This window comes from Amblyomma maculatum, chromosome 11, assembly GCF_055883805.1.
Source record: "Amblyomma maculatum isolate TAMU_Amacu chromosome 11, ASM5588380v1, whole genome shotgun sequence".
In the NCBI taxonomy this organism is placed as follows: Eukaryota; Metazoa; Arthropoda; class Arachnida; order Ixodida; family Ixodidae; genus Amblyomma; species Amblyomma maculatum.
Genome location: NC_139354.1, coordinates 57992944 through 58064642, shown reverse-complemented (window position 1 = coordinate 58064642; position 71699 = coordinate 57992944). Strand labels below are relative to the sequence as shown.

The following is a 71699-nucleotide window of genomic DNA, read 5'->3' as shown; positions in this document are numbered from 1 at the left end:
ACCATGATGAATGTGATGGCTGTCATCTGGGCCAGCGATCCTTACCCAAGGATATGTCCGGGACCCCTTGTGGACCAGCTGAAGTGGTGGGGGATCTATTGATACAAGGGGGGGGGGGGGGGGGGGGGGTAGGACTCCGTGAGCAGATTGCGTAAACGGGATTACCTCTAAATGGCGCGCACCTGGGAAGCCAGGGTGGCATGGATTTAGAGGACGCGGGAAGGAAGCGACGCGTCTTCGCCGGTATGCAGGCAGCTAGAAGGGGTTCGTCTCCTTCTAAGATAGGCTTTGAACCTAAATGCCTTTAACTCTGAAAAATTACGTCTAGCCTGGCCAGAGGCATCACGCCACCTGTATTAATTTTATTGGCGGTGCATTTCGTGAAAATCGCTCCGCAGGCACCAATTAGAGAAATAATGATCTACGGGTCTACTGCAGAGAAAAATATTGAAAATCTGCAAAAGCGCTTTAAAGAATGTATACAGTTATACAGTACTGGTATCATCCTTTTATCAGGCAGAGGTGTGGTATCCATGGGCTTGAACTTTACAAAACGGCTCAGGCTATGAGGGACGATTTAATGGAGCTCTCCAGAAATTTCCGCCACCTAGTGTTTTGTAATGTGCACAGACCACGCACAGAATACGGCCACCTTGCTTTTCGCCTTCATCAAAGAGCGACCGTAGCGTCCGGTATTCGATCCTGCGTGCTCAGCAGTCGAGTGCCGTCACCACTCAGCCACCGCACCGGAGCTTTCATTCTAGAAAGATTTGAATTCTAGAAGTAGTAGCGTGTAATACCCACTGCTTCCTATTGTCGGATGTCAGAATAATATAAGCGTATAAAAAAATAGAATAATTTAAGCTATTCATAACTGCCGCTAGTTAGATGCCGAGTCCAGTCCTTCTCAATGACACACAACTAAACCAAGTTTTAGGATCATTAGCTTTGCTCCTTTCCATTTCCAAGGTCGCGTGCGTATAATATCAACGTGAAAGAACTAAAACTCTTGTGAACATGCTGAGGTGCACAGCAACAGTGAGCGCACTGCGCTTCGTCTAATAACCAAAGATGAACAAGAACAAAATACCTGATTAATGTAGACTTAAGGGATCGAAGGCAAGGTGTTTTTTGCTGATAATCGAATTGACTAGGAAGTACCAGAGATAGGTCGTGTAAGAATGCGTGCAACGCGCTTGAGGAATTCATTTTTTTTTTTTAGCTATACTTCAAGCCAACATTGGGCCCAGCAAGAGAGGCATTACATCAAAAAGATTTAAGAGTGTAAAGGACCTATACCAAAAGGGACAAAAATTGAGGACGCAACTTCAACTCTGGTCATGTAATGAAAAGGAGAAAATTTAAGAGTGAAGCGCAGCTGAAGGCGGCTTTGTATGGACAAAACGTCATAGCAGTTCCTTGGCAAAATCGTTTGACTTAAAATTATTGGTGCCAGTTCGATGAATTCCTCCACTGTATGAGGGAAGAAGCTGTTCTTATAAGAGAATCATTTGACTGCAAAACAATTGGTGCCAGTTCGACGAATCCCTTAACAGTATGAGGGAAGAAAGTGCTCTTATAAGATTTTGTGTTGTGTAGCCTGCCTTGTTGTTCTAGAAGTAGCTTGCTGAACGCAATTGGGAATGTTTAATGAAATTTCGGCTGGCAGAAATTTGTGTAGAAACAGTCGACTTATTTTTCGCTGTATTTAAAACCTTGGAATCTGATTACATTGGCGAGGAAGCAGAATGTAGTAATCTGTATTTGCAACATGTCAGTATTACCGCCTTTCTCCTAAATGCGTCTTAGTTTCTCCGTTTCCTTCTTGGTGTAAATCAAAAACGTTCACTTGAATTAGAGCCTGGTGTTGTCAGTGCCGATCTCTGCCCTCCTTGTTCCAAGCGCTTTCAAAATATATACTCCTCGGCCCCGCACATTACTTTCCTTGCGATTTCCTCGTAAAGCCCGTTACTTAGAGCTGGCACGCCCGTTAACAGGATGCACGCTCACAATATTTTACCCTCATCGTATAGCGGTGCCGTCTACTGAAAAAAATTGCTCCCACGTTTAGCTCGGCTTTCCTGCTGAGAACAATGGGTGATACTCGAGCATGTACCCGGTGGTTCGCCTTATAATTATACGCCTCCACGTGGGGACCCTTGTCACGCACGAAAAGAGTTCGTGATACCGAACACGCTCGTGCTTGAGGACACTTCTACGTGCGGCTTCTTTGTATTCACGGTAAATGGTGGTATAGACCCTTTACAGCGCGAGCGCATGGGCGCTGCCATATTTGATCATGTGACCCTTCCGCCATCGCTGGCCTTCGGGCCTTCTGGTTTGACGGCTTTCGGCGCGCTAGTACTCGGCTGCACGGTGCGGCGTACCCGCTATCGCTGGAGACAACGAGCTTGTAGACAGCCGAAAAACTTCCTGTGAATGATCATAGTGCGTGTGTAGGTGCTAAAAAATGTTTAATTTAACCACGTAGTTATTTATTGCGTCCTCCTAAATGTCTGCATTGACTAGAACGTTTCGACAAACCCATCAGCCGTCGACTCTTTTTTTTTGTTTTGCTTTTTTTATCAATTCCCTCTCTAGTGCTCTTTGTGGAAAACGTGACTTTCTGTAGAACTGAATAGATTACAAACTGATTATTCCCTCAAACTTTTTTTTTTCTTGCGCAAAGGGCGAACGCATGTTCAGACTATGCTGGCTGAGACGCATTATGAATGTTCATTTAACATTGTGCCCAATTGTTACTGCTCAATATGGACGCGCGTGTAATCCCCGATAATTGATAAGATATAATTTTATCTCCTGTAAACATCCTGGCTTCAAAAGACTATTACGCTGCTTGAAGGCCGCATCAGGCGCTCAGCGGCGTTCACCTGCGCTCGGGCGAAGGTGACTGGAAACTGCACCGGAATTCAGAACGCACAGTACGCAGCCCAAGCAAGCGGGGATATAAAAAAATCTTATCATGGTAAATTTCATCATTGGCTCGTGCATTAGTTTCATAAAAGCAGCAGTTATTACATGTATTTCAGCTGTACTTGTCTGATTAAAGTTTGGTTTTGTTTGTGCGGTGTTACGTCCCAAAGCGACTCAGGCTATGAGGGGAGGACTGCGGAAATTCCCATCCCCTTGGGTTTCTTTAATGTGCACTGATATCGCACAAAACACGGGCGCCTGGGTTTTTGGCTCCAGCGAAAATCAGCCGCCGAGGCCGAGATTCGATCCCGTATATCCTAGGGAATAGTACCCAATTAAAGTAAACAGATTCACTTACATGCCCACACTAACTTTCCTCCTCTGCGCAATCAATTCGTATAACTGCATAGACATTAATAGCAACGTCAAGGTACCTCTTAACGCCCTGCGAAAAAAACTCGGCATTAGTGCAAAGACTCAATATCCAATTCCTGAGAAAACGTCAGGGTCGTTCTCGCATTGCCATGGCTACTGCCGGTGCTAAAACGAGCTGGGGCGTGAGGTATAGCCATTCTCTTCAATTCATAGGCGCTTTCTTGTCCCAGAAAGGTACATGAACTCGTGATACATCTCCCAGAAAAACGGTTGCCTAGGCCATGATGTGCACCTTATGTAGAAAGCGTCTTCTGTTCTTCCGCCAATAAACAACAGGGTCATTAGCTCTACTTCCTCGCAGAATACTTCGATAATACAGATGACACCTGCATCAAAGCAGCGCTGTTTAAAAGTCAGCTGGTACTCTTACACAAGATACACAGCAGCAGTTAGCACTGCGCGCCGATGCGTTCCGAAGGCCAGCAATGACGGCCGTCCTAGTGGCACCACCTATTAGGTAAGAGTTGAACTACTCGCTGTAAACGCTCTATACATGACGCGCTCCGGCACTTGAGCTAAAACTAGCCCCTCTGGGGTGGTGCAGTGGTAAGACGCCCGACCACTGTGCCGGAGTACCCGGGCTCGAACCCTACCTCGGCGGCTGCGTTTCGATGGAGGTGAAACGAAGTGGCGTCGGTGTGCTGTGCGATGTCAGCGCACGTTAAAGATCCCCAGGTGGTCGAAATTACTCCGTAGCCCTCCCCTACGACTCCCTTTCTATCTTTCTACCTTCCACCCTTCCCTTACGGCGCGGTTCAGGTGTCCACAGGGCAAGTGTGACAGATACAGCGCCTATCCCTTCCTGTGAACCAATTATTATTAATATTACCTAAAACTAATTTTTTGTTTTATCCTGAGCTCAATATATTGTGCAACAGTACCTTTCCGCAGGACTCTGACGCAAATCGTCGATGTTACCAAGTGTAATTCAAAATAAATTTTGAACACAGGCGAATCGAAGTGGCGTCCGTGTGCTGTGCGATGTCAGCGCGCGTTAAAGATCACCAGGTGGTCGAAATTACTACCGGAGCCCTCTACTACGGCACCCCTTTCCCTCTTTCAGCTTTCACTCCAACCTTCCTTCCTTCCCTTACGGCACGGTTCAGGTATCCACAGAAACAGGTGTGACAGATACTGCGCTTTTCCCATCCTATGAACCAATTAAAAAAAAAACAATGACGCGAGTCATGTGCAAGCAAAACCTATACGAACAACGATAAGAGGCAGACATGCACGAGCAGAGAGGTCAGGAAACAAACGGTAGTTAACGATATAGGCTAAAAGGGTCCAAATTTGGTTGGTTGGTTGGTTCATAGGAAGGGAAAGGCGGAGTATCTGTCACACTTGCTCTGTGGACACCTGAACCGCGCCGTAAGGGAAGGGATGAGGGTGGGAGTGAAAGTGGATAGAGAGAAAGGGGGGCCATAGTGGAGGGCTACGGAGTAATTTCGACCACCTGGGGATCTTTAACGTGCGCTGACATCGCACAGCACAAAACAAAAATATCCTAAATACATATATGCATATATGTCCTACACACACCGCATACCGAGGTCAATACGCATTGATGTCATCTCTAAGAAGACGCTGAAGACACTAAGGTGTCCACACCGCTCTTTGCGATCTCCTCCTAAAGAAACTATAATACTTTGACGCATAAAACATGCACTCATTCGCCGCTCTTGCAAATGCGCTTACTTTGTTTTGAAAACGTATTAACAGTGTGACAGTGTGACACTTGAATCTATTCAGAAGAAAGCAGTGCGTTTTGCTTTGAAGGTATTCGACATGATTCTTTCTCCGTATATATAGCCGCCCTTGTGGTTCCGTATAACCTCCATAATTGCAATCTAGTCACAGGTTTGTATTCCGCACGCTTTCCGTCTGTCTTTAACAAGCACATTTCTCGAATTATACTGCGATGGTTTACTCACCTTGTTATCCGTGTGATATGCGTGCTCATTCTGTGTTAATATAGAGGAAATAGCGTCGCCCAGGTGTTTAAATGGTTTATTTGTCAGATGGAAGCATTCGTGATACTCAATGAAGGGCAATAATTGTCGCTACGTTTGGTCGATGTTGTTACGTTGGCTTCGTAACGTTAATTTACATTAGCTGCACGTCGCACTGTAGAAAAAATGCATTGAAATCCTTCCGCAAATAATATTTCATTTCATCAGCGGGGTAGTACGTGATGGAATGGTTAGCCTAAACTTGATGTTGTGATAGTTTATCTCTGGAAAGATTATTAATGCATTACAGGAAGAGCAGTGGACCTAACACGGATCTCTCATGTTGAATACCAATGGATAGTGAACCAATCTCAAGAGGGCAAACTGCGGTCTATCACAAAAATATCTGGATCGAACTTAAAACGCTACCATTAGGATTAAAAGTTCTCAGCTTTACTTCTGAGTGGTTATAAGTAACCCGATGAAATTCTTTGAATATATTTATAAACGTTGCATGAGTGTCATGTAACGAGTAAATGAGTAAATAAGTAAGTGAATATTACTTTTCTGAGTGAAACGCTGCGTTTTACAGGCATTTCGCCCTGGCCGCCATTGTGGTTATAAAAAAATGTGATCATTTATATGACTAAATATTCCTACACAATGAAATATTTCTTTTTCATATCCCGAAGTAATAACATATGTATACAGTTGTAAATGCCATCGCAGTAGCATAGTTTGCAGATGTGAGTTGCGTGAACGAATGTTCAATCATCAGGAACGTTGTACTATGAATACATTATTAATGAAAACGTCCGGAAATAAGAAAAATGATAGGGTAGCAGTAACATGACGCAAATTAGTAATAGTTAAGATCGATGCAGTACAATTTAAGAAACGCATTGAATGTATGTTGAATTTACGTCACAGAAACAATCAGATCTAGCATAAAACCACAGTCGTCAAGGTACAGCATATTGTATTACGGGTGCATGTGGTTTTCAGTGGTAAATACCCTCGTAAATCTCATATTTGATAGGTTAGTAGTCTCAAGTGGCTACAGTTTTCAGCATCCTGTAGATTAGGGCTAATTCTACACTGGTCAAGACTGAATATTGGAAGTTTGGAAGTAGGAACTTGGAAGTAGAAACTAGAGTACCCGCATTGATGGTACTAAACTACAGAATAGTGAAGCGTTAAGCTTTTATAGTTTAGATTTGCATCGATGTGCGACACTTCACTACTTCATCCAGGCATCCGCCAGATTAGTACGCAGATCAGTGCGGTACGGACTTTTCTTTTCTATTTTATACTCGTAAAATGAAAGGTCAGTCAGATAATTTTCAAACTAGGCCAAATTAGGATTCCCTGTCATAAACATCTTTTGCGCCCAACCTAGTGTCCATAAAAATTGACGTAATTTTTTCAACAAAAATAGTTCTTTAGCCCGTTCTGTCATTCAATAGGAAGCTAATGTAGCCCCATTATCACAACGGCTCCAGTCTCTATTACAGTACAGTGTTATAATCTCAGAATCCTTTACACGAAGCAAAAGTAGGGACAGGAGCTTGTAAAATGAGGTTGAAAGCGCATTTATTGAAAGGACATAAAGAAATAGTTATAATTGGAGCACTCAATTTAATAAAGCTGAAATATTATTACAGAAACCTTTTTTCGTCAAAAAGACCATAGTTTGCACAGCAATATATCTACGAAATTTTGTCTATTTAAAAACTAGATATCCAAAGTTGAATTTTATAAGCTTTATATCCAAAGTAAAAGTTTTTCATGGATCCTCTTCTTTGAACAAGTAAAAGAATTTGAGGACAGCGGAAGAGATTTTTCCCTCATGCTTAAGGAACCTAATATATTGAGAAGAAAAGGTGGCATTTGAGAGCAAGTCTAAATCATTCACTAAGCAGGATCCGCTTTCTGGGAGCAAAAAAGTGAGCTGTTAGAAGGATACTGCACGTAGTGTACGTACAGCGTCTGTCCCAAAAGTAATGGGCAAATTGTGGCGTTGAGCCCATATAGAGGCACAAAGAAGGCACAGTATCTCCCTTCTCAGTGGCCACCTGCACATGTAAATACGCCGTCGGTTCGACTGCCCATTACAAACTACCCACAAACTCCACTAGAAGCTGGAAGATAAATTGGAAACGAAACTATATATATTGTTAAGGAAAAGTAGGATTCTGCAGAAGCAACTGTGTCAGTTTTGATTAGAAATAGGGTGTCTCTTTTATCCGACATTGTTTTTCTCAATTTGGCCTAAGGCTCCGGGAACAGCGATCGCTTCTGAACCGAACTGGCTTTAACGCTTTGCATGATAGATTATCAGCCATAACGAACTGTTTCTCAGTTAAGGTAGCCATCTAGTCAAAACGCCAAGGGGACGAAAGCGCCGATTTTTTTTTTTTTTTGCACTCTTTATCTGCAGAGCCAATGCAGGTTATAAATTTCTTTAGAGTTGCTATTTCCCCGTATAATATGTAGTAATGACACTTCTGGGGAGCATATAAAACGACGCATGCAGGCGATATCAATGTTTTCTATAGGTAATTGGTATTTGCGATAGGGGTGAACCGCGTGCGACTACCAAAGTTTATCTCAGTTTGAATGAACGTTTGGTTGGGCTGGTTGGCTAAAGTTCATCGCAAATTCAAGCCACAAAAACACACACGGACACAAAAAAGGTAACGGGACGAAGCACCGTAGAGGTAAATAAAAGACAAACAAAAGGAGCGATTTTCAGAACGCAATGACGGAATCGCTTTTATTGGCCGCTTCTAGATACCGCCACATTTCATAACCATTCCTAGCCACCTTCATTCCTAGCCACCTTTCGAAACGGAGTTTCCCATATGCATCTAAAAACTCTGTTGCCAGCTGCCGGCCGGCATCTTTACTGAGATATCACAAATGCTAGCCTCCTTCGGCACCCGAGCGCAGGCGGTGGGTAGCGAGCGAAGCAAACGGAATTTTGTCACTTGCTGTTCCTGTATATGCATATACCGGAACACTAGCTTCACACTGACAATTGTTTGCGTCGCTGAGAATATACGGTCCATGGCGGTCACTCAGCCGGTTCGGTCCCCCGACATCTGCACGCAATATCTGCTCCCCCCCCCCCCCCCCCCCTTGACGAGCGAGGTCAAAGGGCGCGGGCATAAACGGAGCCGACCAAGAGACAACGCGGGCACCTCTCCTCGCGTTTTCCGCTACCGTCTGAGGTGCGGCTAGGGAAGTGTTAGCGCATACCAATGCAGAGCTGGAAGTAAGGTTCGCCGTCTCTGGAGGGCGAGAGAAAAAGTGATTCATCTGACCTTCCCTCTCTCAAACGCGACCTCCACGGCAAGGCAAGACGCCGCGCCGTTTTCCTCCTTGGCACCCCACGAAAGTCGCGCGATATTTTTTCCCAGTACCAGCAGCCTACCTTGATTCTCTGTGCTCAACACACAGTAATATCTATTATCTATGGCTGTGCATTTTTTTGTAATGGAAACATACTGGTTGCAAATGCTTTATGCTGCCGATCTTCATTGCCAAGCCAAGTACTGACGAATCTGTATAGAGGGTGTCCAAGCTAACTTTAGCCAAGAGTTAAAAAATAGAAAGTTTGAGGCCGGCCAGAGAAGCAATTCGTATACATTTGCCAGCCATCTGGCGCACCACAGACAGCTTTTTCTATTTTGCAATTAACTAAGTAATTAGATAACGTTTTTAATTTATTAACTATTGCCTTTAGAAAATAATTGTAATTTGCAAAGTTGGAGCGCACCTTCTGAAACCCCTCTTCATTTATTTGCGATAAAAAAAGGATCACGTGTATCTTTCTTCCAAGCTAATTGATCCACCGAAATCGAAGAGTGAACAACGTAGAAATTTGCATCGAGCCTTACACAACTTTCAAGGCACGGATGATGAACTCATGGATGAACTCACGCGTCGCTATATCTGCACTTCGAGAGACGCAGAACCCTCAAATCCAGAATACCGGGGGGAACCGAACGAAGACCTAGATAAAGACTTCACTTTAGAAGAAATCATAGCAGCACTAGCAGATATGCGCCGAGGTACAGCCCCGGGACAAGACAAAATTACGGTCGGACTTCTAACCAACCTCGGCACGGAGGCACTGCAGCAACTTACGGATTACGTTAACGAATGCTGGCGCATCGGCACCATTCCACAGGCATGGAAAACAGCCAATGTACACTTTATCCCCAAACCCGGCAAGAAAATCAGCATTGAAAACCTACGCCCCATATCCCTCACGTCGTGCGCAGGCAAACTCATGGAAAAGGCAGTCCACGCACGTCTCTCCAACTATCTAGAGAACAACGAGCTACTGCCACACACGATGTTTGGATTCAGAGCACATCTGTCCACCCATGATGTGCTTCTGCAACTCAAACGCGAAGTCATTGATCCAGCACGCAGAAACAGTGACCGAGCACTTCTATCCCTCGACCTCAAAGGAGCGTTTGACAATGTCAAACATTCCACAATCCTCCAAAATCTCCAGACCACCAACTGTGGCCAGCGAGTCTACTCATACATCTATGATTTCCTTAAAGACAGAACAGTCAACATCAGCATCGGCACTAAACAAACAACGCAAGTGAAGATGGGCACGAGAGGCACTCCGCAAGGGGCAGTATTATCCCCACTTCTGTTCAATATTGCACTCCGCAATCTTCCACCTCTTCTAAATCAGATACAGGGCATACGACACGCCCTGTACGCTGACGATATAACCATCTGGACAACTAGGGGTAGTATGGGAATGATGGAAGAACAACTACAAACAGCGGCAACAACAGTTCAGAATTATGCACGAGCGTGTGGACTAACCTGCTCTCCCGAAAAATGTGAACTCCTAGTCTTCCGCCAGCACAAAAATCAGGCCACGATCGACATCCACGTTGACAACTCACCCATAAAGGAAGTTCAGACCGTTAAGATACTGGGTCTATGCATCAATAACAAGGGCAACAACCACCTCGCCATCCAGAAACTCCGCCTCGTGAGCGAGCAAGTCGGCAGGATGATCGCCAGAATAACGACGCGGAAATCAGGGATGCGCGAAGAAGATACTCTCCGACTGGTGCAGGCCTTCGTCGTGAGCCGCATCGTCTATGCGGCACCCTACCTTCGTCTCAAGAAGTTTGACATCAAGAACCTCGACGTCATAATCAGAACAGCCTACAAGAAGGCCCTGGGCCTCCCTCTTACGACATCGACGGACCGGCTTTTACGACTGGGCGTCCACAACACGGTAGACGAGCTGATTGAGGCACACCTCACGGCGCAGGTGGTACGACTCTCCACGACTCTGACTGGCCGACAAGTCTTGAACGATTTGAACATCAATTGCCCCGAACAGCTAGACCCTAAAAGCGACATCCCAGCCTCATGGAGAGGACAATTCAAGGGAACTCCATTACCGAGGAATATGCACCCCGACTTTCACCAGCCAAGAAGACAAGCACGAGCGGAAGCTATAAAAAGGCACTACGGCGGGCGCGAGGGCGTGTTCTATGTCGATGCTGCGGGTCCTGAACAGGGAATGGCGGCCGTTGCGGTAGTACACCAAGATAAAACAGTGGATGGACTAATATTACACAGCCATGACACACTGGCTGCGGAGGAAGTGGCAATTGCCCTAGCTGCGACACACACTACCTCAGAATACATTCTTACAGATTCACAGACAGCATATCGCAATTACCTCAGGGGCAGGATTGCACCGCTAGCAGCTAAAATCCTGCAAGATAGTTACACCCGTGGCTACCAACCCATGGATAAACACTTAGTATGGGTACCAGGTCACCAGGGCATCCCAGGGAACGAGAGCGCACACGCCTCAGCCCGAGCATTTCTCCCCCGGGCACCCAATACGGATCTCGTGGAACCTCCTATCCCATTGCTAACTTACACCGAAATACTTCAGCACTTAAGATTATCTCGCCGGGTCTACCCTCCACCGGCAAAGACACTAGACAAAGGGGAGGAGATACACCTCCGCAAGCTACAGACCAACACTTTTAACAATCCACGCAGACTACACGCAATAGATCCAGAGTCATTTGACTCACAATGCAAATTCTGCGGGGAGAAGGCGGACCTATACCATATGGTGTGGGCATGCCAGCGAAATCAGACTGTCACTATTAATAACCAGCCAACGCAGGAGGGGTGGGAGGCAGCTCTGACCAGCTCGGACGCAAGGGTTCAAAAAGAACTCATCGGAAGAGCGCGGACAGCAGCCTACGCCAATGGGGTTCCGGACTGAGGACTCCAACCGCCGCTACAACCTCCTAATCATTTTCATTAAAATATTTTTACCACCAAAGAAAGCCCGCGAAACGTAAAACATATCACGTGACTAACGCATTCGCATGTCAGGATTGTTGTGCTGTCAACCGTGGTTTGAGTGAACGAAAAAAGATACGGCCGTGACTTCATGGCCTGAAGCGGCAGGCCGATATGTCTACTATGGTTTCTTCGTCCGCTTCAGGCAGTCGGCGCACGTGATGGTGCCAGTTGCAGCGAGGACACCGCGCTCGCTACAAACTTCGTGAAACCATGAGCCTACCACTCGAACTGGGCTGAACATTCACGGCCGCAGCTAATTTCGTTCGCTCAAACCAGGATTGAGAGCCCCACAATCGTGGCGCACGATTGTTAGTCACGTGTATATTTTTTATAGTTCGCGGGCTTTCTTTAGAACTTATAAACAATATACACATAAGGCTTTCTTTATTGGAAATAAACGGAATGGGGGTCTCAAAAGTTACTCTCCGACTTTGCAAATCATACTCATTGTTTAAAGGCAAATTATAAATTAGAAACATTTTCTCATTTACTAATTAGTTAATTGCTAAATAAAAAGATTGCCTGTTGTGCGCCAGGTCATTTGCTGCTGTAAAAATGTGGTTTCTCAGGCCAACCTCAAAATGTTTTATTTTTTAATCCTTGGCTAAAGTTAGCTTGGACACCCTGTATACCATAGATCTGTTTGCCGCAGTCTCTCCCGTTCATTTGCCTATCTCGAAACGTTCCAGTTTCTGGTCTTGAAGGGCTCAAACGTACCCGCTATGCGGCAACAGAATGGTCCGATTGGGCCACTTCTATATCTTGTGTACATCAATCAAGGGAGCGGGTTCCGGCCATTGAGCGTTATGTCAAAGTAGTGTTACGCATCGTGTTTCAGTTTTTCGTCCAGAACCCAGGCTTGTTAAGTCATTTTAGCAAACGAAAAAAATGTATAATCTACTATATGTTCCCTGCATAGCTGTAAAATGCCATAATTTAATTAAACACCCGCGACAATTATACCAGCACCCTGTTTATGGTTAGCGCATCGTCATTATCTTGTGAGGCCTTGTGCACAGGCGGCCTTAGCGTAGTGCCCCTCTATGTAATGCAGGTAGTTTCTTGTTTCTTCTTTTTCATCGCTACCGTGATTATAGCAGTAATGCAGGTTATCTCACGTAACATGTTTCCAACTTTCGTGTAACTTAACAACCAGTACTGAAGTTTTTTTTTTTTTTTTTAACATTCAGTTTCTCTTCGAATGATTATATTTTCTTTCTCGCCACAGTGTTTAAGAGTTTCTTGGGAGCAAGCATTCAGAACAGTTTTCGCATACAATTTTATAACCGAGAGCTGGGCCGGTTATGTCGCTTCGTTGCAAGGCAATGCTCTAAATAATATAAAGTTCTGTTTCATGACTCGAACGCTGGTGCTTTGATGTACAGTTTGAAGTGCTGGTTCAATTTCTTAACTGCGTTTATAACTTAATTTTAAAGCGAAAGTTCATAAACACTAATCAGATGGGAAATAATACCGTATTGTGATCTAAACTCAGTAGTGTCAAATACCAAGACACCATATTGTCTACAAAGGTCATTCACCTTCTACAAGAAATACACGCAATTGATATCGTGTCGCGCAGGGACTAACTGCCACCCTTGGTACACGAAAAGCAAAATAATGAGATATCAGACAAGGGTAATGGATCTAAAAATAATTGTTTGCAGCAGTGCCAAACAAAATCGAATTATTCTCGCCAGGATAGGTCACCCAAGCATGCTTTTTTTTTTTATGGCAAGGCCTTGCTGCCCATACGGTGCCGTAGCCTCAACAGCTTAGCAAATACTCTTCAGCAATTGCGTAACTTTAAACTTAAGGCCAATAATATTAAGATGTGTTTTTCGCTGTCGTTGACTGTCGGGATGGCCGGAACGTCCACCGCAAAGGCCGGAAAGAAATTATATTCAAGTCCAAACCAAAGTAATACTTGTGGAATCACACGTAGCTGTCACCACCCTGTCAAGAGGGCACGTCTCATACTTAAAACAAAAAATACCTCAAAGGACATATTTCAAACAAGGAGACTTTTTAAATCACACAGACAAAAGCTCGGCAGTTGGGCTCGACAGCACCGAATTCCTTGCATTGCCTGATGAACTGGTTTTAAAGCAAAAGAAGAACAACCACGTTAAAGTGATCACATGACATGATTCCTTATTCAACCTTTTGATTAACAAGCCAATGCTACTATGGGTAGGAAATAAGATCAGGTCCAATTTCCTGACTGTATAAAACAAAAATCCAATATCCACAATATGTGTCCTGGCTCGCGGTTTTCAAACTGTCTACCACCTTCTCTCCTCCCTAAATTTTCATGGACGGCAGCGGACTCAACAACCGCCGCCGTGGACCAGAAGGGACGCTGCGAGGGCTTGAGACAATTAGATGAGCAGAATGTTGAAAAAGTTGGTTTAGACGCATGGCCGGAATATCCCGACAAGAAATCTAGACGACTGTAAGAACGCCAAGGATAAGGAGCTAAAGTATTTGCAGCGCTTGTCCGTGTCTTTCTTCCTGTCGCCCGCGTATCCTAGTGGGCAATTCTAGTCGGGAGGCTGCAGACAACTAAATTCCTGATTATTAGCTACATATCGGCGGTGATTCGTCGGCCACGTGGCTGGAGATTGCTGTGCGAGCCAGCCTGTAAAGTGTTTCGGGGACGCCTTTCCTGTTCACATAAGCAGAGGGAATCGCCGCTGCTACCGCGTCTTCGCCATGCCTCAAAGGCGTATAGGTAAAAAAGACAAATCGAAATTCCACGTTTCTGACCTCCCTGCATTTCGCGACCGGCGCTAAGCGGAGCGCGCGCGAAAAGTCAAATGTACGTAACAAAGAATGGCTTTTGAGCGCTGCTTAAACGCCTTACACTGCCATCCGTGTTTAAAGCTCTGCTCTTTCCTACACATCACATCGCTGTCGCATCCCGCGTACGATTGAGGAAATTCTATTGTTTTCTCAGAGCTCTCGCCTGCGTCTTTCCTCGTTTTATTCTGCACCATTCAGTGCCCTTGCCAAATAGGCAAGGTCAGATATATTCGCACCTCTCCCTGGACAAGCGTTCAGGAACAAAGAATGGTCGAAAAGCTGAAAAGCGGGTGAAGGACGTGTACTCTACGCAGATGGCTAGTATTGCATACGAAATGGCGGTAAGCTCTATAAGCACAAGATTCCTGTCGAGAGAAGCCACTACGACAAGTGGGTGATAGTTAAAAGTGAATTTGTATTCCCGTTAGCAAATGAAGGAAGAGTGGTGTTTTAGGAATACCTATGATTAGCCGCGTCCTACATGAGGAGTTTAAAAAAAAAAAGCACTAAGCACATGTACTAACTCACAGCATTAACAGCGTATTAAGGCCAAAGCACCTGCTCCCTACGGCTGCTCCATGCAGCTCTCCGCCGTTGGTAAAATGGAGAAACAGAAGTAATCCTTAAACTATACTTAAAAGTTAGAACTACCTCTAAATTATATGAACAGTGGTGCGGTGCAGTCCCTAAAGTAATGAAGCCGCACCAAACTGGGCCTTTCCCCAAATTTCTAGACATTATATTTGTTTGGGAGGACTTGTTTTTGCACACAATTTACTTACATCTAGCCAGAAGAAACCTTAAAAGGAACCGCAAATATCCCCTGGGTATGCTCGCACTTTCCCGGTGGTTTACTGTGTGCATTAGTTTTACTTTTCTCATCTTAAATACTCGGTGAAATGAGAGAAAAAAATTTTTGAAGCAATATTTGTTTTAGGAACATTAAGCCATTCCCAATTATAATTTCCCAGCAAATCTTAAGCATGCCACAGCACCGATGGGTAAAAATTATTATTTAGAAGTTGATTTCTCAAACAATATAAAGAAAACAAAGAGAGCAAATAACGTGCATATATAAAAATATAAGCGCCAAGTAATGAGAGAATAACGTAATAATAAACGGAGTACTTTGATACCAGCGAGAAGTGTTCTGATTTGGCTTCAACATAGTTTGCCGAGCGGATACTTTATGCAATTTGTTTTGTCAAAGACCACAGTATTACCACATACACTCCTCTTAAGATCATAGAGGGGGGCAGTCAGTTTTTATCACCGTTGTCGGTGAGCAAGCCAGAATCAGAATTTTTGAAATAGAACACAATTTATGCTTTTACAGCTTCGGGCGCAGAGTTTAAGGCAATGCAATGTTGGGCAATGGCTACCCATGACCAGAAGATCGGTTCGTACATAATTTACACTGTCTTTCTAGAATAGAACATAGGTCTTGGCTTTTCTGCAATAAATTTGGATATATTCTGATAACTCGTAACACACGTATCAAGAAGTTGCACCGGATAACACCTGCTATACCTGCAAAGAAACTGCAGCCTTCGTGTATGTTGTAAATTCTACCTAGTCATTCGTCCTGGAAGCACCATCAACACACGTGGATCTGTGAAGGACGTTGGGTTGCACCAAAACTGCTAGCACCTATCATCTGTATGCTGACCAGGGACATCCATTTCCCTAATTTCTTTCTTCATTTCAAAGATCTCATTAGAAAGGCAATGAACAGAAACAATACCAGCCTGATATCTCGCAATGTGCCTTTTTTTTTTTGTTCTTTTAGAAAGAATGAAAGGCGTAGTGTAGGTAGAGGACAAAAGAAATGATACAAGTGAATTATCACAGAAACTGCAGGGGGATTTCAGTTCTGCAGACAAAAACAATCTTAAAGAAATATCGTTTTTTTTTTTGTAGCTTCTTTTTTCAGCTCATAAAAGCTTCTTTCCTTCACCGATTGGCGCTTTCAACCGCGCGTCTTAGGTCGTCCACGACTCCCACTGCATAAAAGGCACTGAGTGAAAGTCGCTTGAAGAAGTAGCCAACTTTAAAACCGGTAGAAGACGTCAGGAGTACATGTAAAGGAACTGCGCATTGTCGTATCTCAACAGTGGAGATCTTGGGTCAAGATATTGGAGCCTTGATTTTTGCGCTCCAGCTTTCAAAATTCGTGTGCCATTCCAATCTCTCTGTATACTGGTTTCCGCTGATTTTGTTTTGCGCCAGGATGCAGTGCTGACCAGAGATAAAGCAATGGCTCCTGAGAAAATATGCTAGACGAGAGTTTTTTCCAACATAGTGGATCTAGTCAAGTTGCATTCTTGTGATTCTTGTGAACAGGCAAAGCTTTTTGACTTGACCCTTCCAGAACACTCAGTATCACGTCAAGTGCCGATCCAGATTTCTTCACGATCAAGACCCGATCGCTTCTGCAGTCAAGATGCCAACAGTTACTCAAATGGCCATTCCATTGACAGTCATAATTTGGCTCGCCGGCTGGAGACTACCGGAAGCTGCACTGGAAATCGCTACAGCAATAGGACTCGCAGCTTTCGCAGTGTTTGCATCGTACTGGTCACTGTGGCATGTGCGAAGACTTTTCCTGAACGAATTTGTCAGCCCACATGGGAGGAGTGTTTTAGTTACCGGTGAGTAGGATTTTATTTTCAATTCTCCGTTACAATGATTTCGACTGTGGGCATGTGGGGCGCTGTATTAGACGTTTCTGCTGTAGAAAAATGTTCGTTCTTCGTGTCTGTGCCCTACTGCTATCGTCTTATACCCACCATCTTTAACCTCGCCTACATGATGCAGTTTTTTTTTTCCTGACACGCAGAGAAACGATAGGCGGACAGGTTCTGTTTGACTAACATTATACATAGAAGTATTTTTAAGGCGAAGATCTTTTCAGCCTCATGTAGCGAAAGCCTGCGCGTCGCTTCTGTGCGCTGAGTGTCACTCGCAAATAGCGGACGAGGAGGGATATTAGGGAGGAAAATAATTGGTTGTGATAGGCAATGAATAAAGGTTATAGATATCGATAGAGTTAATGAGTAATGCTAATGACAATTAATGATGTATAATAATGACTAAAAATGATATTAATGACCAATATGTCATACTATGACTAGTAATTACCGCAATTGATTGTAAATGAGCAAAAATATTTTAAAATGAGTGGTAATCACTAAAATGACTAGGCGTGACTCTTCATGATTGCTAATGACTACAAAACGACGCATATGTCAAACGACGACTTTTAATGACCACAACAAATAGGAAATGAGTAAAAATGCTTAGGTATCAATGGTAATGACTACAATAACTAGGCATGACTCGTCATGACTACGGAACGACCAATTTGTCAAACGACGCCTGAAATGACCGCCGCTGACTGGAAACAGAAAATATGCTTTCAGATGAGGGAGAATGACTACAATGACTAGACATGACTCATAACTACCTGTAATCAACCAAGAATGAAACAGGACAGGAAGAACAAAAGAGAAAGAGGCAAAAGATAAGAGGAGAATGGTAACCGGCAAAGAGAAAGAGGGAAAGCAAAAGAGACGAACAAAAAGGAGTAAGGAGAGTGAGGCAAATGGTAAGAGGCAAATAGAAAAGAGGCAAATGATGAGAGACAAAAGATAGGAGAGAGAGGGTAGGCTTTCGCCGTTCTCCTCCTAAGAGACATTGAAGAGACCCTCTAACATTTTTTTTTTTTTCATGGCACACCCTCACTAGATTTCGCATATGTGATATAACTGGAGGCTGGCATTGCCAGCTGTGCTGCTAGCATCATCGGTATGGACGGAGATGATATTGACTCATCTGAGTCCACGTGTGGGCCGAGACGACCCCCCTCCCCCTGGAAAAATGAATTAAATGAAAAGTACGTGTTTCGTTGCAATACCGACGACCAATCGTCAGCTTCAAAACCACATCAATTGCAAGCACCTGCCTGATAACAAAAACTAGAAAGAACGCCTTCTCATATAATGATTAGATTACTATTGCTGTCCTCAGATCAGCGAGCTAAAATCTGACACGAAATTTTCGGGCAGCCTCACTCGGTTACCGACAACAGATTTCTTAGTATTTCGCAGCGTACCAAGACAGCACGTTCAACAGTGATGGCAAAGAAATGGGCTGCAGGAGAGAGGTAGGAGTTGCGCTCGCGGATAACCTGATCGCGGCAAACAGCTACGTGTGTTAGGTTGTATAAAATGCCTCTTATAACCACATCATGTTCTAAAATTAATTATAGAGTATGTTGTTGCTGTAGAAAGAAGGAAAAGAAAATGCACGGGCCTGCTACTGGCTCTGTGGCTGAGCCATTTGCACTGCCTCTTGCGGACAGGAGGGAGAAAATAGAGAAGAAAGAAAAAGAAGAGGAAGAGACAGACGCGCGGCGCAACAGCCATCGTCCACCACCTAAGCGGTGGCGGGTACAATGACGGCCTACAACAGATAAACATTCCGTGGCAGGCTAGCCCCCGCCGCATGCAGCGTTGACCTACCTATCCCAGCCCCATTAGGGCCAGGACCAGCCACCCTACCCCAATTATGGAATATCTTCGATGCTAGAACTTTAGGAATATGTAGACAACGCTCTCAGGGCAGTGTCCATGAACCTACAGTATAGGCGAAACACATTTGCCGGAACGTTGCATATATGCAGGGAGCCTCTGGCTCCAGACACTCAGTGCAGAAATCCCAGCGAGCGCACATAACTACCTCATTAGCTAACTATGAATCTCGCGTTGCTTGGGGGTAACCACTCTGAAAGTGTTAACGGCTATTTGTAGTTGAGAGTCTTATGAATGTGCAGCCCTTTCAGAAACTATTATATGCAGTTGTGTCCACAGCAGTTATTTTTTTACACCAGTATACTGCACTTAGCAGTGATCTAATTTTTTTGATGAATGTCCCATAGTTCTTGACCTTAATAGGGCGCTTTTTTTACTCGTGTAACTAAGAAAGGAAAAATGTTCCGGGATATATTTAGTGAGATAGAATGTCATTCACTACATTTGTGAGCACATATTTTCCACCTGCAGTTATATTTCACTTTTTGTATTTTATGCGAAATGTGCATCTCCGAAATAAGTTACCTTCATTATTCTTCGGGCATTTTTACACTGCACCTGGCGTCACTTTGATGTTTTTATTTTCGTTAATTATGACGCTATAACCGCAGTTATTTTGCTACTCATAATCATGGTCGGGACAATGGGTTCATGGTGGAAGTTTCAACGAAACCTAACACGGAAAGGAAGAGATAAAACATAAGTGGGCTTTGCGGTGAACAATTAGGAAATTTTCCTAAGGCCTGAATAAACTACGATTGCAAGTAGTGGCAAATATGCCGGGATATCTCCCCCCCCCCCCCCTCTCTCTCTCTCTGTCTCCCTCCGTGGCGACCGCGTGTGTTCTCCGATTTCTGAGCGCGCTCCTGCCGCCACCGTTCGCCCCTGCGTGATGGCGACGGTGTTCTCCGGTTTCTAGGCATCAGCGGATCACGGCGCGCGCACGCCAAGTCAAATGCAGAGCACGTTGACTTGACTCGCTGCCGGTGTCAGCGGCATCAGTCAGTCGCTGCTATCTCTTTGCCGCCCAATGTTTCTATGGGCCCACGCGCCGCCTCCCGCGACTTCCCGATAACTTAATTTGTCTCTTCGCTTGTCTTCCAATGTCGCCCCTGTGGGGACCCAGGGGCTGCGCGCCCTCAATTCCTACGTATAAAAAAGTTTTTCTGTCTGTCTGCCGCGGCAATCAGAGCGCCAGATCGGTGGCGGCGGATCTCGATATGTGCACCGCCCGAACCGAAACGCATACCTTAATCTATCGAAAAGCTGGAACAGCTGATGAACTGTGCACAAATTTCGCATTAGGAAGTAACGCAATCATCGAAAGATATTTTTTTAATAACCTACTCATATCTGCTTCCATTGACTTTTTTTTTTTTTCATTTCACTTGCAGGTTGCGACACTGGCCTTGGCCACTTATTGGCTCAGCAGCTGGCTACTGATGGCTTCTTCGTCTACGCCGGCTGCTTGGATGCTGCCGGAGAAGGTGCCAAGATTCTCCGTGGGAGAGCTAACGTAGAGGTGCTGCAGATGGATGTCACAAAAGACGACCAAGTCGAGAAAGCTTTCGAAATACTAGAGAACACACTTGGTAAAAGAGGTATGTTTCAGGCTTCAACGCAGTGGCTTTACACTCTCTCAACAGTCACTTAACTATTCTAAAAATCTATAGGCCGCAATGGGAAGTAATAACTGCTAATTTTGAACTGACTGTTCTCACGGCACATATTTCTATGAGTCACTTTGGTACTCTTACAGTTTCAGATTAATCTACCTTGTTTTCTGCTGAGGGCCATTATGCATTATTTATTATGTTCTCAAAATTGGTATTTAATTCATTTCGTTGCGATGAATGTCGTTGGCGTTTACTTTCACTGAGAATTAATGCAAATGGGACTTTTATAAATTTTCGGCTTATGATTACTGCGAACGTTTATTTCATTCAGAAAGTGCATTAATCAGAAAAAACTGTGTTCAATTACACTCGCAGGTCACGCGCCCGGAGTTAGGCATGTGCTGAACGGATTACATAATGGTGGCCCAGTTGCTATAGGTTCAGTTGCATTGGTAAAAATGAATTGTGATTATCTCAGGTGTAACAACTTTGTTGAAAAAAATTTTACTTTATTTCTTCAAAGGAGCCCTGAAAACAGAATTTTCTCAGGGCTTGGCTCATTTACCACACATTTTATAAAGCTTAAATACAAATGAACCTTTGGAGCATGAAATTAACCCTGTATACCATTCAAAAAAAAAAACGTCCTCTATAATACACGGAGCTTACAGTGCAGCTGCTGTTTTTAAATGTTTTTGCTTCCTTTAAAAATGGGACGTATATTTTTTAGCGACCATTTTGCGTGCGCAAATCTTTGTACGCAGAACTATGGGCAGTGGTGGCCAACGCTGGCGTCCCAAGTCTAGGCTACATTGAGTGGCAGCCCATGAGCAGGATACGCTCAGTGTTCGAAGTCAACACTTTCGGGGTTATCCGAGTCTCGAGGGCATTCCTGCCTCTTCTGCGAAGGTCCCCTGGGAGCAGACTCATTGTCGTCACCAGCCTTTTAGGTAAGTGCTACAGAATCTTAAAAACGTACTTTCTCTAGCAAATGATAAGGCTGCCTTCTCGCCGTAAAAAAGCAGCTACGCTTCTCAAACCGCTCTTAGCCACAAAAAAGCCATTTCTAAGTAATTACTTAAATTTGTTTATCTGCTTCAATTTAAAGCTCCTTTTCTCCCGCACAAATGCCATTTACGGCGCGCTATGCTTCTGTTGATCTTCAGTATCGGCTACTGCAACTCGTAGTTCACAATTTCACACCGAGAAATGTGCTCCAAAGCATAACGGGCGTTATACGGCTACCCCCATTAGCTGCAAAAATGTGTAAATATATATCCAGATATTTTGGGCAAATTCTATGCCTTCTTGGACGTATTTACATATGCATAATTCTGCCATAGCAGTCAGTATATATCCTCAGATTCTCTCTTTACAGGCTTATAGCTTTTACAGTTTATTCGCAAAGACGCACCCTATCAGATTCTTAACACTGTCCGTATTACTAGTGAGCGCAGTATAGCTTCAAAATTGCAAATATCTTCAAACCATCTGAACAGACTCTGTATTATTTTTACAAAAATGTATTTAAGTATTCCATACTTGCTTCGCAATTGCATTCTTGAACACCGTTGATTAGTTTCTTTGCGAAAGATTCAACTTGACAAGAGAGCAGGATGTGCTGGAAAAAGATTTTTTTTTCTTCGCATTGGACGCGTAAATTATTCCTGAAACCATGTGCACAGCACTCTCCTACGATATCATAAATTTGTTTCGAGATCGAAGATGACCTCAAAAACTTTTCTTGATTTTTTGCTTGCCCCGTTCCACCGGCTGCTACTAGCGAAAAAAACCCTATGAGTAACAATAACCTATACAAACTCTCACACTAAACTCGTACAAATCTCATAAAATATCATGTCAATATCATTCACTTTATGAGAAATATATGAGATTGTATGCCAATCGCATGCGTTTAGTATGAGAAATCTGTATGAGGTTATTGTGACTCATGCGGGTTTTTCACTATATCACATTCATCGCAGGTCGAATGACTATGCCGGCGTCCATGACCTACTGCATGTCCAAGCACGCATCCACGTCGTTGGTGGATGGTCTTCGGCGCCAGTATTACTCCAGAGGAGTGCACGTATGCACCGTAGAGCCGGGCGCATACAGGTAAAGGCATCTTCGCAGTTTCTCTGCTGACATAATCGCTCAGCACTGTTCAGCATAGGCTAACAGGCTGCAATTCTAATGTTTTACATGCGACTAAGGCAGGCTTGAAGGATCTCGTATTTCGTAGATATTCGGCTATGAAGACATTGGTGTTGTTTCAACGTCCACTATACAATTGCACAGGAAGTGTCGCATTTTTCTCCCTGCATAGTGCAGCAGCCGCTCATAAGAATCGAGCCTGCGATGTCGGACTTTTTAGGAGGTCGCCAACAGTTCTTACTCAACTGAAAAGTGCATTTTTGTTTCTTTGTAAGGAGCAAGATGCACTGCTGAGAGAAAACTGTCGCAATAAGGGCACAGCAGTGACAACCTTTAATACAGCTTGCACCAAACGTGAGATTAGTCCAGGAAAGAAACCATACGTATGCTGGGTTTAAAATAAATGCAGAAAATAGCGACTGTTAATATATCAATCTCTTATTGAACGATCAGTGACCGAGGTTTGCAGCCATACGCGGTCGTAGTCTGGAACTCTTGTGCTCATTACTACTAGATGGCGCAATCGTTTGCTTTTCAGGAGAATTTAAGCCTGTAAGATTTTTCTCCTTGCAGTCAGCCACAACCATGTTCTCAGAAACGCTATTGGTCCATCAAAAGTTAATTCATCTCAAATGAATGAGAGTGCCCTCAAAGAGGGCAACCATTGTTAATCTGGTTCCACCTATATGTGAAAAGGTTGCAGTTATAAGTGGAACTTCCACCTATAACTGCAACTTTTTGAGCACGTATGTGGAACCAGATTTAGAATGCACGCACTGAACCCTTATTTAGGTGCTTCTTTCGCATGAATGCGGATAAATGCTTTCTAGAGTATGATGGCAAGGTGAAATTTCTAAAACGGTGGACGTTATTAGCATCACCCCTTGTTCGTGCCGTATTTGGAAAAGTAGCTGGATACTTGAAAATGGCAGCACTTATTTACTAATAAATAATGTCATTTGTATCGTAGAGGTTAACCCGGGAAATATAGAGTGTCTTCGCCACCATACTTGGTACATGTTACTAGATTTCAGGGCTATGGTGCAATTTCGACCACCTGGTGAACTTCAATGTGCGATGGCAGCGCATGTTATACTTTACCCCAGGTGGTCGGAATTACTTCGTTGCCCTCCACTAAGCTCCGCTTTCTCTCCTTGCACTTTCACCCCAACCTCCCTCCTAACAACTTAGAGGCAGTTCACACTGCTAAACCCATCTATTTTTTATTGTGCATTTCAGAACACCCATGGCCAACCACGAGACACTAGCGCAGACACTGCGGCAAGACCTAAGCCTGCTACCAGCACGAGTACGCAGTACAATCAGTGACCACTCTCTGGGTAGCCTCAGGAAATCATCGGACACACTCTACGCCTCTATCATGCGGAACGATTTGCAGGAAGCCGTTGATGTTATGAAATCAGCAGTCAGAGACCTCATCCCGAAAGCCTATTATAGGGCTGGAGGTGTAAAGGACATTCTACTCCGCCGGTTGTACGACGTAGCACCTGCGGAAGTGACAGATGAAGTCGTACACATGATCCGCCAGTTCGCCCGAGCTGCAAGGCGTAAAGCCTAGATGAACGTTCACTGTCATTAATTACCTTTTCACGGTGCATCACTGGTGCCGACACAGAGCCGGTGATTTCTTACAGTTAAGTAAATATCTCTCATTTGAATTTATTCCTTTCAGAATGCTGCTTCGATTCTAAACATTGTGCCAGGAGGTTAGGAAGATATTATGCCTGGAAAATTAAGGGGTCTAGCGATATGTAAGGCAAAAACGTTACCAGAAATGAAATAAACAAAGGGCAAGCTTAAAAATTTAAGAATTGATCTAAATTGTGTATAGCTGAAGCAGCTTCCAAATGGTTGAATATAAAGAAAAGACAACTCAAGAAAAGCAGTACCGAAGTGGCTTTTAGAATATGTTTTCAAACCATTTAGTTTGAGTAGTGTTGACTTTGAGAGAAAATACTAGCACATCTCGTCAGTCCAATTTACATAAAAAATACGACCGCCGAGGCATTGAATTGTGTACTATTCACAATTTAACTATTTTGCTTTCAGCTCTGCTTTAATACTTCATGTACTCAGAGAATTTGGCAGTAAAGCTGTCATGTCTTCAGGAAAGGAACGCGGCTTGGCATAGCAACATTTAAGAAAAGCATCTATTACTTTTGTTCATTGTAGCACGTAACACGAAGATATTTCTTTTATTAAAGCTCATAGAGTAAGAAGCAATGCCCTGGCTTAAGATATATGCAGGTCGATAATGCGCCGAAATAGTTATTGACCCTCTAATTAGTCGCACAAATAGTAGTAATAAAACAAACTTTCATTAATATTTTATTTATATTACATGATAACATTTGACTACCTTTTGTTTAAAAGTGTTTCGGAAACCACAACTCGCTCACGAAATACGATGTGGCTGCTGCTTATGTGTGGTCAGCTTGTTTTAACATATACCGTATGACCTCTTGGCTAGGCTGATAGGTATGCACTTTAGCACATTTGCGAAGGCCTATTGCGAACAATTCCATCGAGCCCTAAAAAAGGTCACCGGCATTAGATTATAACTGCACCGTATTCATCCGGTTGTTCCTGCTGCTAATTCAAATGTTCTCTTGTATACGGCTTGCACTGCATCCATTTTTCATTTATTTATTTTCATCCTAATTTTTTGCTTCCTGCTTCAATGCGCACACATGATGTACGCGATAGCACAGGAAGAAGTAAATGAATAGACCTAATGTCGTACAAGTTAGCGTGATTCTTCCTTGGGTCACTGTTAGCCTAAAAGCACGTGAGCATGTCCGCATCAGCCATTCTGGTACTAGGTATGTCCTGATGTTAATCTTAATCGATTGGGGCTAAATTGAGGTTGCGTTTTCATTTCCATTTTCGTAGTCCGTGCCTGATATCGTGGCTTCTACTGTTTAATTATAAATGCCAACATATTTGCTCATATTTCTTTTCATGTTCACACTGTTTTGTTCTTTTCTTCACTGGAATGAGCACTCTAAAAGGTGAGCCGTATTGATAATGATATAAAAATCATGTTAGCAGCTCACAATGTCCAATTCTCTAACATCCACATCTGAAATAAAGAAAATAAAATTTAAATTGTACATAATGCAAGTAAATAAATGGCTGCCTTCATTGTCAATACATTTCCAACATTATCTCTGCTAGCACGTCACATTCACAGTGGACACAGAAACGCAATCCCTGCTAACTATAGCACGGTGCGCTTTCCAGAATAAAAATATCCATATTTGTTGGTGCAACAGTGCGCACAGAATGTAGGACAAACATTTATCAAGATTCCACCTCCTTTTTTAAGTGGGACACAAAATTAAATGATCTCAGCAAAGCACATATGAACCAAATTATTTGGGTGCTAATGAAAACAACTGTAAACGGGATGTGCTCATGATTTCCTTTCGTGCAAAATGCCTGTCATAGCCAGCTAAGGCACGCATGCAGCGTATGTGCTTGAGCACAGCTAATTATAAGCCGATAATAGTGATAATTCAACTGTCTAAACGACTTAGGCCACCATTCATGGTCGGAAAGTCACAGTCACGGTCATGACTTGCAGAGTGCGCTACTAAGCTACCTTTCTTATCTACGCATACCAGTCTGTATTTTAATCGTAACCTGGTTTCGAGTTTTCATGGTTGAAACAACTTCGGAAACGAAGATCGAAGAATTCACAATATAAGACGAATTTTCTTGCGCTTTGTCACCCAGTTATGGAAGTGATATCTCCTTCTGAGCAAAGGTTTTCAATCTGCAATTTATTGGCGGTAAAGACGGTCATGTATCAGAATGCGCAATAAAGCTTGGCTGCATACTTCATTTTCCAAAATAGTCGAGGGTGTTGACAAATCGCCGATGAAATGAAAGCTGCGAAGGAGACATGTCAAAGTGGGCACATGACCCTGACAGACGAGCCACGAACGACGAGACCTTCAGTCGAGGATGATATTGCAATGGTGCACACTTGAGACACCTGAGCGGCAACAAAACCTTCACTGACATGTAATAAGTTGTTGACTGCAGATTGACTTACTGTGTATTTCATGTCTGAAGCCTCACAGTGTCACTAAAAGAAAATGTAAAGCGGCGGTCGAGAGCATATAGGTTGTAGTAGTTTTGACCATTTGTGGCTCTTTGCAGTGACTGCTAACCACCCGCATGAGATTTTTCAACTTTATCACCGTCCGACAGGATACACCGTGGCCAGTATTCAAACACATTGTCTTGCATTCAAGAACCGGAATCAGAAGCTAGTAAATACTGTTATGCTGCTGGCGACAACGTTTATTGGCGAAAGAGCATTTATGAGCAACAGAGTGGTCACGCTACATGGTCGGCGTCCTTATATAGTCAGGGACACATATATTATGTGGAGGCTACCCAAATGTATTAAAAAATAATATACAGCATGATGAGGCCCCATCTCCCTACAGTTTCACCAGATGGGCCTTGTGGGAAATAATAATAAATTATATGATTTCCTGAAATTGCGCAGCCCTCTTCATTATGCAACCAACTGCTCTAAATTTCATATACATCTAGATGAACGCCTTCAAGCAAGCAGAACCTTACTTGCAGCCTCGGTGAGTAGCATGTGGGCCCCGCAGCCCTTTTTAGCGTTTTCAACCTCCACGCGCTTTTTCCTATTTGCTCGAAAGACACAAGTGCGCATGAGCCAGCTGCCCATTCGAGGGAGCGGAATGTTATCGGCGCTAAAACTAGGGCAGATAAGCGCATCGGAAGCAAGGCTCGCGAATTTTGCTCGGCGGGAGGCCCGCAAGGGGCAGCCAGCGAGCGTCACGGCCCAGAGGGATGTGCCGTCACCGCCAAGATTCTAACAAGGTCATTGCATCACCTCCTCTCCTATCAGCGAACGTCACGACTAGCGGATGAACGGTAAAGGATCAGTCAATGAATCTGCGCGTACAGGCTTAAGTAAAGTGGCAGAGGACACCACGTGACTCGACTAAGATTAGCGCTCGCACCTTCATATGCTGGTACTTTATCGCCCATCTGTTCTCGTGACGTAGGCTGCTGGGGTGCGCAGGCTTTGTCAAGATCTCGGTGGTAACAGATGTGCACGGACGACGGAATGAAGACCTGCCAGACGAAGAGAAAAAAAAATGCCTGCAGGAATGGCTTTGGCGTATTTGCGTCAGTTGCTGCCACGCGAGGAGCAATATTTCTTCCGCCGCCGTTAGCGCTTTGGCCCTATCGCTCGCTCTATTCGCACCCAGTGTGTTTTGTCTTGCCACGGTAAAGCCATGACCCTCGTTCTGTTTTATTCTTGATACTTCATTGTCGCGCTCTTTGACAGCACGTTCCGGTGCAGTGGCACTCGATGTTGTTTCTTTTTATTCAATGCTTTACCGTTTATCCGGAATAAACGGGTGTTTTTAAGAAAGACTGTATTTGTTACTCGTCGGGCGACACTGTGGCTTGCGGGCACGTTTTCTAGAAGGCGAGTCGTTGAAGCCTAAAAGTCTACATATATATCTGCCTCCATTCACTATGCAGAAATCAAAGGACAATTAGATGTGCCACCTACGTCACACTATGGCTCGCAGTTTCTTTACAAAAAGGCGTTTACCCGCCGGGGTGGTGCAGTGGTTACGGCGCTCGACTACTGTGCCCAAGGACGCGGGATCAAATCCCGGCCTCGGCGGCCGCTTTTCGATGGGGGCGAAAAGCAAGGCGCCCGTGTGCTGTGCGATGTCAGTGCACGTTAAAGAATCCCTGGTGGTCGAAATTTCCGGAGGCCTCCACTACGGCGTCTCTCATAGCCTGAGTCGCTTTGAGACGTTAAACCCCACAAACCAACCAACCAACAAAAAGGCGTTTACACAAAAAACACGTATTACCAGCTCGAACTTTGACAAGATGTTTATTTACCGCACCTCAGTTAATAGCGTTGGGCACAGAAGAAAATGTCCTTGTACGAACACGTTTCTTCAAAAGGAGGAGAAGCAACCATTTTTCTGCAAACAAACGAATCTTTCAATATTTGTGCGCCTAAGTAAAAACAAAATTTAGTGGTTAATGTTTGGTTAGAACCAACGTAGTCAGCAATAGGCTGAAGGCGTGTTTTTCCTCATAAGAAGGGATTATCATTAAACATTTTTGAATTATAATTATGGATTTTAGTTAATACTCCTTTCGCCAGAACTCAAGCCCGGATTCTACCCCGCTACTCTAAATGCCGTCGACTATAGGGCAATGCTGTTCACTTTTCTATTTGAAGCTCTGGTGTAGCTCATCCTGTAGAGATTCCTCGCCGAAATAATTCCAGCTCCGCCTATGTCTTACACAGTGACAGCACTCACGCACCCAGGAAGTTTTCAAGAGATGCTGCTTTCAACCGCTCACCAATTATGCGCTCACTCCCCAGTATTATGCTCGGGCAACTTGAGAAAATTTACATGCTCTTAAAAAAAAAATAAGCCTTCCTATCATTTCATCTGCCTAGTGCAATGAAGCCATCAGATTTATTTTGAAAGACCTCACATTATAAGAAGGAACAAGGTAACAAAGCGATTCTCGTGAAATCATTCTTCACATTGTTTCTCAGTTCCTCGTCTTATTATTCTTCTACTTTAGCGCTACACAAAGGACCTAAGTTGTAGGTTGTCTTTAAGTCACGCGGTTTAAGACGCGTCTCTTATTGTTTTGCATCTCCTATAGCCATGAAGACGACGGGTATCTTCTGTTATTTTCTTCTGTGAGACAGTGTGTACCCAAAATAAAATGAAACAGCCGTGTGCTGTATAATACACTTATGCTTGCAGGATAACCCTCAGTTTCCTGCAAAGAATTTTCTTTCATTTTTGCACTGAAATATAAAGTTTTACCTGATTACTATTCCCCCGACTGTAAAAAAATTCAGCAGTAAGATTTCAAATGTTCGTCCCCATTTTGAATGTTAATCATTGGCTCGTTTCAATACCTCCTCTTCCTCTACATACGTCCGTCTTTTGTTTTGCCCAACGCAGCCGACTGTAATACAAGGCCGTTTCCATGTCATTTCAATTCTCTGGAACACTGTAACCAGTCAAATTTCCAACCCAAAATATTACTTCTGGCTTCGATTCTGATATTGTGGCATCAGTGCGGCTGTTGCTCCCGGAGCGTCATCAGTACAGTCGCGCATATGAAGTGGCGATTAACGGCACAACATGGGCAGTTACACAGTTTGGAAGGAATATGGAGCGGAGACTAAAACCTCCGCGACTACCTCCTGAAAAAAGGCAAATAACAATAAAACGAGTTGTGTAGAGTTTTCAATAACAGTTCATTGCAGACGTATGCACAGCATTTATCAAACGTTTAGAGCATAGGCGGTCTGCTGCTGAGTCACCTAGTGTTCCGAATCTCTAGACGGCAAGAGTTTTTGTCCTACCCACTCCAATGGGAAGGACATCCACTACTGCTAAATCTGTGCCGCTACATGGCTCAGAAGCAGACCCCCTGAGATCTACACTCTTGACAAAGGCTGCGCATACAAACTCACAAGCAGTATGGGGTGCTACATACTTAACTGAACTATCAATCTCTGGATAAGAGTATTTAAGCAATGGTATTACTTGATTACGCTCTAACCTATATGCAAAATCATGATTTAGTACACGTTATCTATGTTTTACTTGCCGATACTACTTTGGCTTTCCATATTTAGCTACGTATTTACCAGACGCTTTAGACAATTACTAGGGCGAAGGAGGACTAAGTAAGGTCCTTAGTGCAGTTCTGTCAAAGTAGAGAAAGACATTGGAGACGACGACATCCATAGCGCACCGTAAGAGACTGGCAGCACAGCACGTGAACATGACGTCCTGCGTCCAAAGTACATGGAGAAATGTGTTGGCGGTGAGTCACACCGCTCTTGACGCATGGCCAGTCAGAGAATACTTCGCGGAAGCTAGTGTAAGATATATTGAAGTTATTAAACTTGTGGATTCAGCACCTTACTGTCCTGCGCGCATTGAAACAACAAAAGCAATAAACATATTCTAGTCCGTTTACTTCAATCAAATACAGTTGGCTATTCTTGTGTATATACAGAATATTTTGAGACTATGGTAAAAAAAAACTGATGCGGCGCAGTGGTGTAGTGCAGCGTCTAGTGAAGCCTCAGTTCGAAGCCCTTTGGAGGACGAACTTAACTTGTCTTCGATCGCTTGCTCAAAGCAGGCTTCAAAGCCACCATAGCGAGACCGAGAACGCGAGTAGCAACGCTTCTGCACCAGAAAACAAAAACCCTTCAGTATTTCCCTCTTTCTTTTATCATGAAAGTGTCCGCGCAAACTAGCCGAGTGGTCCTCATCAATGCTTATTCACATTGCCTAAGACACTTAGATTGTGAAGTAGTCTTACGATTAAAAGGCTTAAGAAAGCCTACCTTACATCTGAACTTAAGTAACCTGGAAGAACCCATTGTGAATGGCGCCCATCTCAATTGAAGAGTTTTCGAAAACTTCTCACGTGTTCTTCCCCATTAACGCTTGCGTTGCTTTTGTCTAATATGTATCACACTAAATATACAGCAATTATTTCTCTTTGCACACTCAGACAAAAGCCATTATAATGACTGTCTCTTCTCGGTTCCTTTTGACATTACAAAACGTAGCACGGACGGCGCGCCATGTCTTTGGGAAAGGTAGTCGTTTTGCCTCGCCGCCTAGACCGTGCTTTGACTGCAATGCGCGTGTTTAACTTCCTCACCGCCTTGGACACCTTTTCAAGAAATAATGTGGACGACATAAGGACACTGAAAGCGAGAAGTTGCTTCTTCCCGAAATTTGCAGGCCGTCGTATGTGTAAGGCATGGCTACTGTGTCCCAGCCACCACTTAACAGTTGGCAGTTGACTACTGGCCACACAATCTGCTCTGCTGGTTTTCGCTGCGACACGCGTGGGCTGGCATCACTGTTCTCAGCTAATTGGTTTCTGGGCTATGCTCGTCGAATGCACTTTATTGATTCCAGCAAAAAGGCCTTTCTCCTTAAGGTCGACAAGTCTACTTCTGCTTGTACTGTGATTAGACGTCGGTCACGGCGACGTTAACGTCGAAATTAATATTTGTGTTGTCGGCGGGAAAATGTTGATCAGCATGAGCCTACTAAGAAAATTGGTTTAGGCTTACTAATTGCCACAACGCAAGTAAAAGACCAACGAAAAGATAACAGCGGCTGCTACGGCTAAATTCACAGCTTTCACAAAAAAAAAAAAAAAAAATATCTGGTTTTACGGCTGCGTACTGTATAATCTCCTTTCTACCGCCTGAGTGTTCTTTTAACTGTTGATCGCAAATACAGTCACAGTGTCGAAGCTGAGGGAAAGAAAAACCAGCATCGGCATACTTCTGTTCCTGAAGCGTTGAGTTATTTTGCAAGCCACGCGAGTTATGGCCAACAGCAACGGCGTGGCGAGAAGTGGGCTACACGGCTTTTCTTCTTCGTAGAGCGAGAGCTATCCAAGCAGCCCTAATGACGTGCTTGGTTGAAGACGCACAGTAGGGATGTAACGATGAGGCTACCGTGAAAGGCGGGACCACGGACGCAAGGGCAGCAGTAGACCGGTTTCAATCTCTAAGACGTCACTGCGCACCTTCACAGTCGTTAACTTCAAGAATGAACACCTTCGTCGTAGCAAGTGGAATGGTCGATCGTAGACTCCGCTAAGATCCTCAAAGATTTTTTGTAAAATCACGGTTTGTCCCCCTCGGGTTTCGTTACCCAGAAGCAGCATAAGTCGGAGTTCTAACACCACGTCTAACACCATTCCCCTTTGCTCTCCGAAGGAATCACTATTAGAAGCAGTCACGTGCTAAACATACTTGGGTGTCCATACCACAATCAATTTAAGATAAAAACTACTCTTGATAAAGTAGTTAAATCGCTAATCTTACTTTTGGATATATAAAAAGAAACTTCTCACACTCCCTCGTAATGTACAAAACTATAGTTAGGTCGCAATTAGGGTGCGTAACTTGAATTCGGAAACCTAAACGAGTCAGTATGAGATCGTAGACTCCGCTAAGATCCTCAAAGAGTTTTTGTAAAATCACGGTGTGCCCCCTCGGGTTTCGTTACCCAGAAGCAGCATAAGTCGGAGTTCTAACACCATTCTCCTTTGCTCTCCGAAGGGATCACTATTAGAAGCAGTCACGTGCTAAATATACTTGGGTGTCCATACCACAATCAATTTAAGATAAAAATCACTCTTGATAAAGTAGTTAAATCGCTAATATTACTTTTGGATATATCAAAAGAAACTTCTCACACTCCCTCGTAATGTACAAAACTATAGTTAGGTCGAAATAAGGGTGCGTAACTTCAATTCGCCTAAACCTTGAAACTTGAAAGCCTAAACGAGTCAGTATGCTTCCAAATATTTCATTCTTTTAACTGAACTCACTGCATGAGCATACCTTCATGGTAATCTAAATCTGACTAATTAACTGAATCGCCACACAGCTTTCCGTCTGTGCCTCTCAGTGTTTCTTTTTTAATTTTCATCGTCCCAAACTAACACAAAAATTCATATCGTGGCCGGCTAATGTATCATCTCGTAGCAACCACCATCACAATGTAGCTGTTCTGGCAAACCTCATTGTTTATCCCAGATCCCTTAGAGATCAAAGAAGGGCATCGAGTGAGGAGGACGAAAATTACATATACAAGGGAAAGAGTGAATGCCTGACATCAAGGCAAAATGAAGAAAAGCTATTGTACACTGCTTAATGACAAACTTATACACAGATGCAAAGCACTTAGTTGTGACATGATGCCTGATGGCAAATAATAATAATAATAATAATAATAATAATAATAATAATAATAATAATAATAATAATAATAATAATAATAATAATAATAATAATAATAATAATAATAATAATTGGTTCACAGGTGAGGAAGGGCGTAGTATCTATCACACTTGTTCTGTGGACACTTCGATAATAATAATAATCAATCAATCAATCTTTATTTAATGTGCACAGGAACAGTCATGTGGTCTTCGTGCTGCAGCACAAATAAAAATAATAATAATAATAATAATAATAATAATAATAATAATAATAATAATAATAATAATAATAATAATAATAATAATAATAATAATAATAATAATAATAATAATTGGTTCATAGGAAAGGAAAGGCGCAGTATCTGTGACGTTTCTTTGGAGTACCACGCCGTAAGGGAAGGGAGGAAGGTGGGAGTTAAAGTGGAAAGAGAGAAAGAGGAGCCGTAGTGGAGGGCCGTGGAGTAATATCGATGGTGGTGGTGGTGACAACTTGCCACAAAATTCAACTCAAGAAAATGAAATTAAATCGAGACGAAAATCAAAACCTGCGAAGCTAGCAGATTTCCCTCTCTGATAACGAGAGCAGAGGCTGGCTGACACAATTTCCGCACGCGACGATATGAAATTCTTCTATCACCTCTCTAAATCTTTGCTGTGGATGCCGATATTACACCTGTGTCGCGTCAAAGATGGGTCGGCAAGTGTTCCATTCCCGGAGGTATTCATTCACCCCTGAAGATTTGCCATTATTCTGCTCTTTGAGGCAAATGTTCAAACAACGCCCGGTTTGTCCTCTATGTTGCAGCCTACAAAGAAAGGGAACTTTAAGACAACACCAGTTACACAGAATATACACTTCTTTCTATGCTTCACTTTGCAAGAAGGGGAAATCGTGCAAACCTTTTTCGCCTCTTTCCACAAATAGACAACGTTTTCTTAGTTTTAACAGGTTGGAAATAACCACTCCTAGGTCATATAGTTTGCAACGTGGCTAAGCCCATGTGATAAGCGGTATCGCCCTCGTTACCGAAGAAGGAAATCGGCTATCTTCGCAGGTTTTGATCTTCGTTTCGTTTTCTTTTTCTTCTTGCTACAGGTTTTTCGTTCTTAATAAGCTTCGTTTTCTTCCCAATAAATCAGTTGTGAAAAAGACGCCAGTCCTGTGTTTTCTTCTTTTTATTTCTGTGTTAAACAGCGTCGATCAAACCATCATGGAAGACTAGTCATTTTGCTAGAAGGAACGAATGATTTCGGTACTTTACACGCTTTTTGTTCTTTTTTTTATATTCGCATCGCAATAAATCATTCATAAAGAAGATAAAGGAGCATTTTTTGTGTCTATGCATAGACTAACATTAACCGCTGGTTGTATGCGAATAGTGTGTTCACTACCATTCTTCTCTTGCGAGTGCTTACGAGCTATTTCTAGCCTATTTCGCAAATAAAGTAGACTTTGGAACAACGCCGTTTTACTGTCATTTGAAACCCGGGTACCACCTAGCCGACCTGTCGAGTTTTGTTGCCGAAATAGTACTTTCTACTTTCTCTCTGCTTTTTATTCATAAATGCTGCGCTTCTTAACGGTGTCCCCTCAAATCTAGAAAAGCTGGCTCGTTGGTTAAAACGAAAAACTCTTTAAATGTTTCTTCATTTTTACAATGCAACCTTCACATGTGTTTCAAAAGAATTGGCAGTGCAAGTAACCACGCGAAAAAAAAAAAGTTGCCGATGTAGAACGTTTCTCTCTTCGCTCCATATTTAAATAATTCTTTCACGTTAACCTTTTATTAGCTATAGGTGTTCTTTAGGAGGGCAAGGCTGTAATAGCTGCCGTTATTATGAAATTCCTATTTATTTTTTACCACTACCGTATAACCATATAGTATAGAAACGAATACCTCAAACCACCCTTCCAGCGTTCTATCAGAATACATCACGCATTGCGCATTAGGTCCATTGCTGCGAAATGTAATACTCTAAAATATTCTTTTTTTTTTTTTCGTCAGCCATTGTAACATGGAATCGCTTCCGCTTGAGACTATGGCTACCACAACCATCGAATTATTCACTGATAAAACTGAACTGTTATTTCAGATATGAAACGTTATTACTTGTTTTTTTTTTGTTATATGCCAGTTGTTCTTACAGGTGTCGAAATTTTCTGTTTTTAAATTTCCTTCACTTTTTAAATTTTGGCATCGTCGACTTTCTGTGCTGAATCTACGCCAACCCACTACTGTGCGAGCATGTACTGGCCTGCAGCATGACCAAATAAATAATAAATTCCTCGTCATTTTTTATCTCATTAAAGCATTATTTTATATGTGGATTTGGCATGAACTTCCCATGAATTGCATTGCTTGGCGCTTACGGCGTTTCATTTCTAATAAAGCTGAATTTCAACCGATGTTCTACCATATTTTTCCACCTTGAATAGAGATGAAAAGGGGGGCCACGGTTGCCTCATCTATTGTATCTTTTTTACACCAAAGTTCAGAGCGGTGGCGAAGTGCCAACTAGTCTACTGGACGGTGACTTTGAACGACCCTGCTGTGTGTTTTACTTGCAGGGGGTGTGTTTAACTTCCTTATCACTCAAGACTCCTCTCGGAGGAAATAATGCGTTCCATGCAACAGTGTCTAAAGCGAGTCTCCGCTTCAGCGCTGTCTGCAGACCGTCGTGTGTGGAAGACATGTTTACGCTGTCCCAGTTAACACTTCCAGCAGCTGCTATATTGTGGCTGTTGGCGTCAAAGTTCGGTCTACTTCTTTCCGTTGCGACAAACGTGGGATTAGCGCTGATATCGCTAACCTGCGGATACTGGTTGCTGTGGCACGCCCGTCGCGCGTTCTGCAACGGACTCATAAATGCCAAAGGAAAGGCCGTTCTCATCACGGGTGAGTATGTATTCGTGCTTCCTCCTAGTCAGCTTTGAATAGACGGTAAGGAGATGTCGATGAGCAATTGTCTTTAGTAAGTTGCCGCCGGCCACTTACAAACGCATTCCGGAGTAAATTACGAGCTTCACGTAGGTAGTCATCGCTGTCTTTGCAAATGCAAAATTTGTTTTTATGGCTCACTCTTAAATTGAACTTTTTGACAATGTCATTGACAACCAGAATGAAATATTAAGGACGCACTACACATTTTATATAATTTGCGACATTTTCTTTAAAATAGGGTAACATATAAAGACTCCAGACATCAGCTGACACAGCATTGCAATTCCGAAGTCATTATCTTTGGATCACGCGCAATGTACGTACGTTGTTACTTTCTTTAAAAAAAAAGCGTTGGAACTGAAATGGCCACATTTATCTGGTATTTCAAGTACGAATAATCAGCGGTTAGCAAGCATCTAGCAAGATTTAGAAAATATGCGTCTATCTGACGTCGACATCCGCAATAAAAACTGTGTCTTCTTCTGCGGCGATTTATAACGATCAAGAAGACTTGAAACTAAATCATGTATCGTTCACAGCAACCCCTCTGTTGCGTTTCTGATGAGTTTCAGAATTAAAAATATTTGCATAATGATTGGCGCTCTCTAGAACCTAATGACCTCTCCGGAACCTAATATTAGTCAAGGCATTATCTTGCAGGCTAACCGAAGGCTACAAATGGCGAACAAATTCTAGTAATAGAACAATGCTATTTCGTCTAGCTGAATGAGGCGAAGAATTGAGAGTATTGTTACGGCACGTGGTGTTATCGTAGCATCTTAAACAGTCAGAAAGGAAGAGAATAGTTTCAAAGCTGATACTCATAGTTCCCGTTTGCTTCCTGCGGAATTCGGAAATTGAAATGAGGAAGGCACCGTAAACGATGAACTCATTATGCCTTATCACGGTGATCTCTTTCACAGAGGCCTTTTTTTTTTAATTTCGCAGCAGGCACACACAAATATTCTTTATTTCTCTGAGAAATTAGTACAGCCCTCGCTCTTCAGAGCAAACAGTTCACGAACACCTTACAAAGTATGCCGGAAGATGCCCCGACTTTCTGGGGTCCGCACTTCACAGAAGTGTCTGTGTATGTAAGCGTCCAGCTCACAAGCGCTTCTTCAACAAAGCGAAGCTGTTCGTTTACCTCTTCGGACACTAACTAGATGTCTAATACAAGTGTGCATAGTGCACGCGCTGCACGTTCTCTGACGTTTAGAACCCGGAGAGTTCACTTCAGAATTATATGGGGGGCTCCTGCAGCAATCCTGGAGCCCTCCCCCCCCCCCCCCCCCTCCCGTTGGTAGAGGAAGGGCCAGACATCCCCTTAATAAGAGATTTCGAACACTGGAAATGCTTTACCAGCCACAAGGCGTAGCTCAAGAACACACCCTTTAATATCGGAACGTTTAGCTAAGTCTGCATGTCTGCAGTCTTTGACGCCGCTACTGCAGCGGCTTTTACCTGCTTTCGCTTCCGCTCCCATTAAATCGAAACTGAGAACACGCCCTTCTATTAGCTTCGATAGGCATTAACCCGCTTTTCGTTTTCGTTAATACAACTGTCAGAATTAATTGGAACGCGTTTTACCCATATAAAGGTGCCGTTCCGGCGCCTTGAGCGCAGTACGACCTTCGCCACCATCTCTGCACGCCCAGTCTGCTTATCTGGAACACGGTGCATCTGGCAACGCAGGATGCGGCAGAGGATTCGGCCACGTGTTGGCCAAACAGCTTGCAAGCGACGGATTCTTCGTCTTTGCTGGCTGTTCCAATGAGGACAGCGATGGAGCGAAGGCCCTTAAAAATGTCGAGAACATTTTGGTTCTGCAAATGGATGTTACGAAGCAAGAAGAAATCGATCAAGCTTACGAAACCGTTGCAGACCGTTTGGACGGAAAAGGTAAGCTCACATTTCATAAGGAATGCCTTATTTAAGGTATTCGCTTGGTTGCTTTTACACACATTTTAAGTACCTTTCCTTGAGAATTACGGTGTCTGATACCTCTAGTACACTCTGCGGTAATGCAAATGCGAATTTGCATATACTGCAATTAATTAAGCATTGCGTTGAAACGTTTAAACGCTATGCTATGAATTTCTTTACATGTATTTTTAACGCGCTGGCTCAGCTCTTCTGACCGAGTAATTAATAAAAACAAACCGCTTTCTAAAGCTGCGCGATTCGCAACCCCTTTACCGCCATATTAGAGATGCTAACGACATTTGCCTCAAATAGTTCCTCTGAGTACAATTAAAGAGCTCATTTACGAATTCAGTTTCGCAGCTGTTTACCTCATTATGAAATAACAAAGCGCCTGAATAATTGTCATCTTGTTTGTTTGTTTGTTTTTTCATCCCCCAATGTTGGCTGCAGAACTATGGGCAGTAATTGCGAATGCCGGAGTTGCGGTCATGGGCTACATCGAGTGGCAGCCCATGAGCAGAATTAGATCCGTCTTCGACGTCAACACGTTTGGAGCTCTGTCCGTCTCGACCACATTCCTGCCCCTTCTGCGAAAGTCTCGTGGAAGACTGGTCTTGGTCTCAAGCTTCTTTGGTTTGTGCTCTTTATCTCTCCTAGTCACCTGTGTGGAAACGTGAGACTACTATATTTTCTTGAGACTACACAACACACACAAACATTTACCTATTTGTTTATCAAAAAACACACAGCGCCAAAACATCAAATGAAGCGAGATATAAAGACGAAATTTATACTCTATAATATATTTAGGACCGGACATTATAACACGAATAGAGACAGACACATACAGAAACAACGCACGACAGGCGCTAACTTTACCTAACTTTATTTGCCGAGCAGCCAGCAAATATATAGCAATAAAAGCATGCCCAGAAATAGGGACAATGTAGTGGCAACCAGAAAGTGCAAGATAAGGCATATCGGTCTTCGAAACGGTCACCGACGTATCCCTCACACAATCTTTTCTCTCGTTTTTATGTGATGAGCTTCCAAAATTTCTTTGCGCCCTAGTGTTTCTGTTCCTTCCCAGAATCGCTCTTTTTTTTTTTTAGCTGTCGAATGTTCTGCCGCTTTTTCACACATGATGCATTCTGCACAATGTTGCGCTCGATATGTATCTCCAGATTTTTTTTATTGACTGCATGCGTTCTGCTTAACGGTCATTCACACATCGTCCTGTTTGGACCACATATGCCTTCCCGCAAGTCAACGGTATCTGAGATACCACCCCGATGCAGAACTTCACAAACTGGTCTCATTGCTTCTTTTTGCAGCAGCTCCTATTCCTTCATTTGCTGCGCGCGCACATTTCTGCGCTAGTTTTCATGGAGCTGAAAACGCTGCTGGTAAACACAACGAACATCAAAAGGTGGCGAATAAGCATGACGTACCCGTCGTGTTTTCAGCTCAGCGGAAACATGCGCAGCTCTGTGCGTGCACAGCGAATAAAGAAACTAGGAGTTGCTACAAAAAGCAGCGTAGAAGCATGAAAACCAGTATGCGAAGTGCTACACCGGGGTGGTTTATCAGAAACCTTTGACCTCCGGGAAGGCCTATGTAGGCCAATCAGGGCGATGTGTGAATGACCCTGCAGCAGAACACGCGCTGTCAATAAAAGAACGAAAAAGTACACATCTAGCGCAACATTGTGGAGAATGCATTGTGTGTGACAGAGCGGCAGAACATTCGCCAGGTAAAAACGTTGCCTGCTATGCAAGAAGTGTGAACTTTAATTTATAATGAATAGACACCAACTAGTCCAACAAAAAGTTCTCTCGAGAGATAACGATTCTTGGAAGGAGCAGAAACACTAAGCCGCGGGAGATTTTGGAAGCATATCATATAAAAAAGAGGGGAAAAATTGTGTCAGCGATACGTCGGTGACCCTTTCGAAGATCGAGATGTCATATCTTGCACGTTTTGGATGACACTACATTGTCCGTATATCTGCGCATGCCTTGATTGCTATATATTTGCTGACTGGTCAGCAAATAAAGTTAGATGAACTTAGCGTTTGTTCTGTATTATTTCTGTCTGTGTCTGTCTTTATTCGCGCTCTAATTTTCTGTCTTAAATATGCTGAACCATGTAGCCCAAGACAATGTTCTTATAAGTCATATTACAGCTCTGCTCATAAGCAGAGTAACAAAGTATCAAGTCTAAAAAAGACAAATGAAATGTGAAGCCAGTAGAGATTCACATTTCAAATATTAAAAAGAAATCATCGTTTGCTTCAAAACCCGTCGCATAACTGGACTCTTCATTTCATTTCATAATGGAGTTAGGCAAGGAGGACATCCTAAACAACTCAGTGTTCATTGCAATTTCACGGACCTTAAAATCATTACCAACAATGCTCGTAAGTCAATGGCTTTGGTTCACATGCTGCAAAATGAAAATGGTGTGCAACTTGCACAACAAAACGCGCTACTTATCGACAAGCTCCCATTTCCCCTTGCATGTCAACCCCACGCATTTTTGACGCTGCGAATTTTATAAGCCCATTGATAGAACTCTGATTCTCATCTTTCCACGGTTTAACATTACCCAACCATGCACCTTAGTACGCATTGAATGGCAGCATTTTATCTCTCCTCTTTTATGTCTTTTACTTTTCATACCTCTCTCATTTAGTCTTTTTCACCATAACTCACCTTTCCTACGCAAGTAGCATGTCAGCAAATTCGAATTGCAGGCTAAAGTTTTTTTTACTTTAAGGGCTCTCTCTTCCTCTCTCTCTCTCTCTTCGCTTAAGCGATAGTGTGTAGCATTAGTTCTGAGCTGAAAAATATATCTGCCCATGCCATTTCACGGGGTGATTACGAGTTTGTGAAGTCAATTTTTGGCCATTTGCTGCAGTGTGAAACAAGACATTTTTCGTACACATGTCCTCTTCCTTTTCGCAAGAAATATATCAGCCGGCGGTCAATCTGAACTTGAACACGGCTGTGCTTCTGCTATAAAATTCCCAATAAAAAACACACCACCTAAACCTTCTACAATAAACCTGCGCGACCGTTTCTAAAGGCTGGTTAAAGTGTTGAGCGCACCTCGGCTCCCATCATAACTTCCGCCTTCCACTGCAGCCAGTAACTCTCCCGTAATTTCTGTTCATTGTAGCCCTGTCCAAGTTCTTACGTGGCAGTGTACCCTCCGCTACCACACTTCTACTTTCACATCTTAACCTCTCCGTTCCACCCGAGGTGATCTCTGGGTGCCCGCTCTGGTAACCGGCCTCAAGTTCATAAAACGGTAACAGTGGCAGTTCTGGAACGGAACTCCCACTAGGGGAACTCGAAATCAGCATAAGCGAAGCTACTCAAATATGAAACAGGCAATCGTACTTGCTTAGATGTAAACGTGCGGCCCTCCATTTGCCTATTGCTCCGCTCTCGACATAACTCTCAAAGCCATCAGACCACGCATCACCTTCTATCCTCTTTCCCACTTTCCCTCTTCCTTCTCTCTACTAAACATGCTAAGTGCAGATTATCTATCTTCTTTTCGTCACCTGCCAGTCGTTGCAGGTGCGGATGCAGACGATACCGTCGACGGCGGCTGAAAACTGAGAAACAATTCAATAAGGAGTGATTGTGTAAAATGAACCAACCAAAAGAGGGCAAAATCATTCACAGGGTTACAGATGCCTTCAATTTGTAGCAGGCGAGGACGACTAAGAAAACAATTACGAAGGACTTTCGCGACTAAAGTAGTTAAAGGCGAAAGTCTCAGTGCCGCATTCTGCTATGCAACTGGCACAAGTTACTAATTAAGTAAATAATTAGTCATTAGTTATTTATATACTTATTCAATTACTAAAAAATTGAGTCATCGATTAGTTAATGAAAACTTAATCAGTCAGTAATTAGTATTTAAGTAATGCATTGCTTAATTACTTATTGATTAGTAATTTAGCTTTGATTGGCATATGGCCATATAAGACACGCATTCGCGCATACTCTGGTGGTGCCCTGTGATGGTCGAGACCTCTATGACGTCATCCCGCTTCTGCCAATCAGAGCCGCTGCAAAAGCGGGACACATTTTGTCCAATACAGCATGAGCCAATAAAGGTTTTCGCCCTAATATGGAACTCGAGGATTGTCCTTGAAACCAGTCTGCAACAACGTCCACGACCTTCCCGAAAATGCTTGATTCCCTAACTTTGCCCCGATACTTCAACAGCGTTGCTTCGGTGTTTAGTTCGTACTTGCCTGCCTGCAACAAACAGCTTCAAGCTTGTGTTACAAACCTGGGACTCTAGCTGCGCGCCAATGCCCAAATCCGTAAGATCCGTCTTTCTTTCACCGTGCGCAGGTCGTCTGACCATGCCAGAGTTCGTGAATTACTGCATGACCAAGAGTGCGCTTACTGCACTAGGTGACGGTCTCCGGCGACAGTACTTCAACAAAGGCCTTCATGTCTGCACGGTAGAACCGGGACCATACAAGTACGTCATCATATTTTTTCCTCTCAATAAATTCATTAAATAACCCTCGAAAAATCAAATTCACACATATTAAATTCTGTTTCAATGCACCGTGTAGTCTATTTCAAACATACCTAATTGATTTTTAGCTTCATCCTTCTAGCGGTGTTGTAGCGTCCGTGTGGAATAACCGGATGTATAGTTCACACTGAAAGATCTAATTCTGTAAAAGCAGGCAAGTTCATTTGCTTCACGCAAGGCGTTCTTTCATTAAGCCGTAGGAATACTGATAAAGACAACTGAATTGTTCGTAGTCTACTCGGTTAACAACCAATATTTGAGTCTGAGCGTACTTTTCGGCATCAGGTTTACAACTTGGTGGCTCGTGAAGCAATATTTTTTTTTGGTCGCTAAGTTTTTTAAAAGCTAGGACGGCGCTAGGTATGACATTGTATATATTTTTGTCCAAATATATTACGCAGTCATTCAGCTTTCCGGCGCAAAAGTAGCAAGGAACGTCGCTTAAAGCATGCTGAGTTTTCTTCCCACAAATCGTACCCACTTACTTGGAAAAACTAAATTGGCTTATTTTCATGCATCTCATAACACTTCCTTATAAAATGAAATATATTTGTAGTTCTTTTGGGTTGACGGCTGTAGGTTTTGGCGATTGTTTTGTTAAAGGCGTATTCCATACTTCTTTTTAGACTAACTATGTTTTTAGCGAACTATTTTTTTTTTTTAGACGAACGGGTTATATAATTCCCACATCCCAATAATGAAAATATCCAAGAATATTTCGCACTTAAGTTACATTATAGTTAACGTCTTAAGTGCATCTAAGAAAAAGCTGATATTCTGCCGCAGTGTCAAACAACTTAATTCAGTGCTTGGATTTATCGAACTAAGAACGGTATTATTCGTAGAATTCCTCTGCACTTCAAAAATTCACGTGAGGTAAGAAATTTGTCGAGAACCCTGATATTAGTACTGGGTTTGTACTAGCGTTTCCGCAACCAGCGAATGCCATGTTATCAAGGCCATTGTTTTTATATATTATTAGATGTGTTCGCTATCTGGGGAGGAAAAGAGCGCGCTCTAATTACTGACAAAATCGATGTGAAATTTCCTTTGCATAAAAGTCCCAGCCAGGTTGGGCAAAATGTCCGAAAACATGTTTTGGATTCATAAACACTTGTGTACTTAGTGTCTTAAATGGTTAACGATTATCAAGCGTTTATAAATGACAGGAAACGTACCGCCACAGCGGTTGAATTTAGGTTCAGTAGCAATGGGCCAAATGTGACAAATATAGCATTGTTGCAAATGTTTTTCATAGTCATTCCAAGCAATTTTTAAGTGTGTTTTTTTTGAAACGCTGGATAAATGTCGTTGCCGCTAGGGATAGTTTACCGCAAAGCAAGAGAAACATATAATGCTATATAAGGTTCAATAATTGCACGAAGAATTATTTCAAAATGAATCCTCTTCGTATTTTAGGGGGAAAAGGCCTAGTTTCTAATTCTTCTCATTCCGCAAATTATATAAAACACGAAACGTCAGAAATACGTCTTTTGAAGCTTCCTTACCCAGCTTTTTCGAAGAGCGTAGTTAAAAGGCTGTCGATCGTGATTTTCATTGTCAGATACCGACACCTTTCGTGTATTTCATTATGAAGAAGTTAACTTCGTTTCGGTGAAAACAGCGTGCCAATCTTTTTTAATAGCATGCTCATGAGTTCAGGCAGACAACACTAAGCGAGCTATCTTATCGTCATTTTTTTACTTTTGATCTCATGATCTCACTTATTTTATCACCTTAAAAACCTGCTGAGATGTATAACATAATACGTGGGAAAAACATTGCAATCGTGTTGGCGGTTAAGAAAATACAAAAAAAATACGCTCACCCCAAATGTCGACGTCCTTTAATTAAGCCTATAATCCTGTTTCTTGTAGTAAAAACAAAAAGAAAAGTCCAGCTAAGTTACATTTTTCCGTGCTATAGTGAAAAGAACCATTTTTCCAGGTTCCGTTATTATATTTGTGCGAAACCTATTAAAATTAATATTTGATGTAAAAGTTTAAATGAAAGCTAACTGGAGTTTTGCGCATTTAATTCTGAACAATCCAATATGCGTCAATGCAAAATTTTAATTTCTAGAAGCAAAACATCACAAAAGCAATGGATCAAATCTTGTAAACCAAATAACGTGCGCAATAAAAAAGTCATTACATCTTTCTGGAATATAAAAAATATTTCTCCTCTTATTAGTCATTACCTGCGAACAAACACGTTAGTTATATGTTGAACCATATTTTTGGTACAAAATGTTAAATGGACACGCAAACGACACCAGCGACGAAAATGAAACTGACCTGCGCGATTCGTGGACTTTGGTTTGCCTGGCTGGTTTCCGTAATCATCTTTGTCATAACTAAATTCTAATGGCAAAGGCAACATCCTTAGCCTAGCTTAAATTAAACGCAGACAAGGCAAGGTTTAGAGTTTTGCAACGTTTTGAGCTTACATTCTTGTTTTTGACCCTAGACGCTCCCGCGACTTTTGAAGGCGTTGAAAATACGGTATGTGAAGAAAAAAAAAACTGCATTGAAAACAAAGCATCAGTTTGAATGCATGACAGACGGCCCAGCAATTTTTAAGAACCATGGAAGGCTCCGACATCTTTCTCAAAGTTATCGTTACCGGACTGACAGCGATGACTGAGCATGTTATGGAAAGAATTGATTGATTATTGATCTAATTATTTGCCTGTATAACTTATGCTTTGCTGCACGTCATGTGCTCTCTGCACTGGCAGACCTTTCTCGCTTTTTGAAATAAAGCGCTGCACACGTTGAAAAAATTACCCCGGCATAAGCATCAAGTGTGAAGCAGTTATATCATAATTCATATGGTTCACCACAGTTTCAACTTTTATCCTATGATGTCACTTAATTACTGCTGGAACCAAAAGGACCTCGTCACAGGCTCAAACGTTTCAATTTCTCATAGCGCCTTCGTTTTGAAATTGTGTGATAACAACGGCCCTAGCAACAGATTTTTTTTCTTGCTTGCGCCTGCATTAAACCTGTTCCAAGTGTTTTCATTTATCGCTTTGTCCACTGTGTTGTGCTGTGCCGCATACAATATCACAGCTGTAATTTTCTATAATCACGCTTTATTTCGATCTTACTGTCGTTAATGGTTACACTTCAGCTTTTTCGTCCTTTATCGATTATCCCAAACCATGCAGATAAAATATTGAGATTATTTCTGCGAACGCCCTCAAATATTTCTAGATATAGAATGCGCACAATTATAACAAAAACGGCACAGGAAAAACAGTGTCTTCCATGGATAGTGTCAGTGAATTCCCAAAGCGTGCTGATTAACTAGCTATTGACCAAATATAAAACAATCTCATTTATTAACTGGCAGAGAGTGGTAGTTAGAGCCAAGGACGAGTTGGTATTTACGAAGAAGGCGCTCTCCTGTCAGGCTTTGAAACGATATTCTTTCCTCTGGCTTTTCAGCGTGAGGAAAGCCGGTTCATCATTTCATACGGCCAAACAGCAAAGCCCGTAAGCAACGCAGAAAGGTCTGTTCGAATGCAACGTACACTGCCGACATATGCAATGCCTCGGTGTCTGATTTAAACCGACGCTCCAAACCAGCAAAGAAAATATTTTTCTTCATCGCTCAATAACAAACCAAGCTATTGGCAGCTGTGTAGTCGTCGATTTAGAAAGATCCGTAAGAGAATGAATTTCTTTTTAGAGCAGAGTGGCGCGAACGATTAGCGCCCATCGTATTCTAAGATATCGCAACTGGACCTTAAGTTTGCCGTGAATTTCCGGTATCCTTCGGGCGCCCTGCTGTTTCTAATCACATGGCAACTATACACTATTATCTCATGCTGTCATTATTTAATGGAAAACTGTTCATCTATTTGTCAATTGATACTGTATGGTCTTACCCGCGGCCACGACTGCGCCGTTCGACGCTACCCTTTCCCTGTGGTAATTAAACGACAATTAACGTTTCTCTTTTTGTACATAATTAGCGTGATTTTAAAAGTTGAGCCTGACACTTAGCTGAGAGACTTTTACTTCTGTGCCGTGGTCGTATCTTTAGAATGTGTAACATGCACTCGAACGTGCTCGGAAAGCTGTGACTGCGTCCATTGTTCTGGCTATGTGTTCTTTATGACATTTTTTACTTCAAATTTAACACGTTCGGTCCTATACAAAAACCGTCGCCTCGAATACCCCAATTTTTTTGTGATCGCATTGTTTCCCTTTTCTTTATATCGCAGAACTGACATGGTTAACCACTCCCGGATGCAGGACTTGTTCGATCAAGACTTGAAGCTACTTCCCCAAAAAGTCCGCGAAAGTGTCAATGACAAATGCGTGGCGAACTTCAAGCACAGTGCAAACGTGGTGCACACGTCATTCATGAGGGACAACTTGCAAGAAGCTATCGATTCGATCAAGATGGCTGTGCAGGAGAAGATTCCGAGAACCTGTTACAAGCCAGGCGGTCCTCTGCTGGCCGTCGTCCGATGGTTATACAGCATTGCGCCAGATGAAGTTGTTGACGAAGTCATACACGCAGCCCGAAGGATATCTATGCTAGCGAAGAGGAAGTAGCGCCAGCTTCAAATAAAGCAGTACAAAGAAATTTCAAGATGTTTTTGAGACACTGAATCTCCGTGCTTAAGAGTTCCGGACGCTCGGTGCAACGTCCTGTTCCTGTGCTACTCGCCTCCTCCGAGCAGCATTTGCGAGTCGTGGTGGACACCGGCGCTATCTGTCCATGTCGTGCGAACACTATGAATAACACTACAATCTATTTTACTTATTGGCTAATGACGAGCTGGTCGTACCGTATACGGCGCTCTGCGTGATAAGTGAGGCGGGAAACCAAAATGTCGATAAGGTACTTTTGCGCAGAGAGGTACCGGTTACCCATGACCACGGTATGCTGCGGTATTGCTGCCGATGGCGTGGTCCGGTAGTCGAAGAGCCAGTCGTCTGATTTCTGTCCGCGGACGCTTGGAAGCATCAAGTCAGCCCCTGAAGAATGGTGACCAATGCCAGATGCCTCAACTGATCCGAAACGTCAAACGGATGATGGGATCCTTGCATAATACTGCCCGAGAACAATGCACGCTCTAGCTGATGTATCCCACGACACGCATATTGTCCGAGTTTGTCCGCTGTATATATAATAGTATGCTTTACGCCATGAGCTGTTTCACGGACCTCATCCTCGGCCATCGCCGCGGTCAAATCCGTCCTTGGTCATCGGTAGAAGAGGTTAGTAAGGAAAACTTAGAACGAAGGTAGGGACCCTATAATAGGAGGCAAATGGGAAGTTTAACTTAGGGCGGGGAAAGGAGACACATTCGCTGTGATTCACATCGAGGGAGGTGAAGGGTAAAATAAATAGGGTTATAATGAATGGAAATAAGGACAGAGAGATAAGAAACAGGTGCAAAACGTTATAATAGAGAGAATGAAGAGAAGAAATAATATAGCAGGAAGAGGAGCCAAGGGTGAACGCAGGCCAAAAGCAAACAAAATGAAGGAACCCTCTCGCCGCGATATAAATAAAACCAAAATCAAATAAAACGATATGATTCTTCAGCCGCTGCGTTATCTGTGAAAACTTCCTGTATACAGTCGTGACAAAACATGATATACAAAACTAAGCCGGTGGCGGAACTCAGGAAAATTGTATTTCGATGCTATAGGAATCGAGGCAATCGTGGCTGTGCCCCATTTTATCGACATGCATGTGTTGCAGTAGCTGTTCCTGTCGTTGTCGCCAGACAGCGTTTAGATGAAGTTTTCACGAGCGTCGGCGCTGGTTGTGTGTTGTATACCACATTTGCGCACGACTATACAAGAATTGACACCAAGTGCCAAGCGGCTGCCACACGCAGTAGAAACCGCAAAGGTCATAGTTTCTGTTCGGTTATCCTCTGGCCTCGAGCGGACCCGGAAAAAAAGTGCATCGTGTACGCAGCTGAACCAAGGTTTCCTTTATGCGACCAGAACACCAAACCAAAACACCAGAGCGCAGATGGCACGGCAGTCCCGTAGCATTGGAAAGCATGAGCAATCACTTAAGGCCAAAGGGCTAAGGAATGCCGGGATAATGAAACATAAGGCATTGTGGGGATACAATATAGGTATGAGGTTTTAAGGGGTATTTGGAAAGGAATTATGGTGCCCGGACTTACTTTCGGAAACGCGGCTTTGTGCCTAAAATCAGAGGTACAGTCGACATTAGAAATAAATCAGAGATCCGTTGGACGATTAGCACTAGGTGCCCACGGCAAAACTACAAATGAGGCGGTACAGGGAGATATGGGCTGGGCATCTTTCGAAGTACGGGAAGCTCAGAGTAAAATATTATATGAGGAACGCCTGAGGAAATTGGACAGTAACAAATGGGCAGCTAAAGTATTTAAATACCTGTACTTAAAAAGCGTGGACTCACAATGGAGGAAAAGAACTAGGAAACTAACTAGTAAGTATGCTAGTCACAAGGACGGAGAAATAACCCTTACAAAAATGGTCGTGAACAGTCTTTAGAATCTGTATTAACACCTTATTGACTCTATCAATATTGTACGTACTTTTAATCTGTATGAACATGTCTAAATACGAAGTTCATACACTGTTACTTTTGTGTATATAAGTCAGTTCATATAAAGTTTGTACATAGCAAGTTGTTAGGTGAATATACTTCTCTGTATATACTCCTATCAATATACAGCAGGGGCGTAGCCAGGGCTCTGTTTCGATGTCAGAAACCCTTCCGAAAGTTTTTGAACTCCTTCTTTCGGCCTTTTTTGCAATTTTTTTTATCGATGCCGTATAACGCCCTCGAAAATTATTTCTGGTTATACCACTCATACACAGCTATTAAAATATACTGAAGCAATTTAGCATGTCAGAAAAAATTTTCAGATCGAAAGTATATAGTATTAACTGACCGAGTGAATGCTATTCATTGCAACTCATATTTGAATTACATTTTTTATTATGAATAGCATCTGTTAAAAAGAAATGGAAATGGAAAATTGATACAATCAATTTGCATGAATTATAGATAAAACTTATAAGGTTATAATTTGAAAATTTAACTGGTTACAATTTCGCTCTTTCTTCATCGCGCATTTCTTAGTCAAGCGTCCGCTCTTGTTGAGGACGCACTGAGTCCTTTTATCAAGCTCGCTCGCACAATTAAATACAAAAACATCACAAATGGAAGGTAAACGCACCGCGCCGCCGACTTTACAGTGGAGAATGCGCGCTGTGGGTGTTGTCGGGTTACATCACGCGATGCTGAGACGCACGCCCTGGACTCTCGGATCCACGTAGCTCATCCCTCAGAAACTATATGGGCGAAACTTTAGAATAATATATTGGCATACACACAATGATTGGGTATATGCACATGTACAGTAAGCTACCGAACGAGCCCCCCCCCCCTCTTCTCCGCTTTCCTTCTCACGCGCCGAAATTACTGGAAAATGGAGGGTGCATTTCCCTGGCAAGGACCAAATTTTCATCTGAAAAAAAATGATTTTGTATTTTTTTTCTTTATCGACCCGATCGTGTTTAGAAGTGTGCTCCCAGACGCGTCCGAGCCACCCCGCTGTGCATAGCATACGCTCCTGTCCACCACTTATGAAAACAAATCGGCGCCCTCCGCCATTTTCTCTCGCCGCGCTCAGTATGTTAGCGATTGTTTTATTCTCTTATTCACTTCTGCGCCGCCGCTCCCGTCAAGGCAGCGGCCATATCTTAGCCCATCTGTTCCTGACCGCGCGCATCGTATGTTTCGCTCGCGGAGGTTATCCGACACCACCCAGCAGCCTTTGGACATGTGCGTCAATCGAGCGAGCGCTCTACAGGTTCTACTTTTGTTTATGTTTTTGGTGGAGGTGGTGTCTGGGTGAGGTGCGAGCTTAGGGCAAGGGTAGGGTAAGGAAGCGCGCTAATGGTAAGGGAAGAGGGGGGGGGGGAAGAGAAGGCGCGGCGGCTGGGGAGGGGGGGGGGCGGCGAACTAACACACACAACGGCACAGAATGCGCCAGCAGAAACACGCATATTCGCTCGCAGCCTTCGCATAGCGTTCATGCAGCCTCGTGAACTACATCAGCGCGCAACCTGCGGTCCGCGGCACCGACCTCTGTAAATCAATTAAGCGCCCTTACGGCACAATTAACACGCACTTGACCCGAACCACGGAATATCGACCAGCTGTAGCTGAACATATTCATCCTTCCGCTGTGATCCATTGGGAACGTTATGCTAGTTCTAGTTGCAACCACCCTCTCGAGAGGTTGGCTGGAAGCTGTCCTTCAAATCCAATGCGCGGGAAGGATGCAAGGAGGCGCTTGGCCATCAGAGCGCGGCTTCGAGCTGGAGGAGGGGGGGCGTCTAGCCGCCCTGCGAGCAAAGCACACAGCAGTGCGCACGCACGCACGCATTCTTTTTTTTTCCCTAGAAGTGCGGGAGGTATGAAAGGAGAAGCGGGCAGGCTAGCCAACGTAGACAGCGCGCGGTATCAAACCTGTGACGGCTTCATTTACGCGCCCTTCAATCAATCAATCAATCAATCAATCAATCAATCAATAATCAATTTTTTGTTTTCAAATCCAGAGGACGGGGGGAGGGAGGGGGCACCTCAGCGAGAAAGCAGTTGCACACTGCTTAAGAGTGCCGAGGACCCTCGCAAACATCAGCAGGTGACAGCCCAACAGGAAGCTAGTTTACATGGAACACATTACAGGCATAAACACAGGCATAAACATTGCAGACATTACAGAGATGAACAGCAGCAAAAGCAAAAAAAAAGGAAAGAAAAGGAAAACAGATATGTGTTCACCGAATAACAGCGCAATTTCACGGTATTACCGCAGTGATGTCATCAATACAGCAAGAAAGATGGGTTTAAAGTTTCACAAAATATTCACAGAGCAAAGTTGTCTCCGAGTAACAGTAACGAAATCAGCAATCAGTTTTTAGTGTTTATTTAGCACAAATGTATGATGCTCTCAGTCTTGAGAGCTATTTCTTTTTCGCCTCTGCAAAGCTGCATGTGTGTGAGCGCGCGTGCGTGCAAATAACTCATGCGCAGGCACTCAATATGTGCGGCTCCGCATACGGTAAGAACTCACGTTTTCATTACAATGAAGGAAGCAAACACACGATCGCTGAAGTGGGCTCGCCACTCCGAGTCTCTGCGTCGCCTCGAATACCAGCCACCCCACAAAACCACCGGAAGAAAAAGAACGAACGCACAAGATAGCGAACGCACAGAACTGACGCTCGCTCGGCGTTCCACTAATCCCGCCTTTCGTCTGAGCAGCGCGGCGCGACAGCGCGACTGGGAAAAAAAAAAAAAAAAGAAAGCGAACTCCACAAGACACGTGATGGAGCAGCGCGGCGTGGCAGCGCGACTGGAAAAAAAAAGAAAGAAAGAAAGAAAGAAAGCGAACTCCACAAAACACGTGATGCAGCTTCATGTGTCACGTGATTGCGCACGACTGAGAGGCGGCGTTTGGCTGTGTGGCGACGTCGAGCGTGGAAAATAGTTCTTTCTGCCAGAAATCTTCAATGTAAGTTGACAAACTTTTTCATTCCTTTCTTATAAACGTTTTGCGCATACTCACTGAAAATTTTGTGTTTCAGAAGTGAGCAGTTTTTACATTACAAGCGTTTACCCATTTTTTACTTTGCTGCATACTGCACGCCCAATGCTCTAGGAATATTTTTCATTGTTTAGCGTTTTTATCACCTAGTTAGGTTTTAAAAAGTGATCCTCGATTGTCCGCGGCCTCTTTCCGATCATTTTGCAACATAGTTCAGATCTTTAAGGCGTTTTTTTTGCGGAGTTATTACTAATTCTTCAAAGGTAAACAACCGCTTGGCCTCGCAGCCATAACCGTCAAATTTCAAATATTGAGAGAGGCCTTGTACTGCGTAAAAGCTATGTAGACGTATAAAACCTGTCATTTTTAAATTCCATCAGATGTGTGCGATCGCTCGCTACCTATCTGTTTTATTTATAGCGTTTCTTCGTTGAGCTATTTGCACATGGAGCCGGTAATTCGAGGTTAAAGCGCTAATCGCATGACGCGGCGACATGCCGCGCGACGCCGTCGCGCGACGGGCTGAGGGCCGCCAAAGCATTGCCGCTCGTCGCCGTCGCTCGGTTTCTGGGTTTTTAGAAAATTTCGCGTGTCGCCCGGAAGCAGCTCGCGAGGCAGCCAATCGCAGAGGGCTTTAGGGTGCTCAACTTCCGTTCTGGCTTTCTTTTTATTGCGTGTAAAGTTAGTTTTCCTAGTCCGGTTTGGGCGAAGAACCTGGTGCCTTCACGCGCTCACTTCGTCTGATCCGTGTATATATATGAGTGCATCGAGATAATTCAGTAAAAGCTTGGAAGGGTAATAAAAGAAAGAAAAAGGTTAGCGTGGCTTGATATTGTTAATTTCCGAAAGGAGCAGGAGAAAGTCGCTGCTTGCAATGCAAGTCGGCATCGCAGTGTATAGTAACGCACCGCTGCCCTGTGACCCTTTAAAATACGATGCGTTACAAGAAATTTCATCAGTGTTTTATCGTACTTCATGCTGTTTAGTGTTGAAAATGGGATATAGCGTGATTGCATTCCCCTTGACCGAATGACGAGGCGGCGGTAACAGAGCAACGCTGAAAACGCGCTTCTGTCGCTGAGCGCCGTCGCTCCGTGCGGTATGCACCAGCGACAACGACAGGCGTTGCGACGGATCGCTAGGGGTTGTCGCCTCATGCGGTTACCGCTTTATTGGAACAGTCCATAAGCAACGACTTTCCGCGTAAAATTAGGTTTTTAAGCTTTCCTTTAGAGTAAGCACAGATTGTGTGTGTGGGGGGGGGGGGGGGGGGGGGTGATATATAATTTTATTTATAACAATTCGCAGACTTCAACGCAGTAATAGTTATATTTATATCCTTAGTAGGTCAGTACGTATTATTTTAGTACAGGCCCAGTGTTCTTTTTCTTTTTTTTTTTTAACGGAGGCGTGGCAAGTTATGTGGGTCAAGCTAACAATTGGCTGTGAATTAAGCAACTAGAGCTTTCAAACTTAGTCTTCTGTTTTGTTTAATTTCTAAGAACCTTTAAACTTCACAGAGAAACAGCATATTTTGAAAAGTGAATTTCAACTATGGAAGTTCTTCGTTTATTAATGTTTGACATTGCTGACAAGGGTCAGAATTGAAACAGATGATAGGATCGAGTTTTTTGGTAACTTATGGCATGTGACCTAGAGCTGCTAGGAATTCATTTTCTGAGACAGCTTTTCTTTAGGAGTGTAGGGAAAGTAATGGTATGTTATGGGTTTTGAGAAGCATGGATTTAATGAAGTCTTTCTTTTACTGCATTTACGGCTTGTTTGGCAATAATGCTTGCAGTCCAGCTGATGCAATTGTATTGTCACACTGCTTTTGCAGCAGATTTCATCTGCCATCGAGGGAGTGCTGCCCGAATATGAAGCAGACAGCGTCATGAATCTGTTGAGGCAGTTTATTCTATCAGCCATGGGTGCCCTGCCCTAAAGCATCCTTCCTGTAAAGGAGACATTGAATTGGTAGGTATCACATGCTCATGTTTTTTGCATTCATGTGTTTGCTTTATAACTGTATAATTTTTACTGGTTCATGCTTTGCATTTATTGTTTTCTTTTGAGAGTATAAAGGGCGGATGTGTAACAGGCTTCATTAAAGCAAAGCTTGAAACCAGCTCGGTGTTGTTAAATCATTCTTGCTGTGTTTTTAGCGCGACTGACATGTTGGTGAATCTTGCTCATAGTCTGCACTAAAGAAAAGTTTTCATGGCCTCTTCAGAGCTTTAAAACAGGAGATATACTTAGCTGTTTTATTGCAATAGTACCTACTATTTCTAGTTGAGGCAAAATTGAGTAAACCTGTGTTTTAATAGCTCAGTGACAAACATGGTGTCATAATATAGCTGACTGCACTGTGCATATGTGTGCATGTTCATGCTGACATTCAGTTACTGTTTATTTAGACTGCCTCAGCATATGTACACATACAGTGATGTTTCACTTGAACAAAGTTCAAGGGACCTTAGGAAAAAGTTTGTTGAAATGAAATTTCATTGGACTGAAATAAATGCGTGGAAGATTGTTTCCATTAGCTTCAAGAAATATTCAGTTCAGTCGTGTCCGACTCTTCGTGACCCTATGGACCATGTCACGCCACGCTTTCCGGTCTCTCACTATCTTCCTAACATCACATAACTTCATCTGCAGTGCCTCGAGGATACCATCTAACCATCGCGTTTGCTGCCTACCCCTTCTCCAGCGACCCTCAACCTTTCCCAACATCAAATCTTTCTCCAGCAACTCCTCTCTTCTCATCAGATGACCAAAGTAGCTGAGCTTTAACTTTAGAATTTGACCCTCCAATGAGCAGTCAGGGTTTATGGTCGACAATATCGACTGATTTGATCTTCTGGCAGTCCAAGGAACTCTCAAGAGTCTTCGCCAGCACCACAATTCAAACGCGTCAATTCTTCGCCGGTCAGCCTTTTTCACAGTCCAACTCTCGCATCCATACATCACAAATGGAAAGACCATAGCACGAGTTATACGAGATCTTGGTTGGCAGACTAATGTCTCTGCTCTTTACTAGGCGGTCAAGGCTAACCATTGCTCTCTTTCCCAGAAGCAGGCGTCTCCTAATTTCATGGCTACAGTCTCCTTCCGAGGTAATCTTGGAGCCCAAGAAGAGAAACTCTGTCACAGATTTTTAGGTTCAAATCTTATCTGAGCCCATTTATTTGTCACTGGGCTGATTTGCAAGTGAAGAATGCGTAACCTTTTGCAGCACTTTTGAAAGGACTACAGTGGTTTTGAACTCGATTACTGTGCAAGCTCCTGAGAATCTTGCCTATCACAACGGCCTGCTGAGGAGACAGGGCTTTCATTTTCTCCAAGCAGATCATGGTTAACCAAAATGCACACATTTGCAATTCTTGGAGCTAAAGGGCTTGGTAGGGCTGAAGATCTGGCTTTGACTGGCTATGACTGTACAGCTAATTAAGCGTGCAGACAGCTATGGATTCATCTGGTTACAAGCTAGTTTAGGCAGCCAATTCACTTTAAAGCTAAATAACGGCCACTTTTCTTCACGCGATAATGAAGAGTGGTTCTTAACATAAAAATATGCTACAAAGAGTGCAGACTGTACTTTTTTAAGCGCTCAGTATGACTTTGAAGACACAGGATAGCACCGCGTAAAATGTTCGTTGAACTGAAATGAGCAATAACTGAAGTTTGTTAAAATGAAGTGCGTTTGCATAGTGTTCAATAGAGCTTCAGGGGGGGGATTTAATAAAGTTCGTACAACTGAATACATCGTCGAAGTGACGTTCGTTCAAGTGGTATTCTGTTTTTCTGTGACTAAATGAGAACATTTGCTTTGCTCAAAGCAACATATACACAAATATTTACTTTCTTGCTAGTCACCAAGATTTGCAATTAACTTCCGAACTCATTTTATTCACAACCTAAATAAATGCATCGTTAACCCTAGAGCCAAATAGTTACTAGCAATAAAAAAAGTAATATGTTGATATTTATCTGTTGGAGGACATTTTCTGTTTGTTTTGTGTGTTTTTGAGTTCTGCAAACATGAGGGGGCTTGTTACAGAAGGGGTGGGCTGCAAGACGAAGGGAAGTATCAGTGTGGCGGCCCTTTTGTGTTTATCAAATAATAATGCATTCTCATGTAAAACAAATGCCTTTACAACCTGCTAAAAATCTTTTTAAATTGCATGTTTGGGTTCTGCCTGGATAAACATAGATGGCAGAGAGAGATCTTTCTGCCATGGGGTGTGAACTGTATTTTGTGCAGAAAGCCAGAGGCTGTCGAACATGTGTTATTGTTGATTGGGTTTTTGGGGGGCGATATCCTACAGTGAACTTTGCTCAAAGGTGTCCCTTTAAACCCCCATGGAATTTGGTTCTCAGGTGTAGAAAATTACAACAGTGTTCTGTAAGATATGATAGGGCTATTAAGCTTGCATAGTGCATGGAAGCGCCGAATGGCTGTTCGCCATGCTGATCTTTATTATCAGACCTATCCAAGAGTATAATGAGGGTTTTGTCCAACGGATGATGTTTTGAAAGCTCAGCCTTGTGTACCTGTGTTTATCAATGTATTTGAAAAAGTGATCAGTTTGAATGCGATAATTAGAGGTATTGTACCTAAGCTAGCTCTCGGCCAGCCTGTAGTGTTTGTGAAAAAGCAAATGTGACAAGAAGGGTGTTTTGCTAGAGCTTTTAAGGCTCTTAAATCTGTGCAGCTCTGCTTTAGTACATGCATTGTCTCCTGTACATGGCTAGTTAAATGATTTCTGTTCATTTTATTACAAAAAGTCATTCTAAATCTTTAGATAAGCTTGCTCACCTCTATTGTTTGCATTGTGTTCACGCATGCTATAGCTGGAAATGATGCAGTATTAGTTACAAGTAAATAAATAAAAGGAGCAGCAACTACATTTCCTTCGTCCGCACATTTTTAAGAGAAACATACATGGACTCATTAGATTTTAGTGTTATTTGCAACTGTGTTTGATAGTGAAAGATCTTCCTGTCATTGCTTAGAAATCTTTCAGAAACCTCTGAGATAGTTTGATACCTGGTGATGTGGAGGTTGACTTCCCAGACAGCAATGTATTCCTATAGTTCATACTGCACCAGCCAAAAGATGAGACACAGCAAAGAGGACAGGACAAGGCTGGACTATCAACTGTATGTTATTGATAAGAAGAAAACAACGAAGACTCCTTCCGAAAAGCTCGCGCACAACCTAACCGGTGGAATGGCAGGAAATTGGGAAGAAGAAAATTCAAAGCCAATTCCAAGTCAAGGCCTAACTAACGACTTTTCTAATAGATAAAATTCCTTACAATGAAGGCTAACCGACGCCTTAGCCACACACTTGTCCTCGGCTTTAGCAATGTAAAATGCTTCAACCAACTCTGCAGAGTTGATTACCATTGCTGTAAACTACACCCGTATTATTGAAGTCAGGTGCACTAAGGGACGGGTCATGCTCCGACTTACACTCTCGGGATTGCACATGTAGCGCAAGATTAGAACTCGCCTTCCCTCCCAGAGAATTGGAGTGCTCCGTCAGGTGCACATTTAGACATCTGCGTGTCTGCCTGTTGTATTTACAGCGAGAAACAAGATAGGAGCCTTGTGCGCTAGAGTTAGAAAGGGGCTCGACAGTGTACCTCGTGATAGTTTTCGTTGTGCAGTGTCACATAAGAAAAAGTTCACCACCTGCAGAAAGAATGTGGTCTACCACGTTCCGCTGAATTGTGGCCGGTGCTACTATGGGCAGACAGGCAGATGTCTAAATGTGCGCCTGACGGAGCACTTCAATTCTCTGGGAGGGAAGGCGAGTTCTAATCTTGCGCTACATGTGCAATCTCGAGAGTGTAAGTCGGAGCATGACCCATCCCTTTGTGCGCCTGACTTCAATAATACGGGTGTAGTTTACAGGAATGTAATCAACTCTGCAGAGAGTTCGTTGAAGCATTTTACATTGCTAAAGCCGAGGACAAGTGTGTGGCTAAGGCGTCTGTTAGCCTTCATTGTAAGGAACTTCATCTATTAGAAAAGTCGTTAGTTAGACCTTGACTTGGAATTGGCTTTGAATTTTCTTCTTCATCTTCTTCCCAATTTTCTGCCATTCCACCGGTTGGGTTGTGCGCGAGCTTTTCGGAAGAAGTCTTCGTTGTTTTCTTCTTATCAATAACATTCAGTTGATAGTCCAGCCTTGTCCTGTCCTCCTCTTTGCTGTGCCTCGTCTTTTGGCTGAGGCAGTATGAACCCATACCAACGTGCCCAGTCGTCAACCTTGTTGTATTCCTATAGTACCGTATGCATGCACAATAGATAAACATAACCCCTTGCATATATCACTGAATCTTCCACTCTAGAAGAGAATTTTGTGCACAAGCATTTTACTGTAGTTTGCCTCTGTGGAGCATTGTATTTCTAATTCGGTGCTTCTCTTTTTATGCTGTTACTCAGCAACATATGAAGTATTCCTTGTTTGTTTCTGTTACTTGTGCATTTGACTTTTCCTTTTATTATTCGAAATAACTTTCTTCCTGCTGTTCTGACTAGTGTTTTCGTATGCATATGCAGTCCTCTTGATGCTTCATTGAGCCATATCTGGAGACTCCCTGTTGCCGTGTTCTGTGCCGACAAGTAAAAACTAGGCAACCTGACTTCCGGGACAAGTAGCAGTGGGATGTAGCTGCATGGTTTCTTCAGCATCCATGTGGATTTCTTATAAAAGACAGGTATTTCTCCTATATTTGACTTTTATATGTGATCAAAATTTTACCTTGGTGACAAGCTCTTGAAGGAAAGGATGGACATTTATGGCACTTTCTTAATTTCTTACTCTCGGGAATACACTATTACGACTTGTTAACTGCATATGTAGCAAAAATTATGTGTGACTGCATATTCCAGCAGTAAGCTGCATGATTTTTTAAGGATGAAATAATTTTGCTCCTATTGTCGGTAGCCTACTATTGACGAGCCAAAGCAGGCAATATTAGGTACCAAAAAGTGATTATGCGGGGCCGGGTGGGTTTTAATGAGACAAGCTCTCCACGTTTTAAGCCTTTGTACAGGGCCAACGTGTCTCCCTGAATGTGTCTGGGACACATGCAAGTCTTGTATCCTCAAAAGGACCTTGTCTAAATTTAAATAAAAGTATCGCCAACCTATTTTAAGTACGACCAGTTCAGCAGTAAGCTCAAAATTGAAGCAAAAAGGCATTCATGTCCTGTGCGATGTCAGTGCACGTTAAAGAGCCCCAGCTCGTCAAACGCTCTGAAGTCCTCCCCTACAGCATCTCTCGTAGCCTGGGTTGCTTTGGGATGTTAAACCACATAAACCAAACCAGTCATTTTTTACAGCCCCATATGACTTGTCTTTCCACGTATCTCCAAAAGATAGTGCCTACATAAGACTTGCCACTATTACTGAGATTACCTAGATTATTATGTATTTATGTATTTTATGATAATGTAATTTTCCTCAGTGGAGCATTGCGTTTTCAATTCCGGGCTTTTCATGCTGTCACTCAGCAACCATATGAAATACTCCTCCTATGTTTCTTTTACTTGTGCATTTGACTTTTCCTTTATTATTAAAAAAATCTTTCTTCCTGCTGTTCTGACTAGTGTTCTCATATGTACATGCAGTCCTCTTGTTGCTTCATTCGACCATATCTGGAGACACCCTGTTGCCGTGGTCTGTGCCGACAAGTAACAAGGCAACCTGACTTCCTGGACAAGTAGCAGTGGGACGTAGCAGCATCCATGTGGACTTCTTATAAAAGAAAGGTATTCTAAATTTTGCTTTCATATGTGATAAAGATTTTACCTTGGTGACAAGCTCTTGAAAGGAAAAGATGGGCATGAGTGGCACTTTCTTATTTTCTTACTCTCTGGGAATACACTGTTGAGACTTGTTACCTGCATATGTGGCAAAAAGTATGTGTGACTGCATATTGTAGGCTAACTATAATATACTTCATCATTCCCTATTATCGCTCTTGTATCCCCTAGGTGCTTGGTGTAGCTGGTCTCCTTCAGTAATTACTTATGTGTGTGTGTCATCTGCTATGGCAAACATAGCCATCACTCAGGAAAAATGGGAGCAAACAGGCATAGTGGCATCACTTGCTGGTAGCATGCACCAAAATGTATGTATACATACTGATATGTTGCCGCTCAACATGTGTATTTGCTTGATGCAGCAAATGGCAGAGGAGAGAGTATCTGATGACCAAGCATACTGGCGTGTAAATTTCACTCCTTTGTTTCCTGGGCCCCTATTGTGATAAACTAATGTCGAATGATATAGAGGATCAAAAGGAATACAACTAAACACAGCAATAGTCTCTATCTCCTGAGGGTGTTTTGCAGGTACTAGTTTGTACAGAAAGTGGTTGGAAACCAGTTAGCATATTTTGAGGAAAAACAGGCATCTGAGTGAAGAGAGATGCCCTCACCCTCAGGAGATAGACACTATTGCTGTGTTTAGTTGTATTCCTTTTGATCCTCTATATCATTCGACATTAGTTTATCTTAATAGGGGCCCAGGAAACAAAGGAGTGAAAGAGAGATGTGTGTGATGCTAGCACAAAGTGTGCGAAATTGGCAGAAAAATTTTGAGCATGTATATTTCTTTTCTAGGTGACACCATGATAAATTTTGATATGGCCGGTACATCAAACACACAATGTCGTTGCCGTCGGAAACGAAGTGTTTCTGTGTCAAGGGTTTGTGCAATAAAAGAAGGTATGAATTTGCATCTGTTTCTTTCGCCACTCTCACTTTTCACGAAATATTACATGCATGTGAATAGTGAGTAAAATACACGTTATTATTGGACACTTGAAATATAGTTAGCATAACACAAGGTATTAATACTTTGTATGAACACGATTCTTTAAAATAACGGTGGCCAATTATTGGAACACAGTCGTTACAGTGTCCATGTACGCTATCAATAGGCTAATCATAGGAGGTATAAATACGTTCTATGTAAATACATTCTATTCAATCACGGTGGCCAATTGTCGGAAGGTAGATCATACGTGTTCTAAAGACTTTCTTTTGATGGTCGATAGCTTCTATGATCATATTGTCTAAAGACATTGCATAAAGTGATCATAGACATTTTTGTAAGGGAAAGAGCATTAAGCAACAGGTGAAAAACGCAGAAGGTAAAAATTGGATAATTTCGATGGAAAAGAAACAGAGTGTGGAATTATACCGTAAGTGGAAAATGCAGATCAGGAAGGAAGATTTCTTTGATAACTCAAGAGGCAGTGCCCTACTTTTCGAAGCTAGATCAGGGTGCCTTAGAACACGCAGCTACAAAAAGAAATTTAACAATGGAGATGACACATGTGCTGTATGTGGAAACTCCAGTGAAACAATTGACCATATTACATTCGGATTTAATGGTATCCATCCGGAAGTTGATGCAGGCGCAATCACTGTTCCTGAAGCTCTGGGGTTAGAGATACCAGTGACCGGGTGAATAAACCGGCGGTGGAAACTAGCAAAAAACGACTGGAAGATTGGTGGCTTAAAAGCAAAGAAGTGACATAATGTTAGTAATGTAGGAACAAAATTTAATAAATAGAATTATGGTTTAGTTAACCATTCTAAATCAATAATTAAGATATATGGAGAAAAAGGAGAATAATAACTACTGCTACCACCCCGTTTCAAAGGGGACGCTCCTATATTCCATCCATCCATCCATCCATCCATCCGTACCGCAGTCGAGCTCGCAACGGTCAACGTAAGCGTAGGCAAGAATCATTCGTGCGCACCGCTGACGGAATATATGAATTTAACAAAATCATAAGTATAACTCAAATTTTCAAAGCAGATAGGTAAACTAGAGGTCAATAGGAAACCTGTATTGTCTCGCAGCGGGCTTCAAAAATGCTGCTGTTAGCCGCTTGGTTCACGATAAAAGACCGATCATAGTCAGCACCATTATAGATAGGCTTATGACAGATAACGTCCTTGAGCAGGCGCTCTCAATGTAGCCCAGTTTTCTGACGCACGCCATGGATGCGAAGCTTCAAGAGAGCCTGTAATCTGATCCCTGTAAGCTCATACAGACAACGTGACAACGCCCTGAAAGCGCCTCAAATTATTTGCTCTTCTCGCTAGGATGTGTGTTAAGGCGCGGCGATCGACATAGCAAACTTCATAAGAGGCTGCCTATAGGTAGTCAGTTGAGCTGAAAATATATTATGTTCATCAATAAAAAGAAGGGCGAAATATGACAAAAAAATTGTCGCTCTGTGACACTGCAAGGACAATAAAACATGCACTTTATATCTTCTTCGCTTTGATTGTTGTCAGCTTATAAGCGCGCACCTGATGAGACCCTGGCAATAAAATCAACGCGAGTTAATGGCGTACAAGCGCTATTTTTTTTTTTTTGTTAACTGCTTGATGTCGAAAGGCAAATTGGGGACGCCGTGCCTTCAACAGGGTGAGACCTTATTCCTTTTGTTTTCTCATTAATAACATTTCTGCTCTTCCTCTTCATAAATATTTCCGGACTGCTCTATAGTCTCGGCCCAGTGATCGCCTCTAGCTGTTTTTCCCACCTCTTTCCTTTTGTTCTACCCGGGAGGTGCACCTACGTTTTGCTCTGCCGACGAGCCGAACTCACTGATGTGAAACAATGAATCGGAAATGATAGCGACGGAAAAGACCACCACATGCGCGAGACATTTGTATTGCACCGCAATTTTTTTTTCTGTGTTTCTACTTGGCCATTGTCACTTACTGCAATGGTGCAATTCCGAATCGCCTGTTCTTTTTTGTTTTGTTTTTCAAACACGTAACAAACGAATCCTTACATGGTTTCCCGCACACACTTCATTCTCAAAGTGGCTTCCGCACGAGCTGTTTAGAGCGTCTTGCAGCACCCACCATGGAACCCATTCTTACAGTATCTCGATTGACTCCTCTTGCGTCTGTGTTGTTATTGATACTTGCTTGCCAAACACCGTTGCTTCTGGACATAGCGGCCTGGCTTGGATTACTCCTGCTTTCAGTGTTCTGTGGGTACTGGTTGCTTTGGCATTCTAGCAGAGCCCTCTTCAATGGACTCGTCGAAGCTGGTGGGAAATGTGTCCTCGTAACTGGTGAGACAGATATCTGTGCGGTGCTTTTCCGTGAAACGGGATTGTAAGCGTGAACAATAAGTCTTCTGTGCAGTTTTCAGTTCGATCACATTTTAATTGTGCTCTAAGCACTCGCTTCTGGCCGTGAAAGAAAACGAGAACTTGTATTTTGTGTGGCATGAACCTTTTAATCATGAGCACTTCTGTATAGATTTTTTTTTCGCATCGCGTTCGCTGCCATCTCAGAATGACTAGACATCAAGTATCAAGGGTTCTAGCAGCACAGACTGGGCCATGTATATAGCAAATGAGTCTTATCTGTGCATATGCATTATGCGTCGCGCACAAAACGACAAAACTCAAGATGAGTACATGGCATTGTTCGTGTCGTACCGTTTTCCTCTTTGCGATCCTTTCACTGCATTTAACTATTTTAGATTCACTTTTCTGAAGTCTTACCTCATGTCGCAAATTTCAAGTGGACCCAAAACCTCAGCAACAGCATCGGTCAAAGATCATTTGATCACATTTTTGTTTACAATCAGGCAGGCATTGTGTTTTTGTACACAATCAGGAAAGAGCAATTTCACCCTATTGGCTACAGCTAGTGATCTCATCGACAGATCTAGGCGGGCCATCACAGTGTTAAGAGAGGGGGATGTTAAGTTATCAATAGCACATTACTACTGAAGACAGCGGAGAAAAACACTGAACGCGATGTTAGAAGAACCACACACGAGCGCTAACTACCAGCAGAATGCATTATTTCGTTAGCGCATCATATACATGGGAAGAAAAAGGCGCGCAGTAGTGCAAAGAATTTTAAATTCAACTGTGAAGATGGCACGCTTTGTAAATAATAAATTAAGATTGCATATATCTCGTGCTGACAAAGAGAGAGAGATAATGGTTGGGGGGGGGGGGGGGGGGGTATTGGTTGTATGGTGCCTCCGCGGGTGGTAACGAAGCCTTGTGAGATTCGCTTTGCTAGTGAATCGGGCTTGGTACTCGTTGACCTGGGCAGCGGTTGGTGAGTTTCTGGAGGCCGGATCAATCGAGATAGCGCTGATGTCTACTTCTCATGGACAAGCTTTGAGGGCTTCGCTAAAAGGGGCCGCTTGTCACTTAACAATTACAGATTGTAACTTACGCCTGCTTCTTTGTCCTTTCCTTGATTTGCTAAAGTAGTAGTTATCAGTTTCATCAGAAGTGCGAAAGCTCATAAATAAATAAAATGTGGAAGTCTTGAGAAGATATGTGTGAATTTTTTAATTGTTGCGTTTCACGGCAAAATAACGGAAAGTCTGAATGAATTACACATGTCACTGTAACCTGCTGGTAAAAGTGAAAAAGCCGTTTTTGGTTGCCCTGATGATTGCAGATTACAAAGAGCTAATGCCACCCTTGCATAAGGCTACGTCATCGGCTCAAGCGAGAATTGCTTTGAATGACATACCGACACTTTTAGCAATATTTTAGTTGTGTTTGCTTAATCACGCTATTTACGCAATTGACGATCGCCTATACAAAGACAAAGCGAGGCAGATTATAAGCGTGCTGGCGCGAATTCTTCTTTAAACCTTGTAAGTTTCGAACCATCGTTCTTAAATACGGCCCTGAATGACGTAGGTAACACCGCCGCAAACGGAGCAAAGGCAAACGGCTTCCTCAAACCCTGTTATGAAGTACTAACAGGCCGCCTATCTTTGTTTTAAATGATATTTCAGCGACCTAAACAGTGGCGCGAATTACTCACCGTTGTCCTAGTGTTCAGCAACTGGGTTCAGAGCGTTGGGTTTCAGTGTAAAGTTTATGTGCCTCTGCGCTCGTACCGGCACCGTGGCTGACACCCCTATCAAGCCGGCTTTTAGAAGGCCCTCGAACTAACAGACTATTTGCTCAAAGGTCATTGAGCGTTGCTACGCAGGTGGTTTAAATGACCGTCAACACAACAGAGCAGCTCTGAACTCTGTTGATGTTACGAAGAACGCCGGCAGCGGGCACATTCTGCCGCGGAGTCATGCTTACAAAATAAAATCTGGCTGGTAAAATAGTTGAAAAGATATGACGCGTTAGCATAAACGACCTATTATCAAAAAATATGTGGACAAGGATTCGAAACTGGCCAGCAAGCTCAATATCACTGCGGTCTGCGATGCAAACATTACAAACAGAAGCTTCCCTAAAAGTGTCCCTGTGCAGTAATCCTTTTCCATGAAAACAAAGTTCATTCCAGGAGTCTCTAACATCAGCGCGACGCCAACCTTGATTTGGAAATTTTTTAAATTGCCTGTTGTATGTTCTGGAACGAAAGAGTCCATTTCAGTGGCAGTACAAATGGCTCACAGCCAGATTGTTTTATAACTCTTTACGTCTGACCTATCGAAAGAGCGGCAAAACAAGATGAAGCAAAAAAAAAAACAAATTATAGGGAGTACTTAAGGTCCGCCTTTAATGACATGACTCGACAGGGTAGGCTACGAGCCACCATACAAAGCCCCGCTTTAACCAATCTGTATGAACGTGGCTTCGTGGTCGGGTGGTAACGTGAATGCTACTATCACCCTGCCACTTGAGGCCCGAATCGGCAGCTGCTGCGAAACGTAGCGTCGAGCAGCCCTACGTCCACTCAATGGCCAACTACCTCCCTCCCACAAGCATCATGCTTTTAATTTTTCGCTCCCAACGTCAACGACAGATTTTCGATGAATGTGGGCTTCCACGCTATCGCGCTATTGCATCCTAGGATACATCTGCTTATCCTCTGCAGATGTTATTTGTTATTTGTGAAATACTTCTGCTCTTCTTACCCAGGTTGCGACACCGGTTTTGGACTCAAGCTGGCCACACAGCTGGCGGAAGAAGGCTTCTTCGTGTACGCCGGATGCTTGAACGCAGAAGGGGAGGGCCCGAAACTCCTCAGAAAATGCGAGAACATTCTTGTAATACAGATGGACGTGACTAAAGAAGAGGAGCTCGACCGAGCACTACAAACCGTGGAGGATACCATTGGCGATAAACGTAAGTGAATTGGGAACCGTGAAGGCAAGTGTGGACAATTTTAGAAAAGAACACAGAATGAAATACATCAGTTCAGATGTTTGAGTGTGCGATTATGTTTACTCGGCACAAATGTAGGTTTTCTTTTTTTACTTATAAACTTCAATTTCTCAATACACCTCCTTTCCCCGCCAGCAAAATACAAAATGTCCGCACTGAAACCGAAAAGACCTCCGTGATTGCAATACCAGATTTATGCCTGTTTAGCATAGCGTCAAAGACACACGTTAAAGTTGAGCTTCAAGGCATCGCTGTTTACTCGCGAGAGCGGCGAAAAGCGCAGCGATGCATTTATTTTTAAATATTTTTCAGATTATGAAATCTCTATTTCCATCTTAATTACGCTCCTTTTTATCAAAGCGCGGTAATCTACGTGGCAGTCCGCGTTTAGTTAGTGCTCTAAGATTAGTTTGAACATCCCCTGAGTCTTTCTACTGCGGCAAGGCACAAACCGCTTAAGTCAGCGAACATTTCATAAATAACAATTTAAAGCTGCAGAAAATATTTTGCCTAGTAAGGTACGTGACTAGGTAGACTGCATTGCTGAACAACAAAATAGGTCTACTGGTCACATCCGGTGCAGCCTACTGTGAGCGTCTATATTCATAAGGTAATGTACAGATTTTGTTAAAAGTTTCCAAATTGCAGGGTCTGCTTTTCAGTAATATATCCTAGCATATAACATGTCATTAAACCTATCAAGGCTCTCAGAGGTGATAATAGTACTTCTTTCAAAATCTACTAAGATCTTTAGCTTGTGCTTGTAGAATGTCGTCACTGGTCGATCATACATGTCAAAAGCAGACGTAAGTGCTTGAAAATGTTCGTGAGGTTTCTTTAAGTCATCAATTTGCTAAACATGAAAAACCAACGTTTGTTTGCAATATTGCAGCATTCCAGAAGCTGCAGCCAATGTCACTTGTTCCAGGGGTAGTCGTAGCATTTCGATGAAGGTGACGTGCAGAGACACCGGTGACTTAGCGATGTCAGTGAGCGTTAAAAATCTCATCTGGTCAGAACTATCTGAAACACTTCACAAGGATGTTTCGACTACTCTTTCTGCTTCGTTCCCTCCTTCTCTTACCCTCACTAGAAGCTCCATGGCATCTACCATCCGCGGGACAATTTTCAGCCTACTTCCCTCGCATTTCATTTACTCCTACATTTGGCGATTTGCAATGTATGTCGCTCGGCTGTGCCCAACCATACAAATTCAACACAAGGTGCAGTTCATGCCATATCAGAAAGTTTAGATGTTCACAGAGAATCGAGACAGTTACAGCGACACACATAATGAAACGGTCCTCTTACATTCGTCTCATTTTCTTTCAAAACGCAGAGCTCTGGGCGGTGGTGGCCAACGCTGGAGTTGGCACTATGGGCTACATCGAGTGGCAGCCCATGAGCCGCATTCGCTCTGTCTTCGACGTCAACACATTTGGTACCCTCTCGGTCTGCACCACTTTCTTGCCGTTGGTGAAGAAGGCTCGCGGCAGGCTCGTTCTCATTACCAGTCAGATGGGTATGCTCTTGCTTTCATAACAGTCTTCCATGATGGGTCTATAGCAACACTGCGTTCAGCGTGGACATGCTGCCTACTTAACTGAAGCTAGCGCTTAGTTACGTGCAGCATTTGACAAACGTTCAAAGACTCTGGCCTTTGGTTTTAAGCCCTTTCTTTCCGGCCTGCCAGAGTCATGCCGGAAATTTTCACTCGTGACGCCGCCACCTAATTTTGTTGGTTAATGGGTCTTTTTAACGCCATCGCATTGAAATATAGTCTTTGGAGACATGCAAATTATGCCCTTGCTAGGGATTACGTTTGCTACTGTGTTATGGATTTGTGCGTACTTCAAACAAGTTAACCATCTTTTCTTCTTCACGGTTATGGCAACATCGCCGCTTGCCGTGTCGCGGCCTTTCACTTAGTCCATTTTGGTTCCTAGCTCTGTTTCTCTGCTGAAAACTTTCCGATTTACTGTGGCCTATATGCAGACCAGCATATCACGTCAGTCAAGTACGTCCACTCGTCTTCTACGCAGGTCGCATTACAATGCCCGAGTGCCTCACCTACTGCATGTCCAAGGTTGCCTGCACCTCACTAGCCGACGGTCTGCGTCGCCAATACTTCAATAGGGGCGTCGACGTTTGTACAGTTGAGCCATCTGGCTACAGGTTTGTTCTCAATCATTCGATGTTAAAACAATGATAAATATGTTTGGTTAAAATCCATCGCTGTACAGCAGCAATAGCAGTAGCTCTAAAAAAACGCTCTGGCTTTAGAAAGTCTTCTTGCACTATAACCTACACACTCCTAAATACGTTTCATGCTGAAAATAATTAGGACCCCAATTCACGCCTCCTCACCCGACCAAGTGAGCTCGCACCCGCTCTCCCGAGCAACTTTCCCGGACCTGTGGATGGAATCAGGGAAGGAAGAATCGGAGGAAGAATCACAGGAAGACGCGAAATACATCAACCGTAGCGCACTACTACCACCGCACACGAAACTGACCAAAACCAAAGCTGATCCATTTCATACGCATGATTATCGAGACTAGATAAACAATAATTCTATCTTACCCGCTTCCTAGCCAAATGCCGGAGAATGCCAACATCAGTCCACACTGTACCATCATATTTGGCCCCGCCAAGCATCTCCAAGTGTCACCCCCCTCCCCCAACCCATACCCCTTCCTTCCTCCTCTTCTTTGAAAGCTTCCCCGTCTAGCCCACAACAAAATGGCCAGTGAATGTTGCTCGAGAGTACCAGCCTGATGGCAGTGGCCAACGAGACCCTGAGCATGTGGCTACGGTGCAGATAGAGACAGTGGCATCATAAGGGACTCCCTAAGGGTTATCCATGGAGTAACGTTTCTACCACAGCCAGAGCGCCAGGTTTTCTCAACTTTCGAAATGAACGAAGCCTTACAATGAAAGCATGGACCTTTCGCGAGCTCTACGGAGCCACTTCTTGATAGCAAAAATGAAATGCTATTCTTACAACGTCTCTGACTCGAGAACGTGCGCATCTTTGGCGCCTTCCCTACGTGACCACAACAGCATTGACAGATAAAATTACGAACTGAGGCGTTGCGCCCATTTCAAGTACTCAGCTAGTACTTACTGAAGCCCATCCCAGAATGTGCTGCGTCACCATTACGAAGCATTTCATGGGTAATTCTAGGCAAATATGCTGCAATATTAGATCCAGGCTGCTATCGGACTTTGAGGCGACTTCGTCATTAATTGCTTTCCTTTATTTAGCTGCAGAGCCCACTCAGGATCCCAAAGCAGCCTCTGCCGGTGCGTTTATCAGCTCCTGTTTTCATGTTACCCGTTCTTCGACACTAGCAGCAGATTTGCCTTCATTCTCACCTAATGCGTGGTGGCATGAAGCTTTCGTTAATCTTCAATAACATTTGTTGGTGGGCTTGTTGATTATGCGCATTTCAGTTTGAAAAAGAAATGGTGCTACATGTACGCACAAAAAAGACGAGGAGATGACGGGCAGGCATCTTTCGTCTTCTCGTCGTATTTTTGTGTGTATGCTTGCAGTGTTTTGTCTTTTTCAACCTTTACGGTCATTGGCCACGTGGCCAAGCATTTGTACGTCTTTTCTCAAGTAGTTCAGCTGTAAGACCTCTCCATAATTTTGATATTAGGAACGGGCTAATCGGATACAATCATTTAATGGACGATTTGTAGCACGTCTCTGTCACTGACCACTAGTGAGGGCATTTAAGGATAGGCGTGGTTTCATGCTGGCTTTTGTTCGAAGGATTTCATGTAGGTCCTGGATTCATATTTGACATCATCCTGAGCGCCAGGTCCCTCTTTAGGTTCGGCTTAAAGTTCGTTGTGCATTTCTAATAATTTGCCGAAACAGCAAGCTAAGATATCGCACGCCTGAACCTCCCACTGATTATTTCTTCTTTCTCTCCGATATCTCTACCGATAAACCATCCCATTGCAGGACGCGTATCGCGGACCATGCCACGTTGGAAGAGGAGTTCGACCGTGACCTGCAGCTACTCCCGGAAAAAGTGCGCAACGCAATCAATGGAAACTCCGTTTCTCGCTGCAAACATATTGCGGACGTTCTACACTCGCTTGTCATGAGCGAACGGCCACAAGAAGCCGTGGATGCCATGAAGTTAGCCATCCGTGAACGACTACCTCGAGCGTGCTACCGACCCGGCGGACTTCGAGACTGTCTTCTTCAATGGCTGCATGACATCGCACCGATAGAGATGGCTGACGAAGCCATTTACGCAATTCGAAGGATTTCTCTGCTATTTAAAAGAACGTAGTTTATAGCAATATCTAAAACAGGCCCTCTTTCGAACGCAGAAACGTCAGTGCTAAGTCCCACTACATTTACGACACCGAACTAATTTCTCCAAGCTTTCTAAATTAGGTTTTCCTCAATGTGACATAAATGGACATTTGTTACTAAGGCTGTGAAACATCCACATCATTATCGACAGCTCATCGAACCCGCGCTATCTTTTTATTCGTGACGTTTTCATTAGGCGTTGTAAAAAAGGAAGAGGGAAGGAGAAAGTTAGATGAAGTTGAATCTGGTCGGCTTTGAGTGAGTGTAAATATGAACAATATCAGATATGGTATCAGTGGAAGGGAAGCAAATGCATTGTGTATCGCCTGAAACTCAAAGGCGAGGGGTGCACGTATCTGCGTTATATGTTGCGCCAGAGTTAAGATGGTGATATGAGAAAATGTGCACTGCGGTAATTCCCCGCAG

The 71699-nt window shown here is 43.2% G+C and overlaps 3 protein-coding genes and 1 long non-coding RNA gene across 7 annotated transcripts; all 4 read left to right on the top strand.

Moving 5' to 3' along the window:
• The first annotated feature begins 20538 nt into the window (after nt 1-20538).
• Nucleotides 20539-25176, top strand: LOC146173868 (retinol dehydrogenase 7-like). The gene is made up of 4 exons (XM_084583831.1): nt 20539-20700; nt 21480-21665; nt 22701-22833; nt 24112-25176. The coding sequence occupies exons 1-4, from the start codon at nt 20631-20633 to the stop codon at nt 24449-24451; spliced, it is 729 nt and encodes a 242-aa protein (XP_084439957.1). The 5' UTR covers nt 20539-20630; the 3' UTR covers nt 24452-25176.
• Nucleotides 25177-36407: 11231 nt separating this feature from the next.
• Nucleotides 36408-47947, top strand: LOC146173867 (short-chain dehydrogenase/reductase family 9C member 7-like). The gene is made up of 5 exons (XM_084583519.1): nt 36408-36623; nt 38364-38570; nt 39045-39227; nt 42971-43103; nt 47401-47947. The coding sequence occupies exons 1-5, from the start codon at nt 36419-36421 to the stop codon at nt 47735-47737; spliced, it is 1065 nt and encodes a 354-aa protein (XP_084439645.1). The 5' UTR covers nt 36408-36418; the 3' UTR covers nt 47738-47947.
• Nucleotides 47948-52381: 4434 nt separating this feature from the next.
• Nucleotides 52382-61767, top strand: LOC146173866 (uncharacterized). Of its 4 annotated transcripts, none has more exons than XR_014702310.1 (5): nt 52388-52728; nt 54602-54738; nt 59338-59495; nt 60411-60551; nt 60777-61209. It is a non-coding gene; the product is annotated as an uncharacterized LOC146173866 (long non-coding RNA). The 4 variants fall into 4 exon arrangements; XR_014702308.1 differs by lacking the exon at nt 60777-61209 and adding an exon at nt 61407-61767 and having other exon boundaries at nt 52589-52728; XR_014702309.1 differs by lacking the exon at nt 60777-61209 and having other exon boundaries at nt 52382-52728; nt 54605-54738; nt 60411-60692.
• A 1914-nt stretch (nt 61768-63681) lies between these two features.
• LOC146173865 (short-chain dehydrogenase/reductase family 9C member 7-like) lies at nt 63682-71247 on the top strand. Its single transcript, XM_084585288.1, has 5 exons — nt 63682-63895; nt 66689-66895; nt 68274-68456; nt 68977-69109; nt 70911-71247. The coding sequence occupies exons 1-5, from the start codon at nt 63682-63684 to the stop codon at nt 71245-71247; spliced, it is 1074 nt and encodes a 357-aa protein (XP_084441414.1).
• The last annotated feature ends 452 nt before the right edge of the window (nt 71248-71699 follow it).

Bases quoted from the DNA above. Each gene is read 5' to 3' on its own strand.
- LOC146173868 (XM_084583831.1), top strand. From the start codon at position 20,631: ATGGATGTCACAAAAGACGACCAAGTCGAGAAAGCTTTCGAAATACTA. The intron at 20,701-21,479 runs GTATGTTTCAGG...CTTTGTACGCAG, and splicing joins GAACACACTTGGTAAAAGAG to AACTATGGGCAGTGGTGGCC. The intron at 21,666-22,700 runs GTAAGTGCTACA...CATTCATCGCAG, and splicing joins TGTCGTCACCAGCCTTTTAG to GTCGAATGACTATGCCGGCG.
- LOC146173867 (XM_084583519.1), top strand. From the start codon at position 36,419: ATGTTTACGCTGTCCCAGTTAACACTTCCAGCAGCTGCTATATTGTGG. The intron at 36,624-38,363 runs GTGAGTATGTAT...CTGGCAACGCAG, and splicing joins AAAGGCCGTTCTCATCACGG to GATGCGGCAGAGGATTCGGC. The intron at 38,571-39,044 runs GTAAGCTCACAT...TGTTGGCTGCAG, and splicing joins AGACCGTTTGGACGGAAAAG to AACTATGGGCAGTAATTGCG.
- LOC146173865 (XM_084585288.1), top strand. From the start codon at position 63,682: ATGGAACCCATTCTTACAGTATCTCGATTGACTCCTCTTGCGTCTGTG. The intron at 68,457-68,976 runs GTATGCTCTTGC...TCTTCTACGCAG, and splicing joins TCTCATTACCAGTCAGATGG to GTCGCATTACAATGCCCGAG. The intron at 69,110-70,910 runs GTTTGTTCTCAA...ATCCCATTGCAG, and splicing joins GTTGAGCCATCTGGCTACAG to GACGCGTATCGCGGACCATG.